We start from the raw sequence: 72,089 nt of genomic DNA on the forward strand, positions 1-72,089 counted from the left end.
TATGTCATACCCCAAAATTTTCCCATCATATTTCAAAATATTTTGGCTCAAGCACGGAGAAATAAGTCTGATCATCTCTCTCCTAAAAAATATTTTGTTACTCTAGAGGTCAAATCAAGTTCTAAGACCTCAAATAGATTACATGGCCTCCCATATGCTTCAAAGGATCTTCATACCAAGTTTCAATATCTGATTCACAAGATTCCTCAGTCAATGGCTCAAATAGTCAACAGTCGACTAGTTTGACCTAAAAGCCAACTATGGTCAACATACAGTCAAAACTTCTGATTTTTGGTCAACATCAATATTTTGAATTAAAATTAATCATTTGATCAAGGGATGATCATGATCATTAGCCATTCTTATATTTTTGGTGTTTTTATTTTTATTTATTTGAATTTTATTCATTCAAATTGCATATAAATCAAGTAAAATACCAAAAATAATGAATTAAATCATGGGACTTTATTTTGGATGATATAAAAGCCCAAGAGAAACCATTGAATTTTTGCTGGTGAAGGATTTGGCCTTTAATTTACCTTATTTTTTATTTTTATTCAATTTAAATCAAAGAAAAATAGGATAAATTTGCATCAGTGAATGGTTTGTTTTTTTTTTCAATCAAAAAACCATCCTTGGGGTACAAGCAAATCAAATATAGTTGATTGGGAAAATATTGGAACAAAAATAGAAATATTGCATGTAATTTCCAATCAAATGTTTTCAAAATTTTGTTCTCACAAATCTCTTGATTTCTTTCCAAACCTTTTGCCCTAAATTCTTCCCCTATTTAAGCACAACATTCCCAGCCTCAAAGGGACGAAAAATCCTAGGCTCCATAAGTCCATTCAAAATTTATTTTTCAAGAAGAAGTACAATTTGACATCTCTAGTTCCAGCCCCTATCAATCCAAAGAGATCATTGCAATCTCTTCCTGAGGTAATTTATTCTAAGCTTGCACCAATACATGATTTCCATGCAACGAAAATATCATATTATGCATGTTCATATTCATACAATATGTTAGTTTTCGTTTTTCATTATCATATGCGTGCCAACTGATTTTTATGTTGCTAACGTGTTTATGGTGGAGTATAGAACAAGTTTGATGCAAAGTAGGGGTGTTTCAAGCATGGATTTAAAAATCACCATGGTTAGGGCTCGCGAAAGCTAAGCTTTCGTTCTTGTACTTACAGCCCTTTTTAGACCCCATCGACCGTACCATTTGATTTAGAACTCCCTAATTAGTATATTTGGGCTGTTAGATTGTGTAGCTCAATTCATTTTTGCAGGTTTCAAAGGTGCAAAATTATTCATAAGGAAATCCGCAGCAAAAGTCGCAGCAGATTCCATAAGAGAATCTGCAGGTATCGAGGTTGAAGAAGATGAACAGGAACAAGGCTCTTTGACCAAGTGACATAGCGCGATGGGTGCTTCTGGTTCGTCAGTCAGCGAAAGCATGGGGGCCACGTCGAATCGCTGCTGACTTTTCCATTTGAGCGCAGATGAGTTATTTATTACACGTTGGAGAATTCAATGACAACCAAATGATGTTGGCAACCAAGGAGGCATCTGTGACCATGAAGGCCTGGGTTCGAACCCAGCGCCCTTCACTTCTTTTTCTCCAATTCTCCTTCTTTTTCTTTTTTTTCTTCATTTTTTTCTTCTTGTTTTATTTAATTCTTGTTTTAACAATTAATTAACAAAAAGATTAATTAGTTATTAGGTTAAACTAATTAATTAGGATTCATTCATAGTATTTTTTTATTAGGTAATTAAATTTAATTAGTAATTGTTAGACAATTAGGTTTCCTATTGAATTAAGTCAAAATAATTTAATTAATTAGTTAATTAAGATTTGTTAATTAGTTAATTTTAATAATTAGAATTAATTAATTTTAATAATTATAATTAATAATTAGGATTCAATTAATAATTAGTACTTAGGTCTTGATGAATTTGATTAAAATTAAGTAATTAATTAGAATAAAAATTAAGTGATTAATCTAGTATAGATTTAGGTTCTCACTTATTTTCAAAATTTAATTTTCTCTCGATTTCTCTTCCCATCCCATATTCTATGAAAGTCGCATGCTTGTTTCTTGTTTTCATTTATTTAATTTCCTGCCATTTAAATTCTATAACATGTATAGGTCGCTAATAATTCGATGAAGTAATAGTAATTAGGATTTTATTTTCTCGCACTTTACTTTATGCATCTCCCAGACAGGTTTTTATTGTAATCCCCCATCCTGAAGCCTTGTAATAGCATAGGAAATTTACTTTCCGTGTTTTATTTTATGCAAATTATAACTGTTATTAACTGCGTGGTTAGTAAAATACGGAGTGACAAAACAACTAACTAGACATAGATCATTAAACTACAAGATAAAATATTCGAACTGAATCACATGATTGTCGCACCCACACATCTTTAAGGTACCTCCTCTTATGCTGCCTTCTCGATTATAGTAGTCAAGTCCCTTGGATGTAGGGATACCTTGGCCTGTTGCCTTCGATTTAAATCATCATAGTCCCTCGATATAAAGATCATAGTCCCTTCGAGTTGCCTACGAATAAAAATAATCTTGTCCCTCGGTTAAATGATGATAGTCCCTTTCGATTACTAAGGTATCCTTACCGGTTGTCTACAAATGACTATTCAAATACTTTCCTACAGACTTCCTGCCTTTCTTATGGTACGGATAGACTTATGGCAAACGATGACCCGAACATTTAATGAAAAGACTACCTACCTAATAATTGGTATGGATAGCCCTTTCAAAATAAAAGACTTAAAGAACAAGAAAGATCCACTCTTAGGGTAGGTACTCTTAATTGCTTGCTCAATACTTCAAAATTACTTTTCACACACCTCCTTTTCAAAACAATTTTCAAAAGGTTGCACTTATTTACAAGTTAAAGTCCTTATTTCAAAATCTTTTCCAAACTGTTTTTTTTTAACCATACACTACACTCTTTTCAAACAATTCAAACAAATCAAAGTGAGCTAAGCAAATAAGAGCCCATGGATAACCATGTATACAAAGGATGCTTACGCATTCCCTTTGTATAACCTACCCCCGAACTCAATCTCTTTTAAAAGGTATTTCTTGTTCTTTTGCCTTTCCTAATTGGATAAAATAAAAGTTGGTGGCGACTCTTGCTATCCGCAACATTTTAAAAGTCATTTCTCCCACCGTAGTACAGCTTACAACGGGGTGCTCGGCATTCGAGCCCCCCGAAGGACAAGGAGTCCGCTCGATTACGGTAGCGGGCTGTTGTCGTTTTTTTCATTATGAGGTGCTAGGATCGTACCCAAGCCGCACCTATGTTTCGAGTGCCTCTGGCTCATAGTTGTAATATTGTTTGAGTTTTTTAGTGTTCCAAGTCGAGCAAGTTCTTCTCCTTGTAGATTTTCTAAGTAGTCTGCTCCATTTTCAGTTTTTGATCGGACGCGATAGAGGCCATCCCAGTTCGCGGCCAGCTTGCCTTTGCGAGAATCTTTGTGATTTATCTTAAGTACTAAGCTGCCTACTTCAAATTCTCGTTTGATGACTTTCGTGTCGTATCTCAGAGCGGTTTTTTTTGTTTGAGCGACGCTTCGTGTAGGGCGGCTCCCGTCTGAATCTCTTCGACCAGGTCGAGTTCCTCTCAGATTCCTTGCTTGTTTGTTTCCTCATTGAGGGGTTCTTCAGTACTTCTAGTAGGTATGTGTGTCTCGACGGGAATCATGGCCTCTGTCTTGTACGCGAGTCAAAAAGGGGTCTCCCCGATTGTGGAATGGGGGGTGGTTGGGTAGGCCCAGAATATGTTGTGTAGTTCCTCGACCCACCCTTTTTTGATCTCGTCCAACCTCTTCTTTAGACCTCTTGGAATTACTCTATTGGCGGCTTCATCTTGCCCGTTCTTCTAGGGATACTCGACCGATGCAAAGTGTTGTTTCGTTCCCAACTTTCTGACGAATTCTTGGAAGTGTTTGTCGGTAAATTGGGTGCCGTTGTCAGTGATGATGGCCAGGGGTACTCCAAACCGGGCGAGGATGTTTCTTTTATAGAAGCCTAGTACGTTCAGGGATGTGATTTTAGCCAATGGTTCGGCCTCGATCCATTTGGTGAAGTAATCGACGACAACAATGAGGTATTTGTTTTGATTGGTTCTGCTGACGAACGGTCCGAGGAGATCCATGCCCCACTGTTGCGGGGAAAATCTTAGAACGAAGCCATTATATTGACTTGGTTCAATATTCCAGTGAAAGTCGCCACCGTGCTTTATTGTTTCCAAAGGAAAAGGGAAAAGAACGAAGAAAACCGAAAGTTTGTTTTTAAAACAAAAAGAAGATATCTTAGGTACGGGTGTTGATTATACAAGGGGGAGGTTTTAAGCACCCCTCATATCTATGGTACTCCACAGGAACCTTTTTGAAAATACGTGTTTATTAAAAGATATCGTGTGCGAAAAGAAAGGTTTGTTTGAATTTTTTAAAATAAGCTCGGAAAAGCATTAAGCCTTGTGCCTACATACCTCCTCGGTGCAATGGAGAAGTCAGAGCTAATGTAGTTCCTCTTAAAAGGGAAATTGTTATAAAGGAATAAGCACTTTATCGTCGTCAGAGAGAATACTCAGCCATTGATCTTAAGCATGAGAACAAACGAGTTCTTTGCGTCACAAATGAAAGAAGGGCTCCAACTCGGATGAAAATCAACGAGTGTGCCTCTAGCTCTCTCACGTGGAAAAGATCTCATTACATCAATCAATTTCAAAATCGTGGGGTATCGCAACTCAATACAATAATTAATCGTGTCTAAACTTTTCCAAAAAAGGCCACTAAGGGGAAAAAGATATTTTAAAGAAGGGTCTTAAAAGAGGTTTTGCAAACATAAGAAGATTTTAAAAAAAGGGAGAAGATTTTGAAAATCTAAGAAGGGGAGGAGATGAAGAGGCTATCCTAATGCGTAAAATAAAAGCTAAGGAAAGAACGGTCTAACCAAAATAAGAAGCCAACACTTGACATTAAGAGTCAAGGTAGATTTTCTATCCTTTGGACTATCAACACTAAACCAACACATTATCACTTGGGGATCCAGATGAAATTATTGTCTTTAACACCACTTTGCATTAAGCACATTAAAATTATGACGAAAATCAGGCAGAGTAATGGCTGTTTTCGGGTAAAATCCTTATCACGACGCCTTGGAATTAACCATCAAGGGCTTTCAAGGAAATACCTGCACACACAAACAGACAACAATCCAATGCCAGACAGACAGAATAACGACAGAGTAACAACAGAATAACAGGGTCCAGAGGTACTAAGTCCAAAAGTCAAAGTCTCCAAAATGGTCGGGATAGTAACCAATAGTCCATAGAGAGCCTAAGGTGTTTTTTTTAGATTTTTGTTATTTATTAGTGTTTTAGCACAAAAATAGAGTATGGTCCAAGTGGACAAAAAGAAAATAGTGGAAACATAAACAAAACGTCCAAATGGACAAAGAGAAAATAGCGGAATATAAACGTCCAAATGGACAAAGAGAAAATAAAGGAATGTAAACGTGATGAAATGATAAAATAAAGCATAAAGCGAGAAATAAAGAGCAATATAATAAAGTGCGGAAATTAAAGTCAATTGTTAGATGTTAAAGATAACCATCTTGAAACTTGTCAAGTATGTTACAAAGTTAGTAATATAGATCGATGGTGAGTGAAGGATGCTCTCGGATTTAAATTCAATGGAAATTTATCAGAAGCTTGATAAAATCATAGCAACTACACGATAAACTTTCATAAGTCTTAAATCAACCGTGTCATACCCCAAAATTTGCCCATGTTATTTTCCACACATAAAATCAAAACAAAAGACAAAGCTCCAAAACACACTCTCCTATACAAAAAGCTCTGAACTAGGGAGTTATTAATTCAATGGAAAATCATTGAATCAATGGCTCAAGGTGGTTCCATAGGTATCTCCATATAAAGTTTCAAGTCAAACAAAGCAAATTTAGTCCCTCAAATCCTGAATAGGTCAACAGTCGACTCTCAAGGGCAAAACAGTCATTTCAAGTCAATATATAGTCAAAGTTCAAGATATTTGGTCAACAACATCCTCATAACCCTAAAATCATCATTTGATCAAGGGTTGATCATGATGATGCAAGGAAAGATCAGAGAAGTCAAAAGTCAAGAATTACTATTTTGGGCATGAACTAAAAAGGTCAACCAAACTTTGAAAATTCACCAAATATTCATACTTCATCAGAAAAATTCCCACCAAAGCTCATTTTGAATAGAATTCATTCTTCTATCCAATGATCCGAGAATCAGAGCCCATAGGTCAATGGTTTAAGAGATATGGCTTCATACATTATAGGTCCTTTTCAAAAGTCAACAAAAAGACATTTTTTTCAAAAGGTCATAAAATGAGAATGGAAAATGATTTTGATATAAGACCAAAGACATTGGTTAGAGGACTCTCTAAGGTTTCCAAAATGTCTTAGAACACTTCCATACCCCAAAAATTGAGGGAGATAGGCCTTGTCAAAGTGAGGCTATTTTGGGAAGGAAAATGTGAAAGAATTGAATACTTTTTGCAAAAAGGCCCAAGTTCTTTTTGTCCAATCTTGCTATACAAGTCATCAAAGGCCCAAAACCTTTTTCCCACGAAATTATAGGCTTTATTTGATTTATTATGAATTTTTAATTCATTTTAAAAAGGGTTAAAATCAAATAAATAAAAAAAGAAAATCAAATATTGGTACAAGATATGATTTGGATCTATTTTATCATCAAATATGTTCCATATCTAATGTAATTTCGTGCAAATGTGATTGGGAGGAGATTGAGTCAATATTGGCCATAATTGGAAATTTTCAAAAATCATATTTTCAATCAAATTTTCACCACATTGAATTCTTGATTCAAAGAGATTCTTTTCAATTTTATTTGCCCTAATCCTCCTAATATATATACACAAGCAATTCAGACCCCTAGGGTTACAAAATTGGCAGCCAAAGAGAGTGCTACCCGAGTTCAAGAAACCAAGAAAATCTCAAATTCCAATTGAGAATTGCAGACCAATTCAAGTGGTTTTTGTCCTTCCAATACATTCCCTGGACATCACTGAAGCAATCCCAGTCCTCACACGCAAGAAACGCACACGGAATCATCACGTATACTCCCTCGGTTTGCCATTCTTTTTTCTCATCGATTTGCATCATACACGCATTATTAATCATATTCGATTGCATATTTGTGTTTGTCTTAATGTTATGACTGTTTCTGGAGAATTAATTGCGTTCATATGTTGTCTTGAGTGTTATGCCATGTTAGGGTTTCGAAGCTTTAATTTGGGGCTTTCTATTTAAGCCAAAATCAGGATAAATCGATGCCGTAATCATGCTTAGGGATGCTGGACGATCCCTTTGGTGTGGTCGCGCCAAATTTTTGGTGTGCTTTGGGTCCCTTTTGATTTTTGCAGGTGTAATAGGTAATACTATTTTATAGCGCATCTTCCAAAAGCGGTGTAAAAGAAACCTGCAGATTTTTTATGAAGAAGATGACTGCGTGGCGCAGTCTGATTGGTTCATTCAAACACTGGACGCGCGCGCAAGTGGGGGGAAGTGCTCTCGGATCTGGTGCGGCTTGGTCTACTCAAAAGCGATGCACCCTCATGTCCTCAGCCATCAGATCCAATCGGCTTCACATCCAATGCTTTAGGGGGCGAGGGTATACCATGGATCTCAACAGCATGTCACACTGAATCAAAAGTTGAGTTTTTCTCAATTTTTTTTCTTTTTTATTACACAATTCCGTTTTCATTTAATATATATATATATATATATATGTTTTCTTCAAACAAAAACTAATTTTATATATATAAATTATATAGATTTTTTTTTTTTTATAAATAAATTTATGTTGATTATTTATTTATATTATATAAAATATAATACTCATATTATTTATAAAATTATTATCTAAATTGATTTAATTATTAAAAATCTTTAAAAAAAAATCATATTTATTTTATTTAAATTCCAAAAATTCCATAAAATTATTTTTACCCTCAATTTAATTATCCCGATTTAATTAATTAGGTCGTGAGACCAATAATTAATTAAATCTTTTGTATTTTCTTATTTTAATTTTGTGCCCTAATCAGGGTTCACGAAGATCATGCCCTACACTGAATGTTTTCTTTTCTGTGCTTTTTCAGGGTTAGCAACATGATTTCGCCCGACTACGCGCCTGATCCAAAATACGAAGTTAAGTATTCTGTTTAATTTAATTTAAATTCTATTTGGTTTATTTTTAGAGTTAGGGTTTGCTCCGCTTTCATCTTTTTCTACCTTGTTTCTTTTCAGGGTTAACCTTGAAGGCGCCCTATCAACCATATCAGATCAAATGCAAAAAGCTAAGTGCCCTTCATTTAATTACTTATTTCAAATTATTGTCTCGACCTTCTTATTTTAGGGTTAGAAACGTTCGCCTCTGAATTAGCCATACACTCACCCTATTTTTGGTTTGTTTGCCTTTTCAGGGTTCGTTGATTGCCAAAGCCACGAGTTTGGTATCCCTAAACTCTAATCTTTTACTCTTTCTGTTTAATTATTACTTATGTCAAACCTTATTAAGGGATCCGCTGGTTTCATTGTCCCCTCCCCCATATTACTGTTTCTTGCCTTATATTATCTGCGTGATTAGTAAAATAGGGAGTGACAACTATTAAATTGAATTAGCCTCATTAATTTACAAGATAATATAATTGAATATAATCACATGATTGGTGCACACACGCACGCTTTTGGGTAATCCTCTCTATTGCCTTGTTGCCTGTTGCCTGTTGCCTGCTGCCTGTTGCCTTTGTGTTTTTTGCAGAATAAGCCAAGTCCCTCGAATACGAGGATACCTCAGCCATGTTGCCTCGATAAAAAGGTCGCGACCCTAAATGATGCTGCCTTCGATACACAAATGACCTCGACCCTCGGAAGTTGCCTACGGAAAAAGGCTGAGGTATCTTCTGGCTGCCTACGAAATGGCTTATTCTGATCCTTGCCTTAGACTACCTGCCCTTCTATGGCATGGGACAGTCTTATGGCAAAGGATGCTTCGATGACCCTTCAACCTCCAAACGAAAGGCTTCTTGCCCTCTTATGGCAAGGATAGACCCTTTCATTCTGAAAGGCTAAAAAGAGACCTATCATCTGAGTTTAAGGTAATTGCCCCTAATTGCCTTGCAATGCTCAAACCTTCATTATATTCTTTCTCAAAATTCTTCAAAAAGGGCAACGCTCATTTACGAGCTAAAGTCCCTATCTCTTTCATCTACATTTTCTAAACAAACGAGCAAGCAAAGCAATTAAGAGCCCATGGAAAACCATGGATGCAAAGGGTGCCTTACACCTTCCCTTTGCATAAATTACCCCCCGAACTCAGATTTTCTTTAAAAGGTTTTTTTCTGTTTCTTTTTGCCTTTCTGAATTTGTTTGGATAAAATAAAAGTCGGTGGCGACTCTTGCTTAACCGCGACATTTCGATTAATAAAAAGTCAGTTCACCGTATTACAGAACTGGCGACTCTGCTGGGGATTTTCGATAAAAGAGGGGTTACCTTAAAAGTTTAGGATTCATTTTAAATGTTTTCTATTGTTTGCTTTGTTTGTTTTATTTTTCAGGGGCGTTTTAGGAATTAACTGAAGGACGAATCCTATTCCCGGATTCAAGTACATCTAAGATAGGAAGTGGCATAGTCATGGCGACCTCCCTTGTGTATGCTTGGGATTGGTCAATATGAGAGTTCACGCTTGAGTTAGGCCTCTATGGGTGTTTACATGCTTCTCTTGTATGAGGGAGGTTCGTGTGGATACCTGTGGGTGAGTCGGAGCTCAAGGACCGTTAGTTACCTTTAACCCATCCTGGCTTTTAGGAACGTAGTGGGGGGACTACTCTTGATGTATGTTGAGAGCATAGTCGCTACCCGATACTACAGCTCAGATAGGCTCTTTCTCAAAGTATCATTGCATGGTATGTATGTATCATGTTCGAGGGTTCTTTAGGAGGGTCGACAATTCTGAGTCACTTGGTAGAACCCGTTGCTGAAATTTCCTTATCCGTAGAAATACCCTTGGGAAGGACACTTGATCAAACTCCACGCAAGCCTTAATCCAAAAATTGTGTGATTTGTGTGGATTTACCTGTGTATGTGCATCATGCATACATGCATCATTCATACATGGCATGACTAACCCATTTCAAGGAATTGGAGGTTTTTTAACCGTATGTTGTTTTGTAGGTTGTTTGAATATGGAAACAAAAGGCCGTAAACCGTTCTTCCTCAATTTCAAGAAAGTGCCAACACAATTGAAGATTTTCTGCGACAACATCTCTGGTTCTCTCAAATTCAGTGATTCTCTCAATACACTCATAAGTTTGGTACGAACTAATGTGGATGAAGTTCTTCTCAACACCATGGTTCAATTCTATGATCCGTTACTACATTGCTTCACTTATAGAGATTTTCAGTTAGTACCATCCTTGGAAGAATTCTCCTTCTTGCTTGGACTCCCTGTGCTTAATAAAATTCCTTATACTGGTAAAGAAGAAGAGCCTAAGTTGGAAGTCATTGCTGCTGCCCTGCACTTGCCAAGATCAGAAATTGAGAAGGTTTGGATTAGTAAGAAAGAGTATTCTGGATTACCCCTTGATTTCCTCTACGAAAAAGCGGAGATTCTTGCTAAAGCTTCAAGTATGGATGCCTTGGAAGCTGTGTTGTCTCTCTTAATTTATGGACAAGTTTTGTTTTTCCATTATGACAAAATTGTTGATGTGGCTGCTATCAATATATTCCTTAGCAAGAATCCGGTTCCTACTTTACTTGGTGACTTGCTACATTCTATTCATTTCCGAGCATCAAAAAGGAAAGGTTGTGTCCTAGGATGTGCTTCTCTATTGCATAAGTGGTTTATTTCGCACTTACCTCTCTCCGTAAGAAAGAATGAAGAAGGATTAACTTGGGCTCAAAGAATTATGAAGCTTTCTTTCGACGACATCCTATGGTACCAAAAGAAGTTTGAGGGAACCTTGCTATTTGATAGTTGTGGAGATTTCCCTAATATACCTCTTCTTGGTGTTCGCGGAGGAATAACTTATAATCCCATTCTAGCTCGACATCAGTTTGGCTTTGCCTTGAAGGATAAACCGCGTTCTTTGTATCTCAGTGCAGAATATTTCCATTATGATTCCGACAAAGAGAAGAAGAGAGACCTTTTCATCAAAGCTTGGATGAAAGTAAAGAAAGTTGGCGCAAAGGATATAGGAAGGAGAAATTACATGCCATGGGATCCATATTTCCAATGGGTTTATGATCGAGTTATGGAATTTGGGATGCCTTATCCATCTGATACACCCATAGTTCCAAGGGTAGCTCCTCCTGCTGCCCCAATTGCATTTGAGCCATACATTCCTGCTCCAAATGAAGACCTGATTGCAACTGTTAACCGACTGAAAAGGGAAAGGGAAGACTTTGAGAGACGCTTACTAAAAGTGGAAGCTAAAAAAGAGGTGTTAATACAAGATGCCAAAGAGAAAGAGACTTTACTTGATTACTTTTCCCGCAAATGGAAGATTGAAGATTTTGTTTCTCCAGATCAGATTAATTCATGGGAAAACGAAATTTCTAGGCTTGTTCAAGAAAGAGAGGAAATGATCAAGGCACACAAGGAAGAAGTCCGAGTCCTAAAGAGGAGGCGTCGTCAGGAAGACAAAAATCCTGGAATTTAGTGTCTTTATTTATTATTAATTTCTTTATTTTAATGTAACTTTTGGGGTTATGACCTTACAATTTAATTAATAAATAATGTTTTTTTTCTTTGTTTCAACACGAGTTAAAATTCTTTCAATTCCTTGAAAACATTGCATATGCATAATCATATCATTCATAAACATCGCATCACAAGTTTCATAAAGACAAATGCCTCATCTTTATGCTGTTTATTTCAGTAAGAAAGATGGATCTCGAACAATCTGTCAAAGCTCTCCAAACTCAGAATGCTGAATTTCAAGCTCTGATTCTGAACCTGGCCAATGGACAAAATGAACTGAAAGCCCTTCTGACTAAGAAGGAAAAGAAGACTCAGAAGCCCAAAGGAGTGATCAATCTGGGAAGAAGGTTCAAAGGTCGTCCCAGGAGGGCCGAGGATGCTGAAATCCCTAAGAATGAGGAAGATGAAGAGAGAGATGATCTCAGTGTCAAGAACAATCAGGGAAGCCATGTAGGTTCTGATGGTGAAGAAGAAGAAGAAGAAAACGAGTATCCCCAAGACGAGGATTACGCTGATGAGAAGTATAGGCTACTGGAAGAGCGTCTGAGAAGTGTGGAAATTCAGAAAGTACCTGGGTTGGATTTTGAAGAATTAGGACTCGTTCCTGGGGTCGTTATTCCTCCGAAGTTCAAGACTCCCGTTTTTGCTAAGTATGATGGAATTTCCTGTCCTAAGATGCACTTGAGGTCTTACGTGAGGAAGATTCAGCCTCACACTGCTGATAAGAGGCTCTGGATCCATTTCTTTCAAGAGAGTTTATCTGGAACTCAACTCGAATGGTATTATAAGCTGGAAAGTGCTAGCGTCCGTACATGGGAAGATTTGGTTGTGGCTTTCTACAAACAATACCAATATAACTCTGATCTTGCCCCGACTCGCATGCAACTTCAAAGCATGTCCATGGGTCCTAAAGAAAGCTTCAAGGAGTATGCTCAAAAATGGAGAGATTTAGCTGGAAGAGTCCAACCTTCTTTAAATGATAGAGAGTTGGTAGACATCTTCATGGGCACGCTAACTGGGCCGTTTTATAGTCACTTGCTGGGAAGTTCTTCATCTGGATTTACTGATCTCATCTTAACTGGAGAACGTGTGGAGAATGGTATTCGAAGTGGAAAAATCCAAGTGGGTTCATCCTCTGGTACTACAAGGAAGCCATATCAAGGGAGAAGTGAGTCAAATGCTATTCATAGTCAAAAGGGCCGTGGTAAGGATGATCAGAATCAGTCTGTTGGTGTCGTCCTCATCTCTGCACCAATATCTCAACAAGCTCCTAGACAAGATTACCAACGCAAGACTGATAAGCCAAGGAGACAATATACCCCGATCAACATGCCTTTGTCTCAAGTCTTACAACATCTACTAAAGGCTAAACTGATCACTCTGAGAGATCCTCCAAAGTTTACCAACACTGCTAGTCCAACTTATGATCCTGAGGCTACGTGTGCTTACCATTCCAATGCCCCTGGACACAATGAGAATAATTGCTGGGCCTTGAAAAACAAAGTCCAAGACATGTTAGAAGCTGGTGAAATTGAATTTGACGCCCCTGAGACTCCTAACGTCATCACTGCTCCGATGCCAAAACATGACCATGCTGTTAATGCCATCATGGATACCATCCATGTCTATGATGTGAGAGATCTGTCGACTCCTCTCCCCGATATCAAGAGAAAGTTGTTGCGAGCTGGTTTATTTCCAGGTTGCGACCCTGACTGTTATTACTGTGCACTCATACCCGAGGGTTGTGAGAACCTGAAAAGAGGCATCCAAGGCTGGATGGATCGTGGCACTATCAGATTTGAGAAGACTCCCACTGTTGAAGAGTTGTGTGAGGGTTTCTCCCGTGGTTTGAAGCTCGAAGATGTATCTGTGATCTCTAAAGTACCACTAAAGATCCCTACCAAGGCTCCTTTCAAGATTTCTGCTGAACCCCGTGTGGCTCCGATCATTATCACTAAACCTGGTCCTATGCCATACTCATCTGACAAAGCTATCCCTTGGAATTATGGTTCCGAGGTCTATGTGCAAGGAGTTAAGCAAGAACTTGAATTTGATAAGGTTTCTGAAGATGTCAATCCTGATGTAGGAAACATTGCTGGAACTAGTAAGGTGACGAGGAGTGGAAGGGTGTTTTCTCTAGAGATCTCCCCAAATGTTACTTCACCTACCATTACTATCACCCCGAATGCTGACGCTCATGGTAAAGGACCGCTGCCTGAACCTGAAACTGTCACTAGAAATGCGCCATCTGAGGAAACAAATGAGTTCCTGAAATACATCCGCAAGAGTGATTATGATATTGTTGCACAAATGGGGCATACTCCTTCCAAGATCTCTATGCTGTCGCTCCTGAGTTGTTCAAAGACCCATGCCAAGGCTATGATGAAATTTCTAGAGGCTGCCCATGTGCCACAAGAGATTTCTGTCACTCAACTCGAGAACTGTATTGCGAACTTAACAACTAATAACTACCTTGGGTTTTCTGATGCTGATCTAAGTCCTAGTGGGAGGAATCATAACAAGGCACTGCATATCTCCATTGAATGTGGTGGTACTACTCTGGCTCATGTACTAGTTGATGATGGCTCGTCTCTGAATGTGTTACCCAAGGTGGTGTTGGACAGACTCAAGGTCGATGGAATTGAGCTGAAATCTAGTAATGTGATAGTCAAAGCTTATGATGGCACTATGAGTACTGTGTATGGCGAAGTTGAGCTCCCCATCAGAGTAGGCGCCCAAACTTTTAATACTGTGTTCTACGTGATGGATATTCGTCCCGCCTATTCCTGTCTACTTGGGCGTCCCTGGATACATAAAGCAAATGCCGTGACTTCAACTCTCCATCAGAAGTTGAGATACCCAATGGAAGGCAAGATTGTCACTGTGCATGGTGATGAATATTTGGTAAGTTTCGTAGATGAGACCAAGTATCTTGAGTTCACTGGAGAGACATTTGAATCACCCCGCATAGCACATGAATGGAAGCTTGAACCAGTTCCAGAAACTAAATATGTCTACACTCCTCCTAAAATTCCTGGAGATGTTCCTACAATGGCTTCCCTGAAAGACGCTAGGGCTGTGGTAGAAGAAGGTGGTTGCACTATCTGGGGGCAATTACCTGACATTCCGTATAAATCCAACAAATGGGGTTTAGGCTGCACTGCTAAGGATCAGAAGGGAACACCACCTCCTCGTTCAGAAGACTTGAAACATCACTTCATCAGCAAGGGAGTTAATGCCATTGAAGAAGACGAAGATAATCACAACCTGGACAAGTGGATCTCCCCTACATCAGACACAGGGCTGGACAACTGGAAGGCCGAGGACATTGTTTCTATCTCCTATAGTCAGGAGTAATTGCCACTCTTAGTTTATTTCCTGCTTTTCTTTCATTTCCAATTTTAATTCTTGTACTTCAATAAAGACAATAAACTCTAAAGCCATGTGTCCTGCCCGAGGCACAATGGTCCACTTGTTAGGGCTTGTCATTTCATAAGCATATTTTCATTCAATAAAACATTGGACGTTTCGTATTCAAATTGTGTGTTTGCCTTTATTTTTCTTTTATTTACTTTTTATAGCTATGCGTTCTCACACACACCCACATAATGCACTGCAGATCCACATCCACGCTGGATCCTGTTGATAACGATTCTGCTATTGCTAAATATGACTTTGAAAATCCGATCTATCAAGCTGAGGATGAAGGTGAGGAAGGTTGTGAAGTGCCTAGAGAACTTGCCCGTTTACTAGAGCAAGAAGAAAAGACTATACAGCCGCACGAAGAGCCAATTGAAGTTGTGAACATAGGTACCGATGAAGAAAAGAAAGAAATCAAGATAGGGGTTGAATTAGAGGATGCTGTCAAGCAAAGGCTGATTTAGATGTTACGAGACAATGTTGAGATCTTCGCTTGGTCATACGAAGACATGCCTGGGCTCGATACTGATATTGTGGTTCATCGTTTACCTATCAAAGAGAACAGTCCTCCGGTTAAACAGAAATTACGAAGAAGCAGACCTGATATGGCTCAGAAAATTAAAGAAGAGGTCGAGAAACAATTTAACGCTGGGTTCCTGAAGGTAGTGAGTTATCCACCATGGATCGCCAATATAGTGCCCGTACCAAAGAAAGATGGAAAAGTCAGAATGTGTGTAGACTATAGAGATTTGAATCGAGCAAGTCCTAAAGATGATTTCCCATTACCACATATCGACATTCTGGTTGATAGTACTGCACAATGCAAGGTTTTCTCTTTTATGGATGGTTTCTCAGGCTACAATCAGATTAAGATGGCACCCGAAGACATGGAAAAGACAACTTTCACTACGCCTTGGGGCACTTTCTGTTACAAAGTCATGCCATTTGGGTTGAAGAATGCTGGGGCAACCTACCAACATGCAATGGTAGCCTTATTCCATGACATGATCCACAAAGAAATAGAGGCCTATGTTGATGATATGATTGCAAAATCCAACACTGAAGAAAAACATCTGGTCCATTTACAGAAGTTGTTCGATAGGTTGAAGAAGTACAAGTTGAGATTGAATCCGAACAAATGCACCTTTGGCGTAAGATCTGGTAAGCTGCTGGGTTTCGTTGTCAGTAGCAAAGGTATCGAAGTTGATCCTGCAAAAGTGAAAGCCATACAAGAAATGCCCGCCCCACACAACGAGAAAGAAGTTAGAGGATTCCTGGGTCGACTGAATTACATTGCTAGATTCATATCCCATCTGACCGCTACTTGTGAGCCAATCTTCAAGTTACTGAAGAAAGATCAAGTAGTGAAATGGAACGACCAATGTCAAGAAGCCTTTGACAAAATAAAGAAATACCTGCAAGAACCTCCGATCATGATACCACCTGTTGAAGGAAGACCTCTAATTATGTACTTGACAGTATTAGAGAATTCGATGGGGTGCGTACTGGGGCAACATGACGAGTCTGGTCGAAAAGAGCATGCAATATACTACCTTAGCAAAAATTTTACCGACTGTGAAACAAGATACTCACTGCTCGAGAAAACTTGCTGTGCTTTGGCTTGGGCTGCTCGCCGACTGAGACAGTATATGTTGAACCATACCACCTTGTTGATTTCCCGAATGGATCCCATAAAGTATGTATTCGAGAAACCTGCTCTCTCTGGACGAATAGCAAGATGGCAAATGATACTAACAGAGTATGACATCCAATACACAACACAGAAGGCAACCAAGGGTAGTGTGGTAGCAGACCATTTGGCTCAACAAGCGGTAGATGACTACCAATCGATGAATTTTGAATTTCCAGATGAAGATGTGATGCTTGTTACTGACTATAAGCAACCTGGCCCGGATGAAGGACCTGAACCAGGATCCCGATGGATTATGGTTTTCGATGGAGCTTCGAATGCACTTGGTAATGGCATTGGCGCTATAATTGTCTCTCCTGCTGGTGGACACACCCCATTCACCGCAAGATTATGTTTCGACTGCACCAACAATATGGCTGAGTATGAAGCGTGTATCTTGGGGCTCAGAGCTGCTATCGATTTAAGGATCAAATTCCTGGAAGTGTATGGGGATTCGGCACTAGTAATCAGCCAAATCAGAGGGGAATTGGATACAAAACATCCTAATCTCATACCCTATAAGGAGTTCGTACTATCCTTAATTCCATATTTTGAAGAGATTACTTTCGAACATATTCCCCGAGAAGAGAATCAGCTGGCCGATGCGTTAGCTACTATGTCATCTATGTTCAAAGTCAATTGGGATAATGAGGCTCCTATAGTTATCATTGAAAGACATGACGAACCCGCATATTGTTATGAGATAGTTGACGACGAGGCTGAAGAGAAACCATGGTTTTACGAAGTAAAAAGGTACCTCGAGACTCAAGAATACCCTGAAGGGGCATCCATCAATGACAAAAAGTTCCTAAGAAGATTCGCATCCAAGTTTCTTCTGAGCAATGGGACTTTATACAAGCGCAACCATGATTCAACCCTGCTTCGTTGTGTGAACAAGAAGGAAGCTGAAAAGATCATGGAAGACATGCACGATGGTACTTTTGGGACCCACTCTAGTGGGCATACTATGGCTAAGAAGATTCTAAGAGCAGGTTACTACTGGTCTACAATGGAAACTGACTGTCACCACTATTCAAGAACGTGTCACAAGTGTCAGATATACGCCGACAAAGTACATGTGCCTCCCGTTCCTCTAAATGTACTAACTGCCCCTTGGCCTTTTGCAATGTGGGGCATTGATATGATTGGAGAAATTAAGCCCACTGCTTCCAATGGACACCGTTTCATTCTAGTAGCCATCGATTATTTCACTAAATGGGTAGAAGCTGCTTCATTTGCCTCCGTAACCAAGAATGTGGTGGCTCGATTCATTAAACACAACCTCATCTGTCGGTATGGCATTCCCGAAAGAATCATCACTGATAATGGTACCAATCTGAACAACAAGATGATTACTGAGCTCTGCACACAATTCAACATCAAACATCACAATTCTTCGCCTTATAGACCAAAAATGAATGGCGCTGTGGAGGCCGCCAACAAAAATATTAAGAAGATTGTGCAAAAAATGACTGTAACTTACAAGGATTGGCATGAAATGTTACCATTTGCTCTTCATGGTTACCGTACCTCCGCACGTACATCAACTGGGGCAACCCCGTTCTCATTAGTCTATGGTATGGAAGCTGTATTACCAATTGAAGTTCAGATACCGTCATTAAGGATCATGAAAGAAGCAGAGCTAGATGAAGATGAATGGATCCAGACTCGACTAGATCAGATAAACTTGATTGACGAAAAGAGGCTCGCGGCTGTTTGTCATGGACAACTGTATCAGAAACGTATGATCAAGGCGTTTAACAAAAGAGTCAAACAACAAGTTTATCGAGTTGGTGACTTGGTCATAAAGAGAATCATTCTGCCACAAGGTGATCCTAGGGGCAAGTGGACTCCCACCTATGAAGGACCATTCGTCGTCAAAAAAATCTTCTCTGGAGGAGCAATGATACTCACTACTATGGATGGAGAGGACTTTCCGCAACCAGTAAACACAGACATAGTCAAAAAATACTACGCATAAATATGACCCGCTAGGTCGACGTACCTAGGCAAAAGTAAGGGCATCCCGGCAAACCAAAAGGGTTTGGGCAAAAATTAGGGATATATATATATAAAAAATGTGTACACCCGTCAAGTTGAAAACCCGAAAGGGCGACTTGGGCAAAAAAGGGTATCCTGCTAGACTGAAAACCTGAAAGGGCGGTCTAGGCAAAAGTTAAGGATTAAGCGTACGACTATGTCTCGTTCATATCATCCATCAATCAGATGCACCTACAACAACAAGTTCAAAGGGCTCAGATCAACTCAGTCACCTTTCTCCGACAAGCATGGGATGAGATGCTCGAAGACATAATAGCAATAGCAGAGTGGAAACTCAATAGGATTACTTTTACATAGCTACTTTTTCTTTTGTCTTTTTTACCTTTTCAGAAACACACAATATGTTTTATCTTGCCTATTTATGGCTCTTCTCAATACAATTTACTTCTTTCTTTCAAATTCATTTTCTTTTTGTCTTTTCGAATACGCAAACGTCCAATGATAATTTTTGAATGAACATATGCATATGAATGTGATTATCATTTACTTTCTTCCATAAGAATATCCATTAGATTGTTGGTAGGAAAGGCAAAGAGACAATGTCCGAGGTAGTCAAAGAATCCTCCTGCAAATCAATTGACATGGATATATCCCCCCAGAGCAATCATTAAGAAGATGTCGTCCAACAACAAAGGCATGGCTCCCCAACACGGTTTACATCCCTATTTTCTCTGTATCCCAATCAGGGAATATCAAGTTACTGATCATCCCCCAAGCAGAAATCATAAATCCCCAGCTGAGCACCTTTCAAGACAAAATCAAACATCAAGATTAACATCTGAGGATTTATTTTCTCGACAACATAAATCATATTCGCATACCATATGACACAAACATACATCGCATACATCACTGCATAACAAATCCATAACATACGAAGTTTCTCATTTATTTTGAGATACTCATTACATAAACACATGCATCATGACATAAGAAAACTAACCTCTACTTTTCAGGATACTACTACCTCTATTTTCAAGTATTAAGTCGACACCTTTGACGGTTCCTTAATATATCAAGAGTTAAGTCGACACCTTTGACGGTTCCTTAACGACACACTTCAGATATAAGTCGACACCTTTGACGGTTCCTTATACAATCTATCTACATATCTGAGTCGATACCTTTGACGGTGCCTCAATGATATGCTTCAAAGTTAAGTCGACACCTTTGACGGTTCCTTAACAACCCACATCAAGAGTTAAGTCGACACCTTTGACGGTTCCTTAACAACACACCTCAGATATAAGTCGACACCTTTGACGGTTCCTTATACAACCTACCTGCATATCTCAGTCGATACCTTTGACGGTGCCTCAACAATATGCTTCAAATTTAAGTCGATACCTTTGACGGTTCCTTAAATAACCCGACACAGATTTGAGTCGATACCTTTGACGGTTCCTCAACATTCAAAAAAGGGAAGACAACAAAAGCAGAAATTGCGTAACAATCTATACTCTAACAACTATCAGATGGCATCTACAAGCCCATCTCCGACAAAAGTCCCTACTGCAAATAGGGCAAATTTCTTGGTATTCTAGTGTTCAATCACCTTCTACCTTCAGATACCGACTGGCATACAAACCACTCTACATCTTCAGGTCTAAGATAATTGAACAGGGGCAGCTGTCATACCCCAAAATTTGCCCATGTTATTTTCCACACATAAAATCAAAACAAAAGACAAAGCTCCAAAACACACTCTCCTATACAAAAAGCTCTGAACTAGGGAGTTATTAATTCAATGGAAAATCATTGAATCAATGGCTCAAGGTGGTTCCATAGGTTTCTCCATATAAAGTTTCAAGTCAAACAGAGCAAATTTAGTCCCTCAAATCCTGAATAGGTCAACAGTCGACTCTCAAGGGCAAAACAGTCATTTCAAGTCAATATATAGTCAAAGTTCAAGATATTTGGTCAACAACATCCTCATAACCCTAAAATCATCATTTGATCAAGGGTTGATCATGATGATGCAAGGAAAGATCAGAGAAGTCAAAAGTCAAGAATTACTATTTTGGGCATGAACTAAAAAGGTCAACCAAACTTTGAAAATTCACCAAATATTCATACTTCATCAGAAAAATTCCCACCAAAGCTCATTTTGAAGAGAATTCATTCTTCTATCCAATGATCCAAGAATCAGAGCCCATAGGTCAATGGTTTAAGAGATATGGCTTCATACATTATAGGTCCTTTTCAAAAGTCAACAAAAAGACATTTTTTTCAAAAGGTCATAAAATGAGAATGGAAAATGATTTTGATATAGGACCAAAGACATTGGTTAGAGGACTCTCTAAGGTTTCCAAAATGTCTTAGAACACTTCCATACCCCAAAAATTGAGGGAGATAGGCCTTGTCAAAGTGAGGCTATTTTGGGAAGGAAAATGTGAAAGAATTGAATACTTTTTGCAAAAAGGCCCAAGTTCTTTTTGTCCAATCTTGCTATACAAGTCATCAAAGGCCCAAAACCTTTTTCCCACGAAATTATAGGCTTTATTTGATTTATTATGAATTTTTAATTCATTTTAAAAAGGGTTAAAATCAAATAAATAAAAAAAGAAAATCAAATATTGGTACAAGATATGATTTGGATCTATTTTATCATCAAATATGTTCCATATCTAATGTAATTTCGTGCAAATGTGATTGGGAGGAGATTGAGTCAATATTGGCCATAATTGGAAATTTTCAAAAATCATATTTTCAATCAAATTTTCACCACATTGAATTCTTGATTCAAAGAGATTCTTTTCAATTTTATTTGCCCTAATCCTCCTAATATATATACACAAGCAATTCAGACCCCTAGGGTTACAAAATTGGCAGCCAAAGAGAGTGCTACCCGAGTTCAAGAAACCAAGAAAATCTCAAATTCCAATTGAGAATTGCAGACCAATTCAAGTGGTTTTTGTGCTTCCAATACATTCCCTGGACATCACTGAAGCAATCCCAGTCCTCACACGCAAGAAACGCACACGGAATCATCACGTATACTCCCTCGGTTTGCCATTCTTTTTTCTCATCGATTTGCATCATACACGCATTATTAATCATATTCGATTGCATATTTGTGTTTGTCTTAATGTTATGACTGTTTCTGGAGAATTAATTGCGTTCATATGTTGTCTTGAGTGTTATGCCATGTTAGGGTTTCGAAGCTTTAATTTGGGGCTTTCTATTTAAGCCAAAATCAGGATAAATCGATGCCGTAATCATGCTTAGGGATGCTGGACGATCCCTTTGGTGTGGTCGCGCCAAATTTTTGGTGTGCTTTGGGTCCCTTTTGATTTTTGCAGGTGTAATAGGTAATACTATTTTATAGCGCATCTTCCAAAAGCGGTGTAAAAGAAACCTGCAGATTTTTTATGAAGAAGATGACTGCGTGGCGCAGTCTGATTGGTTCATTCAAACACTGGACGCGCGCGCAAGTGGGGGGAAGTGCTCTCGGATCTGGTGCGGCTTGGTCTACTCAAAAGCGATGCACCCTCATGTCCTCAGCCATCAGATCCAATCGGCTTCACATCCAATGCTTTAGGGGGCGAGGGTATACCATGGATCTCAACAGCATGTCACACTGAATCAAAAGTTGAGTTTTTCTCAATTTTTTTTTTCTTTTTTATTACACAATTCCGTTTTCATTTAATATATATATATATATATATATATATATATATATATATATATATATATATATATATATGTTTTCTTCAAACAAAAACTAATTTTATATATATAAATTATATAGATTTTTTTTTTTATAAATAAATTTATGTTGATTATTTATTTATATTATATAAAATATAATACTCATATTATTTATAAAATTATTATCTAAATTGATTTAATTATTAAAAATCTTTAAAAAAAAATCATATTTATTTTATTTAAATTCCAAAAATTCCATAAAATTATTTTTACCCTCAATTTAATTATCCCGATTTAATTAATTAGGTCGTGAGACCAATAATTAATTAAATCTTTTGTATTTTCTTATTTTAATTTTGTGCCCTAATCAGGGTTCACGAAGATCATGCCCTACACTGAATGTTTTCTTTTCTGTGCTTTTTCAGGGTTAGCAACATGATTTCGCTCGACTACGCGCCTGATCCAAAATACGAAGTTAAGTATTCTGTTTAATTTAATTTAAATTCTATTTGGTTTATTTTTAGAGTTAGGGTTTGCTCCGCTTTCATCTTTTTCTACCTTGTTTCTTTTCAGGGTTAACCTTGAAGGCGCCCTATCAACCATATCAGATCAAATGCAAAAAGCTAAGTGCCCTTCATTTAATTACTTATTTCAAATTATTGTCTCGACCTTCTTATTTTAGGGTTAGAAACGTTCGCCTCTGAATTAGCCATACACTCACCCTATTTTTGGTTTGTTTGCCTTTTCAGGGTTCGTTGATTGCCAAAGCCACGAGTTTGGTATCCCTAAACTCTAATCTTTTATTCTTTCTGTTTAATTATTACTTATGTCAAACCCTATTAAGGGATCCGCTGGTTTCATTGTCCCCTCCCCCATATTACTGTTTCTTGCCTTATATTATCTGCGTGATTAGTAAAATAGGGAGTGACAACTATTAAATTGAATTAGCCTCATTAATTTACAAGATAATATAATTGAATATAATCACATGATTGGTGCACACACGCACGCTTTTGGGTAATCCTCTCTGTTGCCTTGTTGCCTGTTGCCTGTTGCCTGCTGCCTGTTGCCTTTGTGTTTTTTGCAGAATAAGCCAAGTTCCTCGAATACGAGGATACCTCAGCCATGTTGCCTCGATAAAAAGGTCGCGACCCTAAATGATGCTGCCTTCGATACACAAATGACCTCGACCCTCAGAAGTTGCCTACGGAAAAAGGCTGAGGTATCTTCTGGCTGCCTACGAAATGGCTTATTCTGATCCTTGCCTTAGACTACCTGCCCTTCTATGGCATGGGACAGTCTTATGGCAAAGGATGCTTCGATGACCCTTCAACCTCCAAACGAAAGGCTTATTGCCCTCTTATGGCAAGGATAGACCCTTTCATTCTGAAAGGCTAAAAAGAGACCTATCATCTGAGTTTAAGGTAATTGCCCCTAATTGCCTTGCAATGCTCAAACCTTCATTATATTCTTTCTCAAAATTCTTCAAAAAGGGCAACGCTCATTTACGAGCTAAAGTCCCTATCTCTTTCATCTACATTTTCTAAACAAACGAGCAAGCAAAGCAATTAAGAGCCCATGGAAAACCATGGATGCAAAGGGTGCCTTACACCTTCCCTTTGCATAAATTACCCCCCGAACTCAGATTTTCTTTAAAAGGTTTTTTTCTGTTTCTTTTTGCCTTTCTGAATTTGTTTGGATAAAATAAAAGTCGGTGGCGACTCTTGCTTAACCGCGACATTTCGATTAATAAAAAGTCAGTTCACCGTATTACAAACCGCATACAATTCTTTTCCATGTTTGATCTTTTTTATTCGGGACACGAAATATTGCGCTATGTTAAGCAGATCGCCAAGTGATTTATGTAGAAATCACCCTGCAACGAGGCCGGTCAAAACTTTGTGTGCTAATGCATGCGAGAGAAGCGATATATAGATCACTCTCCGAAAGCAATACTGCACAAAAAGAAAATAGGTAACGATCTCATCTTTACCAAGAATCCATAAGAATTCTCAAGGTATTAAGACTTTCATCGATCAAAAGAAAAAAAAAGGAGAAAAAGAATAAAAATGCATAAAGTAAAATCAACTCTCACTATCGTTAATATCATTCATCTAATATTATGGATTTGGTCATTTCAAACCTATCAACATCCTTGATCCAATGATATTAATGAAGTAGAGGAAGAAGGAAGGTGTTACGAAGGAAGAGAAAACATTCTGCCTCACTGGAAATTGATTTATCTCTGTAGGAAATCAATTTCCGGAATGCAGACTTCAAATTTGGCAAAAACAAGGTGGAAATCTATTTCCCTCTGTAGGAAATCGATTTCTTGCGCGCAGCTTTCAAAAAAACAGCATTAGGAAGCATAAAACCTTGTTTAAGCAAAAACACAAACACCTTATGATCTCATATATAAATGTGCACGAATTTTCCATCAACTCTTCACTAAAAGGGACCAATATAGCATCAATGATGCATCACACACAAACACAAAAGAATCACATTGTGAAAGATGAAAAAGGATGTAGAAATTTACCAAATCTTGAACAAAACTTGGATCTACTTTAAGAACAACCAACACAAATCTTGATCTCTCACCAATTGAAGAAAAAAGTGAGATGGATGATGGTTTAGCTCAAATTTAGTGAGGTTCAAGATGTAACTTACTAACTTTATAAAAGAAGAAAGAGCTTTTAGTGAATTTGATAGGGATGATGAGAGAAATTGCAAGAGTTTATTTGGCTATTCAAGCTTGTCAATTGAGGAGGTGAATGCCTCTATTTATAGAATTGAAGAGAGAGGTGTGGATGTCATACCCTAATTTTGACCCCCCATGAGATGTTATATCTTTAGGCTTTTCATCAGATCAAAACAGATACTCAGAACAGTCACTTGTTTATCTGGTGCTTAATCGAGGATGTTCAGAAACAAAAGAGCTCAGGCAAAGGATCAATCAATAAAAGGATTAGTCTCTAATACAATCATAGGATTCAAAAGCTTCATTCTATTCACCTATGATTGATTAGAAACCAGTCATCATGACTCAGGTCTGCTCAAATCACCAATTTAGGGTTTTGAGCTCATCAAGGGCTATAATCAGGGATCACCTTTGGGAAACCCTAAAAAGCTCCAGGACATCTATCAATTGGTTCAATCATATTCAAATGATTCATATGAAATTATCCATTGGGCATTACACTTCCAATCAAGATCTACAGTCATCAATTTCATCTGGTCGACAATTAAGGTTTTTAACCTAATTCACCTGGACAGTTGACTTTTAATCAGGACATGGATCCAAAACTCAAATCATGGTTCAAGAACTTATATTACCTCTATTTAATCCATTCACATCACTCATTTGAGGAGGAGAGCTTGATTCATCACAAAGGTCCAAAATTTCACTTCCACTAAAAAAGTCAACTGTACAAGATCACCTTTGACTTTTAGGGTTTTTAGTTAAACCATGACTTTTGAGGATCATTATCATCAATATATGATTATTAAAGTCATTTGACCAAAGAAATTCAAGAAAATTCATCAAGGATCAAAAAGTCATGAATTAGGGTTTTTGAGGGCATTATGGGAACTCAAAATTTCACCTACACAACTCAAAAAACTTCCAACATGAAAGTTGTAGATCTTGCAAAATAAAACAACATCTTACAAGGCATCTTTTTTCAAGAAATCAATAATTTAAGAGATTTGGGATTTGGAAGCTTTAGGTCATAAAAACTTAGAAATTTTTCTAAGTGTTTTTAACCTAGCTTTCTTCCAACTTTGGGCTCATTTTTCACAATTTTCCCAAATGATTCTGAAGAACACTCAAACTAATGAATTAAAGTAGATGTTTTGGTCTTTCCAAATTGTTCTCAACCTTCTCCAAATTCATTTTGAGCTAATAGATATGATTGATTAAAGTTAGGCATTTGAAGTAAAATTATAGGTCATGTACAATTTGAAACTTTGCAATTTTGTGCAAATGGCTTCACTAATTGATGCTACATGATCCATATTATATCAGTAGAGATACCATACATCCATTTCCACCATGGCATGAGAATTAGAGAATATTCCCAAAACAAGAACATGTGATTATGTAATGATTACATTTGGGAAATTTATGGCCAAGTGGTGAATCATCAAAGGCATCTCTTCCCAACCAATTTGAACTCTCCTCTGCATCAGAAATGTTCCCCAAGATCACAAGAGATCAATGGATAGGGAGCTAGCCCGAGTTTGCCATCATTACATTTGCAAGATTCCTTGAATTTCTTCATGGCCAAGAAACCAAACTTACTTCACTAAGCAAGCTCACTATGCCCAATTGCTCTGCATCATTTGCCTATAAATAGAAGAGCATACCTCAGTAATAAACAGACCAAAGCAACTCAATTCCTTTCTTTCTCCTTCCCTCTCTCATGGTTATGGTTTTTCAAAGTTCTTTGGCAAGAAGAATCGATTTCTTCAAACCAGAGCTCTTCTTTGGGAAATAAGCATTCTAAGATCTCAAGGAGGTTCATTTGAGTTGATCCAAGCACCTGGATCACTTCAGTAAGTGGAGGAACACCATAGCCACTTTCATTTTGAAGCTCGAGCAGTTGGAGGTCTATAGCATAATTCAAAAGGTGTCAAGCAAATCTAAGCACATCAACATGTTCCTAGAGGTGTAGTGAAGCTATTCAAATGCCTGCAGCACATCTGTAACCACAGAATCACCAACCTCCATGTTCACTTGAAGCTCAAATATAAGGTGTCGAGTAGAGCAATTTTGAAGCACTCAAGTCATAATAAGCATTCAGTTAGCACCATTGAGCCCCCAGGAAGCTTTTAGGATCATCCATACAAGCTCAGGAGCTTTCCATCAGTCTCGCGACCTTCATTTTCAGAGGTAAGTTTCTCAACTCTATCTCTTTAATTCGTGTACCCTTTTGGTTAAAACTCAATACCATTTCATTCAGCATCATCAGAGGATTAAAAACCCTCTATCATCAGTCATTTATACTTCAGTATAGCCATTTAATTTAATTTTCAAATTTTTGGGTTCTTCACGTATTTTAGATAATTCAGTAGATGTAGGTAATATAAATTCATGTTAGTTACATATTTGAAATGGTGAGAGAAATTAGAACAAGTTTGGTGTTTACATCATCTGATTTGGTTGCAAAACGAGAGAGTTGGATTTTCAAAAATCCAAAAGCTAGAGGTTGAAGACGAAGATGGTGGTGGCTGTAACACCCTTCTAAAACCCCCGCGGAAAATATAATAATAATAATAATAATAATAATAATAATCAGAGTAAACATGAAATACAAGGATGTCACAATTTCTTTAACATAAAATACCATAGTCATTTGTCATGCCACATGAGGAACCATTTAATATAAACAAAATTCATGTTCAACACAGCGGAATATAACTCAAAACATTGCATATTCATCATCCATGCAAGTTACTACAATACAATTATAAAACAACAAAGCCAACAGAGTAATTCGTCTCTAAACTAGCGTTCCCCAGTGTTACAATCAGAGCATGACTCGACACGAACTATGGACTAGCCTACGAGCTATCTGTACCCAATCAAGAAGCCGCTACATCCTTAATCTGAAATCATCAAAGTAAGGGTGAGTTTCATTCGAATTAATAAGCATTATGCAGTCATAAGCAATAAAATCTCATAGTAATTATCATCCACTCAATCATACGTATAATCGGAATTATTACAACAAGCAAGCATCAATTCAACAATATTGGCCATCGGCCCACAACTCATCAATTTCATCAATGATCAAGTTATATTAACAACAACTCCTCAATACATCAATCACATAAACACACCAAGGCATAACACTGGATTTCATCCAATCATGTTATAACCAATGCATATGATTCAACTGACACTATGCATGTGGTACCAATACATGGGATACACCCATCCAACTAATCTATTTCATCACCGAGATACAGTTTTAACCAGCACAAATTCCACACAATGGGAATTATGCCCACCATTTTGATCCATTTCATCACCGGGATCATTCACCAAAAGTGTATGCCAATGAATGCAACATATAACATGCTTACAACATCACCAATCCGATGTATCACATCGTCTCATTATCATCACCAATTCATCACCGATAAGCATGCATAAGTTTAGCATTCATACAAATATATCACACGCATACATTCACCACAATCCACATGTTAATATTAACAGCATATTAACATTCATAAATTATCAATCATCACCACGATTATACATCGTTACATTTATCATCATTGCACACAATGTAATAAATTATCAAACAACCCAACAACATAATCACAAAACATGTATCATCTACGACATGTTATATAACAAAATCACTCGTTGGATATCATAATCCCATCACCAACATAAATACATGCATCAATAATCATATATATAAGCACATATACATATACCATATTTCAATTCATCAACAATTAAATCGAGTTTTAAAAATAAAGTCGGCCACTGCCCATTTTATCACTTTATCAAATAAAGCATCTAATTAGCTTCGCAACGCCCAAAACGGCACATAAATCGGATACTCGGATCAAAAGTTATGGGTTTTTAAAAATAAAACATTTTTAAAAAAATGCTGCAGAACCCGGGTTGTCCCTACGTGGGAACCGGTTCCTGGCAGCTTCAAAAATCACGTCTCTGGTTTTTACTATGGGGAACCGGGTTGTCCCTACATGGGAACCGGTTCCCAGCTGCCCAGAATCCATACTTCTCTGTTTTTACAAGGGGGAACCGGTTCGTCCCACATGGGAACCGGTTCCTACGTACCTGCACAGCAAAATTCATCATTTTGACAGCATTTACCCTATCCCTTTTCCCCAATTTCAGGTACATACGAACATACACACAATTATCATTGATTTTCACACAATTACACATTTCAAACAAGTTATTGACATGTATTAACATCATATATCACAAGTATCAACAGAATCATGTCAATTCATACTAGATTATCAAAACCTAAGAAAATTCCCAACCCGACACGTACGATTGAATTACACGATAATCCTAATCAATCTTACCACCTACAATCACATAAGGAATACTAACCCGAAGAATCCCCCCTTACCTTAGAGTCGAATCTTCGAAGTTCTTCTCCCCCTTTGGCTCTTCTCACTTTCACGTGTTCTTCTTTTCCTCAGACTCTGTCACTAGTGCTTCCACTTCCTCTTTTCCCAATTCCTTTATTTTATGAAAAATAAAATAAAATATTATAATGGGCTTGCTTAGTTAACACCCCCTTACTGCTAACCACCACTCTAGGCCCAATGTCAATATTTCATCATTTTCTAAATAATTCCAAATAAAAATACTAAAATTCCAATTATTTAATTTAAATCCAAATTAAATTAATAAACTGAAATTATGGGGTGTAAATCCAAATTAAATTAATAAACTGAAATTATGGGGTGTTACAGTGGCGCGCAAAATTCAAATCCAGGGTTAGAGTTTATTTTATTTTGAGTGGTAGGCGTTTTATAAACGACTACATTGATATAGCCCAGTGGTAAAGAGAGTTTGTGTGTTGCGTGAGCCTAAGGTCTGGGGTTCGAATCCCCCTCGCCCCAGACCTTTTGATATTTTTTTATTATTTGCGCTATACACTTGATAACCCATATGTAGCCTTGGAACCATTACCTTGTCACCAAGCGCGCGTTGGCTCAGTGGTGTTGTTTTAGGATGGTAACTTAAAGGGCGTGGAACCATTACCTTGTCACCTGTTCATTCTATTTTCTTCACAACTTTAACTAATTCATTCACCAATCAAATTAAATCATTTTTACTTCATTTTTCACACACTTATCAATTAATATATCTATTTTATAAACAATAAAAAAAAATCATAAGAAAATATTATTTATTTTATGTATTTTTTAGGTTAAAAATGGTATGTTTTAAGTATTTTTAAATATATCTTAATACATGTTTTCCTTGAATTTTCAAAAACCTAATCTTTCATAAATACTCTAGTGATAAAACCCTAATCATTTAGGTCTTAACAAGGTATAGACTTTGTCTTTACCCTAATTAAGTTGACTTTTGTCAAAATTCAAACTATTTTCAAACTTCGAATTAAACAGATGATCAAAGTTCCCAGACAACGGAACTTTACATCATCTCATTTCTCTTCAACTGTTTTCATAAATAGTAAATCATTTCAATGGGCCTCTAATAGTGTAAGACCCAACACCTTTTTTCTTTTCTTAGTTTGTTTTCAAAAACTCTATTTACAAAATCCTCTTTCTGTTTTCAAAACATTATTCTGGTATTTGAAGGGCATTATTCCCGGTGAAACTCTTCAGATACCCATGTGACTTATGTCCATCTTCACTTCTTTTGTTTTCAAAAAACCTTTAACTATTTATCATAAATATTCAACTGTTATCAATCAACTGCTGGTAAGGCTTTGTACATACTCCTTCAAAGGCCTCCACTCCATCCAGGTTAGGCTTTATAGCTTTCAATTTACAGTCTTCATTTAAATTACTGTCAAATATAAACTGTTTATATATTGTTTAGAACTACGTCTGAGTGTAAACCTTAGGACAGTTAAACTATATATATATTATAGGAATATACCAGAGGATTGAGAATGTCTTCCCGGTGAAGGCTCTTTCCTAATTAGAGATCTTTAGTTCAAATCCTCAAGATGAATTATTCCCAGTGAAACATATTGAAAAAGCCTTAGAACCCAAAAATAGGACACATCCACCCAAGAGGAATTATTCCCGGTGAAACCTCTTACCCATTTGCTTAAAGCCAAAATAAGTTCAAAACCACATAGCTTTCTCTTGTGCTATAACAAGGACCCTCGATGACCCTCGGTTAGCCTCCTTTTGGGCTTTGTACAAGGACCCACAGGCTTCTTAAAAGCATTCCCAGCTTCCTCTTGAGCTTGTATACAAGGACCCATCAGGTTTCTTATAAACATAGGAACAGGTCTTTAGTTACCTTTTAGCCTATCCTGGTGAGTTTCTTCCACTCTTCAAACCAAACTTTAAACAAGCTAAGAATGTCTCAATCTCACATTGAGTACACCTTTTGGAATGAGAGACATGGATAGTCTCTGTCACCCTTATCTTCATTAATCTTCCTTAGCAGAGTCTAGGATCCATATTTGTTTATCCTTGGTCAGTGTCAGCCTCAACCTTGGGCCTTATACAAGTCATGAAATAACAACTTCCCCAATTAAGAGTTAACCTCAATACTGGGCTTTATACAGAACACCAAATAAAATCCATCAAATAAACACTCTCCTGCTAGAGTCAGTCTCAATTTTGGGCTTTATACAGAACACAAAATTCCTTAATATTCAATCCCTAATGGAGTCATTCCCCAAAGTCAATAAAAATCAATCGAAAAGCCTCAAGCTTGGGCCTCATACAAGCCAGCTCAAAAATCAAATCTTTCAAACAGTAGATAGACACAACTTATCTTTATAGGAAGATATTTCTCCTATCTCACCACAAACAATCACTTAAAACAAAATAATCATTTCAAATAAACAATCATTTCAAACATTCTCCCATTTAGGACTCATGAAAGACATGATCTGGCACACAACCCAGACTTGTACGACTTTCCCTAATTTGGTCGAGAATCTTTCATTCAAGAGGCATGTTGGCTGTCATACTTGATCAACCAAGTAGGCTTCCTCTCTTAATGAACAATTTTAGCTTTTCTGTCACTTTAAAATGTTTGTGGTGGAATAGTAGAAATACTTCTCTGTAAAGATGATTTCATGCCTCTTTACTGTAAACAGAGATTTAATTCAAGCTTCAACCTTGAACTTCAAGCAAGGCACCAAAAATAATTAATTTCCCTAAATAGTTCTCCGAACTACAAAAAGCTCTGACTTCCATTAGGGATATGTAGGCATGGGGTTCACATGGAATCTCAGCGAGCTAATAAAAAACCCAAAATAGTCTGTCTGTCTGTCTTTTCAAATCAATTCAATTCCTTCTCCTAACACAAAGGTAAAACTTTCCCAATAATCAGCAACAAACACTAACACATTGACACGGAGAAGGTTCCCGTAGAGTACTACGAATATGTAGGGTACTTAAACTCATCCCTATGTATAACCGACCCCCCGAACTCCAGAATTTCTAGTCTAGGTGAATCCCCACACTTAGCAAACTCCTAGGGTTCATTTGAGATCTTTTTCCCCTCTCCTACTCGTTAGGATAATTAAAAAGTTCGTGTGATATCGTAGGAAGAACTGAAATAAAATTCATCCCGCCCCGAGCGCATTCTCCTTCCAAATTTCGCGTGAAGGGTCTAGCGTGCCGTCCTCCCAAGTGAAACGGGGAGGTAAAAAAACCACACCACAGAAAAATGGCGACTCTGCTGGGGAGAGTAATAACCTTGGTTTTTCATCAAAATCAATGGTTGACCTGTGCTGGTCCTGCCCCCAATGAGGAATTAGGGATGCCAAATTCCCCCTCAAACAAGAAAGGTCCTACCTAACCTCTGCGTCATTTCATGTGTTTGCTGCATATATATTTGTTTATTTTGTTTTTTCTGTATCAGGAAAGGGCTTGATTCTCCCTTGTGGTGAGAAATCCTATACCCGGATTTGAGTGCAACATAAGATAGGATGGAGGATGTCTTCCCGGTGAAGGCCCTCTAATCTTGGTTCCCAAATCTACTCTTGGGATTTTCCTGGCTGGTTGTGATTAACTGCGCTAATGCATTCCGAGACTGATTTGTACCAGGAGGACCTAGAAAAACATTAACCCCACTTAAAGCCCTTTTTAGGACGTAGAGCAGTGATTACGAAAGTAATTGTCACGCAGATACTACACTCAGAGAAAACTCTCTTATAGATACCAATCAACGTATCTCTAAGATTGAGCAAAAGCTCTGAGACCCTTAGAACCCGTTCTACAGGTACAAAAATACTTATCCTTAGTTTACCCTGGGGAGAGGTTTGCGTTGTAACTCCATGACCACTATACCCTTCTACGCCATGTTTGTTTAAAAACTCTTGTGTGCGCATTCATGCATTCATGCATCATAATAATAACTAAAAAAAACAAAGAGTCTTTTTCGAGTCATTTTTCAAGGAAACTAAATAACGAACGTTTTGAACTTCATAGAGAGAAAGAGAGAAACGGAGAAAGGACTTAAGGATCTATACCATGGATTACGGAAGAAAGAGAGCTAGGAAATACATCTTCAAGATTCCCCTGGTCGAGGAACTGGGGAAGCTCGGAAAACTGGTGGTCAACCCCCAGGCTTTCAAGGAGAAGTATGGAAAACTTCTGCCTCTTCTCAATACTAACATTGTGGATGGGATCCTTCCCACCTTTCCAGATTATCGACTCATGTCTATGTTGGAGGAGTACTCTCATCTGATTGGAATACCCGTGTACGCGCAAGATCCATACTCTAGTTTGGAAAAGAATCCTGACGACATTATCATTGCTGCAACTACTCCCTTGAACGTAGTCGACATCAGAACTCATATGGTGAGTAAAGGAGGAATTCAAGGATTACCCTCCAAGTTCTTATTGGATCAAGCTCGGTACTTCGTCAGCATCCAAGATACGAGCGCTTTTGAGGAAATCCTGGCTTTGCTTATCTACGGATTATTTTTGTTCCTAAACATTGACAATTTCGTCGACATCAACGCAATTAAGATCTTCTTAATTGGAAATCCAGTTCCAACCTTGCTTGCGGATGCTTATCACTCTGTGCATTCAAGAAACCTGCAGCAAGGAGGATTAATCACATGCTGCGTACCGTTGTTATACGAATGGTTCGTCTCGCACCTGCAAAAGTCTAGCACTTTCTGGAACATGAGGGATGGGTGGTGTAGTCCCTCACTCATTCGGTCATTGAGTGGTGTAGTCCCTCACATGCTGCGTACGTATGCACTTACTGGTCACAGAAAATCATGTCCCTCACTCATTCGGACATTGAGTGGTGTAGTCCTGACAATGACGAAACCAAGATCATCTTCAGTTGCGGAAGTTTTCCCAACGTACCCCTTCTTGGAACTAAGGGAGGAATCAGTTACAATCCAGCTTTAGCCCGTCGTCAATACGGTTATCCCATGTAAAATATACCAAGTAGTATTCAATTGGAGGGTCTGTTCTTCAAGAACATCGACGATCATGGTAATATGCTGAAGAAGGAAATTGTCCAAGCCTGGCATCTTGTTTAGAACAAAGGGAGAAGATTGTTAGGAAAACAACTTTGCATCTCCCTGGATCCTTACCTTCAATGGGTACGCGTTAGGGCATTCAAGCTCAGGATGCCATATCAGCGTCAAGAACCTATTCCCCAAAGGGAACCAATATTCCTTTTCTCCACCGATGTTGAGAAACTACAAGCGGCATTAAACAAGGTATGCCAAGAAAGGAATGCTTGGAGGAACAAGTATCGAATCGTCAACACGGAAAACGTTTAGATTCAGAACATCCTAAGAAGGAAGGATGAGTTACTCGAAGTACTCGATCGACAAGTGACACAATCGTCACTTTCTCATCATATCCCTCCTGCTTCCTGGATCATCGATCAGCTCACGTCAGCGAATGCTCAGCTCATGAAACGGAAGAAAATGTTAGAACGTGAAGTCGGCTTGTCGTCAAAGTTTTAGAGTCCTTTCTCTCTGTTTCTCTTTATTTCCTTTTTCGAAGTGTGTAAACAACGGGGTTTTCGCTTAATCAATAAAAGTGTGATGTTTCATAACGTAATTATGGTGTTTCCTTGAAAAATATTAACTTAATTGCACATCATGCGTCGCTTTAGTCGTACGCACTGACATGAGAATTGTCGCGGATCTTGATCGCGACTTTACGTGTCTATTAGTCGGGATACCTGCAAGTGCACAGTCGTGTCGTGTAGTTTTAAAAGATATCGAATCCACAGGGACTATAAATCGACCTACCGTTATCTAAAGTTACTATGTAAAGCTAAGGCTAATGATATTTGGGTTATTAATAAGGGGAAACTAAAATCTTAAATCTAGGAATATAATAATAAATGGATATCAGTATGTATTTCATCTAACTTAGGTGATCCGAAGTTCCATTGGCCAGATCCACATGCACCCTTATTTGAAGCGATCCATATTTTTATTATCTGCAAGTTCAAACGATAAAAGGAAAACATTAAACTGAAAGCTCATGGGTTGCCTCCCACGCAGCACTTTGTTTAACGTCAATAGCTCGGCGGCTTAAGAGTGCAAGCACTCAAGGTGGTTCTCTTGAGAATGACTCCTCAGTTGAAGTTTTAGCAAACCTTATTTTACATGGCCACTTATCAAGCCATCTCACATATCCCTCACCTTTTCTTTTCTTTCTTCTGTTGGGTGGTTCATTCATTTGAAATCATGGTGGCGGTTCTGGATCTATCCTAAGTATCATTTTTTCGAGTTCGAGCTCAATGATATTATCCACCACCTCAAAGGTTAACCTTACCCTCTTATCACTAATGATATCCTTAGTTTCATGGTCGTCTAAATTTATCTTTTTATCCAAGACTTCAAATAAGGGTGCATTAGAGTGGATATTTTCCAATACCTTCACATACATTATGGATTTGGAGTCTACCTTAGCTTCCACAAAACTTTGCGGGATAGAATTCAGTGGGGTATAGGGAAAAGGAATAACAATAGGTGTTTTCCTCTCTACCTCTTCTAAAACCTCCCTTTTAGATGGTGTTGGTGGATTTTTCTCAATCTCCACTCTTTTCTCACTAGAAATCTCTTCAGCCACATTATCACTCTTCTCAATCTCATAATCACTCTCCTCAGGAATTTCAATTTGTTCTTCACTAATGGTTATGTCAATATACTCCTCAAGTAAGTCTCCTAGTGGCTTTTGTTCAAGTTTGGCGATTTGAGTCTCTAATGTCATGTTGTGAGTCGCAAGGGACTCAACCATAGTGGTCAGTTTCCTAAGGGTTTCATTGTTTTGAAGACTTTGTTTGATAAACTCTTGGTTTTGGACGGTTTGTGTCTCTACAAAGTGCTCCATCATGGCTTCTAATGTAGAGTGATTTAGCGTCTCGTCGGGATCCTCCATTGATGTTTCGAAGTTAAAATTATGGGATTCTTGAGGTTCTTCAAAGGGAGCTAGCGTTTCATTTTTCATTTCCTCAAAGTGCTTTGTCATCATAGATTCTAGCCTAGAGAGAGTTTGTGCTTTAATGAATTCCTCCATTAAGATTTCGAGGTTGGATTTAGGATAATCTTGCGACTCCTCAAAATGTTGGGCGTGGTGATCGTAGAGGGAATTCGGTTGATGATAAGTTTGTGTTGCATTGAAATCCTCTATTAATGCTTCGAGGTTAGAATTATAGAATTCTTGTGGTTCCTCGAAGTAGGTTAGCGTCGCATTTTTTGTTTCCACAAAATGCCTTGTCATCATAGATGTTTCATTAAAATTTTCCATTATTATTTCGAGGTTGGATTTAGGATAATCTTGCGACTCCTCAAAATAAGTGTTGTGGTGATCGTAGGGGAAATTCGGTTGAGCATACATTTGGTTGGAATTATAAAATTCTTGTGGTTCCTCGAAATGTTGGGATTGGTAGTTGAAGAGGTAATTCGGGTGAGAATGAGTTTGTGACGCATAGAAATTTTCCAACAGTATTCGAGGTCGGATTTATGGGATTCTTGGTATCCCTCGAAATACTGTTGTTGGGAGTTGTAGAAAAAGTTTGGGTGATACATTGTAATAAATGAAAAAGAAAAGAAAAAAAATGCCTTAGTCTCTACGGTGTAACAGCGAGTTACGATATCGACTTAAATAGTCCCCGGCAACGGCGCCAAAAACTTGATCGCGACTTTACGTGTCTAATAGTCGGGATAACTGCAAGTGCACAGTCGTGTCGTGTAGTTTTAAAAGATATCGATTCCACAGGGACTATAAATCGACCTACCGTATATAAAGTTACTATGTAAAGCTAAGGCTAATGATATTTGGGGTATTAATAAGGGGAAACTAAAATCTTAAATCTAGGAATATAATAATAAATGGATATCAGTATGTATTTCATCTAACTTAGGTGATCCGAAGTTCCATTGGCCAGATTCTTAATTAAATCAAAGATCTTTACTAACTATGTTATTTAAAAGTCCTCCTTTCAAACTCTCGCTCTATTGATTCAGACTACGATCCTAACTCATAATGTACGCTCTCGCCATCCCATAAGATTTAGAAAAGCTTTTTGGAAACAACGTAATTAATAAAATGCTTGTTTTATGAAGTTGTTATCTATTTAAATCTCCTAATCTCAAACTCTCGCTCTGTTGACTCGGAACATGCTAATATCCCTAACGTATGCTTTCGCCATCCCGCGCGAGTGTAAAAATATTTTTTGAAAATAAATAATTTCTAATTAGTTTTAATACGCTTTCGCCATCCTTAAAACTAATGTCCTATGTCTATTATCCAATTAAAGATCTCAAACTTTCGCTCTATTGATTTTAACCTTTGACCGTCTTAACCCCTCAAACTTTCGCTCTATTGGTTTTAAGACTTACTAATTAAATTAGACATACAAATAAAAATCAAGTGATATTTAATAAAACATAATTAAGCCAATTTATTTCGGATCCCTACGGTTAAATTACTTTACATACCAATATCTTAATTAATTAGCCAGACATACTTAAAGGAACAAACATGAAATTATAATTATTAAACATGAAATTATAATTATTAAACATGAAATTATAATTATTAAACATGAAATTATAATTACTAACCATTAACATGTGTGTAACTAGATTTGTAATGATAAAACAATATTATAAGAAAAAGAAACTAAAATAATTGCAAATAAATAAATCTGGAAGTAAAGCAGACGAAACAAACTTGAATAAAATTACGAACAAAACAAATCTTGAAACTTGAATGAAGCTTTGAAATAATGTCGGCAAGATTGTGATCCAAGAGTACATAAATTGTAGGCCTAAAACTAATGGTGTGGTAGTTCCTCAATGTGAGAAACTACCACTTTTACAAAGTGATAATTTATGCCTAAAACTATGAACAGCGCTTCCGCGCCTAAAACTTGGATGCCTTCAAATGAATGCTCAGACTCTTTATATAGTGAATGTAAGTGGAAGTTATCATGTGAGAAGTAGTGGAGATAGTGGGAAGTTGAGAAAATCATGGGGTGAGTGGACTTGGAATTGTCCACGAAATTAATGGAGAAAGTGGCGGGGTCCACGTGCTTTTGGAGACGGGCGTCTCTTAGTGGGCTTGGAGCTTAGAGACGTGCCTATGAACTGGAGACGGGCGTCTCCCACTTGGAGACGTGGCAGTGGACTGATGGGGACGTGCGTTCCTTGATTTGTGGAGGGTGAGACGGCCGTCTCCCACTTGGAGACGTGGGGGCTTCTGCTTTACGTGGGCTGGGCCTTGCGTGTTCCACTTTGGATTCCTCTATTTGCACCTCACTTCACTACAATACCTCCAACTTGATTCTTTTGCCTTTTTAATACGATTTCTTCTGATTTCTTCTTCTTTTTACTCCTTTTCTTCAAATACTTCTTGCATGAACAAAATACCTGAAACAATAGAAATACCAGCATAATACCAACATAAAGCAACTTAATTTAAATAAAATAGAGAAATAATCTATGTAAATCAAGCCAAATATGTGATACATTTTCGCGTTATCAAATACCCCCTCACTTAAACCATTGCTTGTCCTCAAGCAATCAACCACACGGTAAAAGAAAATGATTAAGCAAGGTTTTTGAAATAAAGGCACGACACGACCCCTAGTCATACGTGGTTTCTAGGCTAAGGTTAGATCGATAGGTACTAAATGCTAACACCAAGGATACTGTAACGACACAATGTCAAAAACACCCTCCTTATACAAACTAATTCGAATTATGCCATTATAACTCAACCTATATCTCTCGTTTTTCCTTTCACTCTTTTTCATTCAAGCGCAATCACATTAAGCCCGTTATCCGTACACTCACATAGTAGGGGAAATTGGTTAGCGACTATGATCCTTTTTCTTTAGCACGGGGTTTTGGTTTTTTAAATGGTGAAGCCCCATCTTTCCCAATTGCGGTTGTGGGGGATCAGACTGTAGTCCACCCTACCAAGCCCAGTACCAGTGACCTCTAGGCCAACCAACAGTGGGTGCTAAATATTAAATCCTTATATGCGTAACAACCGTTGGGCTAAATGACCGGGTGAGGGTCACCTAACTTAGAGGATTATTTTTCAATCAAATCATTTATTTATTAAAAACAGGATCATTCACTTATATTCATCGACTCCCTATGTAGTTTGTGCTTAAGATGGTGCCGACTGCTAATATAAACTACTTAAGAGCTACTTTGAAAACTTGAGCCTAAGGTCTCGACATAATGGGCATCCAAATTGATATCACATAATGAGGGGGTTTAGGGTGTCAGGACGGTATCGATGTTGTTGAAACATCTCCAAGTCTTTCTAACAATGCCTAAAATGCGACAACCTCTATACTTTCAGAGTGTGTATGCCATGCGTCAAAATTCAAATTTTTGTTGGAGGTTCAAATTTTCAAATTTTCAAATTTTGGGGAAATTCGATAACAACAGAAAATCATATATAAAGACTTGACAACATAACTAGAAAACAATAAAGCAACAAATGAAAGCGGTAAAGCTTCTCCCCCACACTTAAACCAAACATTGTCCTCAATGTTTCGATCCAAGGTGGAGAAGAAAAGACAAAACCTATATGCATGCTACCGGTGGGCTATCACGACCAAATCTGCTCCGCGTCCGGAGGAAATACCTTCTCCTATCATGCTCATCAACTGTGTCACCACCAGCAGCAACACTCATAAGAATGTGCGTGGAGACCCGCTCATCTTTGAGATGATCGTCTATAGATTTTTCGCCTAGATATGATCGAGACGCGACAAGCGATCCATATTTTTATTATTTGCAAGTTCAAACGATAAAAGGAAAACATTAAATTGAAAGCTCGTGGGTTGCCTCCCATGCAGCACTTTGTTTAACGTCAATAGCTCGGCGGCTTAAGAGTGCAAGCACTCAAGGTGGTTCTCTTGAGAATGACTCCTCAGTTGAAGTTTTAGCAAACCTTATTTTCCATGGCCACTTATCAAGCCATCTCACATATCCCTCACCTTTTCTTTTCTTTCTTCTGTGGGGTGGTTCATTCATTTGAAATCGTAGTGGCCGTTCTGGATCTATCCTAAGTATCAGTTTTTCGAGTTCGAGCTCAATGATATTATCCACCACCTCAAAGGTTAACCTTACCCTCTTATCACTAATGATATCCTTAGTTTCATGGTCGTCTAAATTTATCTTTTTATGCAAGACTTCAAATAAGGGTGCATTAGAGTGGATATTTTCCAATACCTTCACATACATTTTGGATTTGGAGTCTACCTTAGCTTCCACAAAACTTTGCGGGATAGAATTCGGTGGGGTATAGGGAAAAGGAATAACAATAGGTGTTTTACTCTCTACCTCTTCTAAAACCTCCCTTTTAGATGGTGTTGGTGGATTTTTCTCAATCTCCACTCTTTTCTCACTAGAAATCTCTTCAGCCACATTATCACTCTTCTCAATCTCATAATCACACTCCTCAAGAATTTCAATTTATTCTTCACTAATGGTTATGTCAATATACTCCTCAAGTAAGTCTCCTAGTGGCTTTTGTTCAAGTTGGGCGATTTGAGTCTCTAATGCCATGTTGTGAGTCGCAAGGGACTCAACCATAGTGGTCAGTTGCCTAAGGGTTTCATTGTTTTGAAGACTTTGTTTGATAAACTCTTGGTTTTGGACGGTTTGTGTCTCTACAAAGTGCTCCATCATGGCTTCTAATGTAGAGTGATTTAGCGTCTCGTCGGGATCCTCCATTGATGTTTCGAAGTTAAAATTATGGGATTCTTGAGGTTCTTCAAAGGGAGCTAGCGTTTCATTTTTCATTTCCTCAAAGTGCTTTGTCATCATAGATTCTAGCCTAGAGAGAGTTTGTGCTTCAATGAATTCCTCCATTAAGATTTCGAGGTTGGATTTAGGATAATGTTGCGACTCCTCAAAATGTTGGGCGTGGTGATCGTAGAGGGAATTCGGTTGATGATAAGTTTGCGTTGCATTGAAATCCTCTATTAATGCTTCGAGGTTAGAATTATAGGATTCTTGTGGTTCCTCGAAGTAGGTTAGCGTCGCATTTTGTGTTTCCACAAAATGCCTTGTCATCATAGATGTTTCATTAAAATTTTCCATTATTATTTCGAGATTGGATTTAGGATAATCTTGCGACTCCTCAAAATATTGGTTGTGGTGATCGTAGGGGAAATTCGGTTGAGCATACGTTTGGTTGGAATTATAAAATTCTTGTGGTTCCTCGAAATGTTGGGATTGGTAGTTGAAGAGGTAATTCGGATGAGAATGAGTTTGTGACGCATTGAAATTTTCCAACAGTATTTCGAGGTCGGATTTATGGGATTCTTGGTATCCCTCGAAATACTGTTGTTGGGAGTTGTAGAAAAAAGTTTGGGTGATACATTGTAATAAATGAAAAAGAAAAGAAAAAAAATGCCTTAGTCTCTACGGTGTAACAGCGAGTTACGATATTGACTTAAATAGTCCCCGGCAACGGCGCCAAAAACTTGATCGCGACTTTACGTGTCTATTAGTCTGGATAACTGCAAGTGCACAGTCGTGTCGTGTAGTTTTAAAAGATATCGATTCCACAGGGACTATAAATCGACCTACCGTTATATAAAGTTACTATGTAAAGCTAAGGCTAATGATATTTGGGGTATTAATGAGGGGAAACTAAAATCTTAAATCTAGGAATATAATAATAAATGGATATCAGTATGTATTTCATCTAACTTAGGTGATCCGAAGTTCCATTGGCTAGATTCTTAATTAAATCAAAGATCTTTACTAACTATGTTATTTAAAAGTCCTCCTCTCAAACTCTCGCTCTATTGATTCAGACTACGATCCTAACTCATAATGTACGCTCTCGCCATCCCATTAGATTTAGAAAAGCTTTTTGGAAACAACGTAATTAATAAAATGCTTGTTTTATGAAGTTGTTATCTATTTAAATCTCCTAATCTCAAACTCTCGCTCTGTTGACTCGGAACATGCTAATATCCCTAACGTACGCTTTCGCCATCCCGCGCGGGTGTAAAAATATTTTTTGAAAATAAATAAGTTCTAATTAGTTTTAATACGCTTTCGCCATCCTTAAAACTAATGTCCTATGTCTATTATCCAATTAAAGATCTCAAACTTTCGCTCTATTGATTTTAACCTTTGACCGTCTTAACCCCTCAAACTTTCGCTCTATTGGTTTTAAGACTTACTGATTAAATTAGACATACAAACCAAAATCAAGTGATATTTAATAAAACATAATTAAGCCAATTTATTTCGGATCCCTACAGTTAAATTACTTTACATACCAATATCTTAATTAATTAGCCTGACATACTTAAAGGAACAAACATGAAATTATAATTATTAAACATGAAATTATAATTATTAAACATGAAATTATAATTACTAACCATTAACATGTGCGTAACTAGATTTGTAATGATAAAACAATATTATAAGAACAAGAAACTAAAATAATTGCAAATAAATAAACCTGGAAGTAAAGCAGACGAAACAAACTTGAATAAAATTACGAACAAAACAAATCTTGAAACTTGAATGAAGCTTTGAAATAATGTCGGCAAGATTGTGATCCAAGAGTACATAAATTGTAGGCCTAAAACTAATGGTGTGGTAGTTCCTCAATGTGAGAAACTACCACTTTTACAAAGTGATAATTTATGCCTAAAACTATGAACAGCGCTTCCGCGCCTAAAACTTAGATGCCTTCAAATGAATGCTCAGACTCTTTATATAGTGAATGTAAGTGAAAATTATCATGTGAGAAGTAGTGGAGATAGTGGGAAGTTGAGAAAATCATGGGGTGAGTGGACTTGGAATTGTCCACGAAATTAATGGAGAAAGTGGCGGGGTCCACGTGCTTTTGGAGACGGGCGTCTCTTAGTGGGCTTGGAGCTTAGAGACGTGCCTGTGAACTGGAGACGGGCGTCTCCCACTTGGAGACGTGGCAGTGGACTGATGGGGACGTGCGTTCCTTGATTTGTGGAGGGTGAGACGGCCGTCTCCCACTTGGAGACGTGGGGGCTTCTGCTTTACGTGGGCTGGGCCTTGCGTGTTCCACTTTGGATTCCTCTATTTGCACCTCACTTCACTACAATACCTCCAACTTGATTCTTTTGCCTTTTTAATACGATTTCTTCTGATTTCTTCTTCTTTTTACTCCTTTTCTTCAAATACTTCTTGCATGAACAGAATACCTTAAACAATAGAAATACCAGCATAATACCAACATAAAGCAACTTAATTTAAATCAAATAGAGAAATAATCTATGTAAATCAAGCCAAATATGTGATACATTTTCGCGTTATCAGATCTAATCGTCACTTTCCTTTCTCCAGAAAGAGAGGAGGAGAAGGAGGTGAACAAAGACATTCAAGTTGTCTCATCCATACAACACTCGTTCAAGTCGCAAGAAAAGAATGGAAGACTTTGAACAAGAGAATGGAGAACTCAGAGAAGAGGTTACTACTCTCAAAGATGCTGTTGAAAGGCTCAGTAGTATGGTAGAGGCACTGGTAGTTGCACAGAATCGACCAACGCCAGACGTACCACAAAGGACTGTGGTTTCCGAGATTGTTTCTACTCCTATTCCTCAGTATACCATGCGGCCCAACCGACCATGGGGCATGCCGTATAATTTTATTCTAGACGGGTACATACCCCCAGTTTCTGAAGTTCCAAGAGCTACAACGGAGATGCATACACCAGAGGGTTACAGACCTCTGGAAATTGAAGTTCCGAGAGCAACGACAATGGGTTTCACACAACAGAATGCTGAGATTCCAAGATCTGCTGTCATGGCTTCTCCACAACCGATTATGCATACTTTTCCTCCACCGGGCGGACAAGTATATCATCACACTCCCAGTGAGGACGCTGGCGTGTATGAAAGATTGGACGAGTTCCAGGAACAGTTTCTGCAAATACAGAAGGAACTCAAGACTCTCCGAGGAAAAGATTTATTTGGAAAGAACGCTGCAGACCTTTGTCTGGTTCCAAATGTTAAGATTCCTTACAAATTCAAAGTACCAGAATTCGAGAAGTACAAAGGGAATTCATGCCCACAAAGTCACCTCGTTATGTACGCTTGAAGGATGTCAACTCAGACTGATAATCAACAATTGCTCATTCATTATTTTCAAGACAGCCTGACTGGTGCTGCACTCAAATGGTACATGAACTTGGACAGTTCAGAGATTCGTACTTTTCGAGACCTCGGAGAGGACTTCGTCAAACAATATAAGTACAATCTGGATATGGCTCCCGACAGAGATCAACTCCGGGCCATGACTCAAAAGGATAGAGAAAGATTCAAGGAATACGCTCAGAGATGGCGTGAAGTTGCTGCTCAAATTTGTCCACCACTTGAAGAGAAAGAAATGACAAAAATCTATCTCAAGACTTTGAGTCCATTTTACTACGGACGAATGGTTGCAAGTTCACCAAGTGACTTTACCGAGATGCTAAACATGGGTGTACGTTTAGAAGAAGCAGTTCGAGAAGGACGCTTGAAAAAAGAACCAGAATTTTCTATTGGTCCAAGGAAGTATGGAAGATCTTTCAAGAAGAAAAAGGATCAAGATGTCAACAATGTCTTGCACAAAACCACAAATAAGTTCCAACCTCAAATTGCAGCAATAACTCCGGTTGCTAACTCGGCGCCAGCTTATCAACCTCAGGTTTCGCAACAACCATTTCAACAAGGGTCGCAGCAACCTCAGCAGCAGGTTCGACCTCCAAATTACAACAATCGGGCACAAAGGTATCCTCCCTTTGACCCCGTGCCAATGCCGTATGCGGAATTATTTCCAACACTACTGGCAAAAGGACTCATTCAGACAAAGAGCCCTCCAAATCCTGCGAATGAATCTTCACCATGGTTCAAGGCGGACCAATCTTGTCTCTATCATCAGGGGGCACCAGGTCACAACATTAGGAGTTGTGTACCTTTCAAGAAAGACGTTCAAAGATTAGTGAAGTGCGGAGTGTTATCCTTCAAAGATACTAATCCTAACGTCCAAGCAAATCCTTTTCCGCAGCACAAAGAAGGTTCAGTGAATTTGATAGATCAACACCCCAACGTCATTTAAATCTACGAATTCGTCAGATAGGGGAAAATCTTGTCAAAATGCACGCTAGACAAGCTGGGTACGGTCACGTGCCACCTCACAACTACTTCGCATGTGAAATGTGTCCAAAGAATAATCAAGGATGTGCCGTAGTTCAAGCTGCATTACAAGAGCGAATGGACTTAGGATGGATTCAACACATCCGAGTCAAAACTGAATGCGACGTCAACATGGTTCAAGGATGTCCAGGAGAATATAAAATCTACAAAGTTGATGATCTCGAGGGATCGGTAGTCAGGTTCCATAAAACTTTAAATGGACTTGCCTACTTTGGAACGGATTTCCATCCTTACAGTATATGCAGAATCTGTCGAAGGAATTCACGAGGATGTTTGCGCGTTCGCAACGATATTCAGAAACTGATGGATGATAATACCATTACAGTTCTTGCCAACAAAGAAGATGACGAAGTCTTTACCTTATCTCCTCAAATTAATCAAGTTGAACCAACGCAAGTCAAGTATGACAGCAGGAAGACAACAATTGCTCCGTTAGTCATCTACTTACCAGGTCCTGTACCATATGAGTCCAGCAAGGCTATACCATACAAGTACAACGCTACATTCATTGAAAATGGTAAGGAAATACCATTACCGTCTGTTTTCAACATTGCTGACGTTAGTCGAGTCACCTGGAGTGAATACAACATTGTAGATTAATTGCTACATACTCCGTCTAGGATATCTGTTCTTTCCCTACTATTGAGTTCTGACGCTCATTGAGAAGCTCTACAGAAAGTTTTGGAACAAGCTTTCGTAGAACCTGGTGTTACTTTAAGCCAATTCAACCACATCGTTGCCAACATCTCCGCAGGAACTAATCTAAGTTTCTGTGATGAAGATCTTCCTGAAATTTGAGTGGACCATAATTTTCCACTTCACATCTCAGTTGGCTGCATGGGTGATGTTCTCACAGGAGTCCTAATAGACAATGGATCCTCTCTCAACGTCATGCCCAAATCAACATTGTCAATATTATCCTTCAAAGATTACCCAATAAGGGAAAGTCACGTCATCGTCAAGGCATTCGATGGATCAAGGAAGTCAGTTTTTTAAGAAGTAGATCTTCCCATAACTATTGGACCTCAGACGTTCAAAATCACTTTCCAAGTTATGGATATCCCGACACAATACAGTTGTTTGCTAGGTGTCATACCCTAATTTTTGACCCCCTGAGATGTCATATCTTTTAGACTTTTCATCAAAGAAAAAACAGATACTCAGAGCAGTCACTTGTTCATCTGATACCCAGTCTAGGGTTTTGAGCCCCATCAAGGACTAAAATCAGGGATTACATTTGGGAAACCCCAGAAAACCCCAGGGGATCATTCAAAGATATCAATCATCTTCAAATAGCTCATATGACAATATCCATTGGGTATTACACTCCAAGCCAAGATCCACAGTCATCAATTTCATCTGGTCGACAATTAGGGTTTTTGACCTAATTCACCAAGAAAGTTGACTTTTAATCAGGACATGGATCCAAAACTCAAGACATGGTTCAAGGACTTCTACTACCTCAATATAATCCATTTACATCACCCATATGAGGAGAAATTCTTGATTCTACACAAAAGTCCAAAATCTCACTTTATCAGGGAAAAGTCAACTGTATAGGGTCACCTTTGACTTTTAAGATTTTTGGTCAAACCATGACTTCCAAAGATCAATATCATCAATATATGGTTAATAAAGTCATTTGACCAAAGAAATTCAAAGAGATTCATCAAGGAGCAAAAAGTCGGGAATTAGGGTTTTTGAGGGCATTGTGGGAACTCAAAATTTCACCTACACAACTCAAAAAACTTCCAACACGAAAGTTGTAGATCTTGCAAAATAAAACAACATCTTACATAGTAACTTTTTTCAAAAGATCAACCATTTAAGAGATTTGGAATTTTGAAGCTTTAGGTCATAAAAACTTAGAAATTTTTCTAAGTGTTTTTAACCTAGTTTTCATCCAACTTTGGGCTCATTTTTCACAATTTTCCCAAATGATTTTGAAGAAACCATAAACTAATGATTTGAATTAGATGTTTAGGGATTTCCAAATTGTGCTCAACCTTCTCCAAATTCATTTTGAGCTAGGAGTTATGCTTGTTCAAAGTTGGCCTCATGAAGTGAAATTATAGGTCATGCCCCATTTTGGAACTTTGAAATTTTGTGCACATGACCTCACTTATGGATGCTACACGACCCATAACACATCTGAAAACATGCCATGCATTCATTTTCACCATAGCATAAGAATTAAGGAAGATTCCCAAAACAAGAACATGAGATTATGTAATGATTACATTTGGGAATTTATGGAAAATTGATGAATCACCCAAGGAATCTTCTCACTAACCAATTAGAGCTCATTTCTGTCTCAGAATTGTCCCCTAAGATCAAGCAAAATCGAGGGCTAGGGGATTGATCAAATGGAATCAAAATTCCCATCATTGCATTTTGGATATTTTTGAAATTCCTTCATAGCCAAGAAACCAAATCAACCTCACTAAGCAAGCTCACTCTCTCAATCAGTACTGAACCATTTGCCTATAAATAGAGGGCTCTTTCTCATTCAGAAAACACACCAAAGCAACCATATTGCTTGCTTTCTCTTTCTCTTCTCATGCTTATGGTTTTTCAAAGTTCTTTGGCAAGAAGAATCGTTTTCTTCAAACTAGAGCTTCTCTTTGGAAAGTAAGCATTCTAACATCTCAAGGGGGCTCATTTGAGGTGATCCAAGCACCTGGATCACTTCTGTAGGTGGAAGAACACCATTGTTGCTCTCACTTTGGAGTTGTTGCAGTTGGAGGTCCATAAAGCAATTTAGAAGGTCTCCAACAAAGCAAAGCATCCAGACACGTTCCTTAGGTCATAGTGAAGCTGTTCAGATGGCTGCAGCTCATCTATAACTCAAGATTCATCACCCTCCATGTCCACTTGAAGCTCAAATCGAAGGTGTCGGGTAGAGCAATTCAGAAGGATTGAAGTCACAATAAGCATTCAGTTAGCATCACTGAGTCCCAAGGAAGCTTTTAGGATCACTCATACAAGCCCAGGTGTTCTCTATCATCCTCACGACCTCCATTTTCAGAGGTAAGTTTCTCAACTCCACCTCTTTAATTCGTGTAAATTTTTGGTTAAAGCTCGATACCATTTCATTCAGCATCATCAGAGGATTAAAAACCCTCTATCATCAGTCATTTATACTTCAGTATGGTCATTTAATTTAAATTTCAAATTTTAGGGTTCTTCACGTATTTTAGATAATTCAGTAGATGTAGTTAATATAAATTCATGTTAGTTACATATTTGAAATCGTGAGAGAATTTAGAGCAAGTTTGGTCTTTACATCTTTGCAAATGGTTGAGAGTTGAGAGAGTTCAGAATTTCAAAAATCCAAAAGCTAGAGGTTGAAGATGACAATGGTGGTGGCGCGCAAAATTCAAATCCAGGGCTAAAGTTTATTTTATTTTGAATGGTAGTTGTTTCATAAACGACTAAATCGTTATAGCCCAGTGGTAAAGAGTGTTTGTGTGTTGCGCGTGCCCAAGGTCTGGGGTTCGAATCCCCCTCGCCCCAGACCTTTTGATTTTATTTCTTTTTTTGCTTCTATGCACTTGAGTAATATATGAATTGCAATGGAACCATTCATTTGTCACCAAGCGCGCGATGGCTCAGTGGTGTTGTTTTGGACTGGTAACATAAAGGGCGTGGGTTCAAACCTGGTTGGTGACAAAACCCTATTTTTTATCACTTTTTCCACTTGATTTCTTCACAACTTTAAACAATTATTTAACCTATCAAATTAATTCATTTTGATTTCATTTTTTACGCACTTGTCATTTGATATATCTATTTTGTGAATAATCAAAAAAATCATAAAAATATTATTTATTTCATGTGTTTTTATTAGGTTTAAAATAGTATGTTTTAAGTGTTTTCTTAAATACTTTAAATATATATTTTTTATCTTGTTTTGACCAAACTACTTTGTGAATAATTTTATGATAAAATCCTAATCATATAGGTCTTAGTGAGGTTAGGTTTTGTCTTTACCTTATTTAAGTTGACTTTTTATCAATTTTCAAAACTGTTTCCAATCTCCGATTAAATGGATGATTAAGGTTTTCAAACAACCAAACCTTATATCATTTCAATCATTTTCCAACTGTTTTCATAAAAAGTAAATCATTTTTTCATTGGGCCTCTAATAGAGTGTAAGTCCCAACACCTTTTTCTTTTCTTAGTTTGTTTTCAAAACTGTATTTACAAAATCTTCTTTCTGTTTTCAAAACATTCTTCTGGTATTTGAAGGGCATTATTCCCGGTGAAACTCTTCAGATACCTATGTGACCTTTGTCCATCTTCACTTCTTCTGTTTTCAAAACCTCAACTGTTTATCATAAATAATCAACTGTCATCAATAAAATTGCTGGTGAGGCTTTGTACATACTTCTTCAAAGGCCTCCACTCCATCCAGGTTAGGCTTCACAAGCTTTCAATTTACATTCTTTATTTAAATTACTGTCAAATATAGAACTGTTTATATATTGTTTAGAACTACGTTTGATTGTAAACCCTAGGACAGTTAAACTATATATATATATATATATATATATATATATATATATATATATATATTATAGGAATATAGCCTAGGATTGAGAATGTCTTCCCGGTGAAGGCTCTTTCCTAATTAGAGATCTGTAGTTCAAACCCCCAAGATGAATTATTCCCGGTGAAACATCTTGGTAAAAGCCTTAGAACCCAAACTAGGACACATCCACCCAAAGAGGAATTATTCCCGGTGAAACCTCTTACCCATTTGCTTAAAGCCAAAATAAGTTCAAAACCACATAGCTTTCTCTTGTTCTATAACAAGGACCCTCGATGACCCTCGATTAGCCTCCTCTTGGGCTTTGTACAAGGACCCACAGGCTTCTTAAAAGCATTTCCAGCTTCCTCTTGAGCTTTTATACAAGGACCCATCAGGTTTCTTATAAACATAGGAACAGGTCTTTAGTTACCTTTTAGCCTATCCTTGTGAGCTTCTTCCATTCTTTAAACCAGACTTTAAACAAGCTAAGATTGTCTCAATCTCATATTGAGTACACTTTTTGGAATGAGAAACATGGACAGTCTCTGTCACCCTTATCTTCATCAATCTTCCTTAGCAGAGTCTAGGATCCATATTTGCTTGTCCTCAGCAAGTGTAAGCCTTAATCTTGGGCTTTAAAACAAGAAGTCTCCACTAGATAATCTTTCTGCCATTTTTAATAAAAAACCCTGGAAAGGGTTAGCCTCCACACATTCTTTCATTTTAACAAAAAACCCCTGGAAAGGGTCAGCCTCCAACATCACTCCTTCAAATCCAAAGATTTATTCCTTTAAGAGATAAATTCCCCAAGAGAGTCAAAACCCCTGGAAAGGGTCAGCCTCCAAAAACATGATAAAAGTTCAGTCTTTTAATAGACTATTTCTTCAGCTGAGTCAAAATCCCTGGAAAGGGTTAGCTTCCAAAAAATATAAAAATAAATTAGTTTGTTAAAACCTCTAGCAGAATAAAACTCCCCCAGTGAGTCTTTCATTTTTAAGTTAGCTACAACCTTGGGCTTTGTACAAGGCAGATAAACCATATTTCCCTGTGTCAAAGATTCCTAATCTTAAGGATCTTTTCCCTATAAATTCTTCCATACTCAGTTTCTTTAAGAGTCCGCCACAACCTTGGGCTTTGTACAAGGCAGAAAATAATCTTTCCCTAGCTAGAGTAGCCACAACCTTGGGCTTCATACAAGACACAAATTAATAACTTCCTCAGTTAAGAGTCATCCACAACCTTGGGCTTTGCACAAGGCACACAAAATAGAGTCATTCATAGTCTTAAAATCTCAGTTATCCTCAGCAGTTAGCCACAACCTTGGGCTTTGTACATGGCACACAAATAGAGTCTCCCTAAGTAGAGTCAGCCACAATTTTGGGCTTTGTACAGAACACCAAATAAAATTCATCAAATAAACACTCTCCAAATAGAGTCAGCCTCAATTATGGGCTTTGTACAGAACACAAAAACTCCTTAGTTTAAATTCTCCCCAGTAGAGTTATCTTTCAATAAGTCAATAAATCAATCAAAAGCCTCAAGCTTGGGCCTCATTCAAGCCAGCTAAAAAATCAAATCTTTCATACAATAGATAAACATAGCTCATCTTCATAGGTAGATATTTCTCTTATCTCACCACAAACAAACAATCATTTCAAACAATCATCATTTCCAACAAATCATCATTTCTCCCATTTAGGACACTGAAAGGCATGCTCTGGCAACACACCCAGACTTGTACGACCCTTTCCCTAATTTGGTTGAGAATCTTTCATTTTAGAGGCACGATGGCTGTCATACTTGATCAACCAAGTAGACTCCCCTCTTAATGAAACATCATTTTTTTTAGCTTTTCTGTCACTTTTAAAGTGTTTGTGGTGGAATAGTAGAAATACCTCTCTGTAAAGATGATTTCATGTCTCTTTATTTTAAACAGAGATTTAATTCAAAGCTTCAACCTTGAGCTTCAAGCAAGGCACCAAAAATCTTTTAATTTCCCTAATTAGTTCCCCGAACTACATTAAGCTCTGACTTCCACTAGGGATATGTAGGCATGAGGTTCACAAGGAATCATTGCGAGCTAATAAAATACCAAAAATAGTCTGTTTGTCTGTCTGTCTGTCTGTCTTTTTAAATCAATTCAATTCTCTCTCCTAACACAAAGGAGAAACTTTCCCAATCATTAGCAATAAACACAATCACAATGACACAGAGAAGGTTCCCGTAGAGTACTACGGATATGTAGGGTGCTTAAACTCTTCCCTATGTATAACCGACCCCCCGAACTCCATAATTTCTAGTCTAGGTGAATCCCCACACTTAGAAAACTCCTAGGGTTTAGTTGAGATCTTTTTTTCCCTTTCCTACTCGTAGGACAATAAGAAAGTTCGTGTGATATCGTAGGAAGAACTGAAATAAAATTCATCCCATCCCGGGCGCATTCTCCTTCCAAATTTCGCGTGAAGGGTCTAGCGTGCCGTCCTCCCAAGTGAAACGGGGAGGTAAAAAAAACGACACCACAGAAAAATGGCGACTCTGCTGGGGATATAAGTGTTAAAAACCTTGGTTTTTCATCCAAACCAATGGTTGACCTGTTGCTGGTCCAGCCCCAATGAGGAATTAGGGATGCCAAATTCCCCCTCAAACAAGAGAGGTCCTGCCTAACCTCTGTGTCATTTCATGTGTTTGTTGCATATATATTTGTTTATTTTGTTTATTCTGTATCGGGAAATGGCTTGATTCCCCCTTGAGGTGAGAAATCCTATACCCGGATTTGAGTGCAACATAAGATAGGATGGAGGATGTCTTCTCGGTGAAGGCCCTCTAATCTTGGTTTCCAAATCTACTCTTGGGATTTGCCTGGCTGGTTGTGATTAACTACGCCAATGCATTCCGAAACTGATTTGTACCAGGAGGACCTAGAAACACATTAACCCCACTTAAAGCCTTTTTTAGGACGTAGAGCGGTGATTACGGAAGTAATTGTCACGCAGATACTACACTCAGAGAATACTCTCTTATAGATACCAGTCAACGTATCTTTAAGGTTGAGCAAAAACTCTGAGACCCCTAGAACCCGTTCTACAGGTACAAAAATCCTTATCCTTAGTTTACCATTGGGGCGAGGTTTGCGTTGTGACTTCATGACCACTTTACCCTTCTACGCCATGTTTGTTTAAAACTCTTGTGTGTGCATTCATGCATTCATGCATCATTCATTCATAATAATTAAAACAAAAAAAAAGAGTCTTTTTCGAGTCGTTTTTCAAGGAAACTAAATAACGAACGTTTTGAACTTCAGAGAAAGAGAGAAACGGAGAAAGGACTTAAGGATCTATACCATGGATTACGGGAGAAAGAGAGCTAGGAAATACACCTTCAAGATTCCTAAGGTAGAGGAATTGGAAAAGCTCGGAAAACTAGTGGTCAACCCCCAGGCTTTGAAGGAGAAGTATGGAAAATTTCTGCCTCTTCTCAGCACTGACGTTGTGGATGGGATCCTTCCCACATTGGTGCAATTTTACGATCCAACGTATCACTGCTTTACCTTTCTAGATTATCAACTCATGCCTACATTGGAGGAGTACTCTCGTCTGATTGGAATACTCGTGTACGCGCAAGATCCGTACTCCGGTTTGGAAAAGAATCCTGACGACATTATCATTGCTGCAACTACTCCTTTGAACGTTGTCGACATCAGAACTCATATGGTGAGTAGAGGAGGAATTCAAGGATTACCCTCCAAATTCTTGTTAGACAAAGCTCGGCACTTCGTCAGCATCCAAGATATGAGCGCATTTGAAGAAATCTTAGCATTGCTTATCTACGGATTGTTTTTGTTTCCTAACATTAACGATTTCGTCGACATCAATGCAATTAAGATCTTTTTGATTGGAAATCCAGTTCCAACCTTGCTTGCGGATGCTTATCACTCTGTGCATTCAAGAAACCTGCAGCGAGGAGGATTAATCACATGCTGCGTATCGTTGTTATACGAATGGTTCGTTTCGCACCTGCCAGAGTCTAGCACTTTCTGGAACATGAGGGATGGCCTTTACTGGTCACAGAAAATCATGTCTCTCACTCATACGGACATTAATTGGTGTAGTCCTGACAATGACGAAACCAAGATCATCTTTAGTTGTGGAAGTTATCCCAACGTACCCCTTATTGGAACTAAGGGAGGAATCAGCTATAATCCAGCTTTAGCCCGTCGTCAATACGGCTATCCCATGAAAAATATTCCAAGAAGTATTCAATTGGAGGGTCTGTTCTTCAAGAACATCGACGATCATGGTAACATGCTGAAGAAGGAAATTGTCCAAGCTTGGCGTCTTGTTCACACAAAAGGGAAAAGATTGTTAGGAAAACATCTTTGCATCTCTTTGGATCCTTACCTTCAATGGGTACGCGTCCGAGCATTCAAGATCAAGATGCCATATCAACATCAAGAACCTATTCCCCTAAAGGAACCAATTTACCTTTTCTCCACCGATGTTGAAAAACTGCAAGCGGCATTAAACAAAGTATGCCAAGAAAGGAATGCTTGGAGGAACAAGTATCGAATCGTCAACACGGAAAACATTGAGATTCAGAACATCCTAAGAAGGAAGGATGAGTTACTTGAAGTACTCGATCGACAGGTGACACAATCGTCACTTTCTCATCATACCCCTCCTGCTTCCTGGATCATCGATCAGCTCTCGTCAGAGAACGCTCAGCTCAAGAAACAGAAGAAAATGTTAGAACATGAAGTCGGCTCTTCGTCAAAGTTTTAGAGTCCTTTCTCTCAGTTTCTCTGTATTTCCCTTTTTCAAAGTGTGTAAAAAACAGCGTTTTCGCTTAATTAATAAAAGTTTGATGTTTCATAACGTAATTATGGTGTTTCCTTGAAAAATAATAACTTAATTACATATCATGCATCGCTTTAGTCGTACGCACTGACACGAGAATTGTCGTGGATCTAATAGTCACTTTCCTTTCTCTAGAAAGAGAGGAGGAGAAGGAGGTGAACCAAGACTTTCAAGCTGTCTCATCCATACAACACTCGTTCAAGTCGCAAGAAAAGAATGGAAGACTTTGAATAAGAGAATGAAGAACTCGGAGAAGAGATTAATACTCTCAAGGGTACTGTTGAAAGACTCAATAGTATGGTAGAAACCCTGGTAGTTGCGCAGAATCGACCAACGCCAGAAGAACCGCAAAGGACTGTGGTTTCCGTGATTGTTTCTACTCCTATTCCTCAATATACCATGCCGCCTGATCGACCTTGGGGCATGCCGTATAACTTTACTCCAGAAGGGTACATACCTCCAGCTTCCGAAGTTCCAAGATTCACCATGGATATGCGTCCACCGGAGGGTTACAAACCTCTGGAGATTGAAGTTCCGAGAGCAACGGCAATGGGTTTCACACAACAGAATACTGAGATTCCAAGATCTGCTGTCATGACTTCTCCATGACCTATTATGCATACTTTTCCTCCACAGGGCGGACAAGTATATCATCACGCTCCCAGTGAGGACGCTGGCGTGTATGAAAGATTGGACGAGTTCCAGGAACAGTTTCTGCAAATGCAGAAGGAACTCAAGACTCTCCGAGGATAGGATCTATTTGGGAAGAATGCTGCAGACCTCTGTCTAGTTCCAAATGCTAAGATTCCTCACAAATTCAAAGTACCAGAGTTCGAGAAGTACAAAGGGAATTCATGCCCACAAAGTCATCTCATGATGTACGCTCGAAGAATGTCAACTCAGACTGATAATCAACAATTGCTCATTCATTATTTCCAAGACAGCCTGACTGGTGCTGCACTCAAATGGTACATGAACTTGGACATTTCAGATATTCGTACTTTCCGAGACCTCGGAGAGGCCTTCGTCAAACAGTGTAAATACAATCTGGATATAGCTCCCGACAGAGATCAACTCTGGGCCATGACTCAAAAATATAGAGAAAGCTTCAAGGAATACGCTCAGAGATGGTGTGAAGTTGCTGCTCAAATTTGTCCACCGCTTGAAGAGAAAGAAATGACAAAAATCTATCTCAAAACTCTGAGTCCATTTTACTACGGACGAATGGTTGCAAGTGCACCAAGTGACTTTACCGAGATGGTAAACATGGGTGTACGCTTAGAAGAAGCAGTTCGAGAAGGACGTTTGAACAAAGAACCAGAATCTTCTATTGGTCCAAGGAAGTATGGAAGTTCTTTCCAGAAGAAAAAGGATCAAGATGTCAGCAATGTCTTGCACAAAGTTAGAAAGAGGTTTCAACCTCAGGTTGCTACAGTAACTCCAGTTGTTAACTCAGCGCCAGCCTATCAACCTCAGGTTTTGCAACAACCATTTCAACAAGGGTCACAGCAACCTCAGCAGCAGGTTCGACCTCCAAATTTCAACAACAATCGGGTTCCAAGGTATCCTGCCTTTGATCCCATACCAATGCCGTATGCGGAGTTGTTTCCAACACTACTAGCGAAAGGACTCATTCAGACAAAGAGCCCTCCAAATCCTGCAAATGAATCATCACATCGGTTCAAGGCTGACCAATCTTGTCCCTATCATCAGGGGGCACCAGGTCACAACATTGAGAGATGTCTCAATTTCAAGATCGACGTTCAAAAATTAGTGAAGAGCGGAATGTTGTCCTTCAAAGATACTAATCCTAACATCCAGGCAAATCCTTTGCCGCAGCATAAAGAAGCTTCAGTGAATCTGATAGATCAGCACCCCAATGTCATTCAAATCTACGACATTCGTCAGATAGGGGAAAATCTCGTCAAAATGCACGCTAGACAAGCTGGGTACGGTCATGTACCACCTCACAACTACTTCACATGTGAAATTTGTCCAAAGAATAATCAAGGATGTGTCGTAGGTCAAGCTGCATTACAAGAACAAATGGACTTAGGATGGATTCAACACATTCGAGTCAAAACTGAGCACGACGTCAACATGGTTCAAGGATGTCCAGGAGAATACAAAATCTACAAAGTTGAAGAACTCGAAGGATCGGTAGTCAGGTTCCATAAGACTTTAAATGGACTTGCCTACTTTTGAACGGATTTCCATCCTTACAGTAGATGCAGAATTTGTCGAGGAAATTCACGAGATTGTTTGCGCGTTCGCAACGACATTCAGAAACTGATGGATGAAAATACCATTACAGTTCTTGCCAACAGAGAAGATGATGAAGTCTTTACCGTATCTCCTCAAATCAATAAAGTTGATCCAATGCAAGTCAAGCATGACAGTAGGATGACAGCAATTGCTCCGTTAGTCATCTACCTACCAGGTCCTGTACCGTATGAGTCCAGCAAGGCTATACCATACAAGTACAATGTTACATTCATTGAAAATGGTAAAGAGATACCATTACCATCTGTTGTCAACATTGCTGACGTTAGTCGAGTCACTAGAAGTGGACGAGTCTTCAACAGAGCAACAGAAAATGTGGAAAAGCCTTCAGAAGAAGCCCCACATAGGCATGACAATCATCCGACCAATGCTGTTCAAGCGAAAGAAAATGATGAGATTTTGAAGTTAATCCAGAGGAGTGAATACAACATTGTAGACCAACTGCTACATACTCCGTCTAGGATATCTGTTCTCTCCCTACTATTGAGTTCTTAAGCTCATATGGAAGCTCTACAGAAAGTTTTGGAACAAGCTTTCGTAGAACCAAGTGTTACTGTGGGGCAATTCAACAGTATCATTGCCAACATCTCCGCAGGAACTAATCTGAGTTTCTGTGACGAAGATCTTCCTGAAGAAGGGGTGGACCATAACCTTCCACTTCACATCTCAGTTAGCTGCATGGGTGATGTACTCACAGGAGTCCTAATAGACAACGAATCCTCTCTCAACGTCATGCCTAAATCAACATTGTCAAGATTATCCTTCAAAGATTACCCATTGAGGGACAGTCACGTCATCGTCAAAGCATTTGATGGATCAAGAAAATCATTTTTTGGAGAGGTGGATCTTCCCATAACTATTGGACCTCAGACGTTCAAAATCACTTTCCAAGTTATGGATATCCCGGCACAATACAGTTGTTTGCTAGGTCGCCCATGGATTCATTAGGCTGGGGCAATTACTTCAACACTTCATCAGAAACTGAAGTTCATTAGAAATGACAAATTGGTAACCGTATGTGGAGAACGAGCTTTGATCGTCAGCAACCTGTCATCATTCTCCGACATAGAACCAAAAGAAGTTGTTGGAACTAAATTCCAAGCACTTTCCTTGGATAAGGAAAAAGGAAAAGAGAAAGCAGCGTCTATTTCTTCATACAAAGATGCAATCCAAGTTGTAAAGGATGGCACTACCAGTGGTTGGGGGCACATTAATATTCCTACCAACAACAAGAACAGAACAGGAGTTGGATTCTTTCCAACATCATCAAAGGCTATTCCAGGAATTGAGGTAGTTCTCCCAATTCAAGAAACTTTCTGTAACACCCCGATATCCGCTGCACGCATCAACCGTGTCGGCCAACCGAGCATGTTACCGACTTAATCAATAATCCCCCCTAGGTCCGCTTATCGGCTGCCCAGGAAATATTGTTTTTGCCTCCCGCAGGAATCGAACCATGTACCTAGGGGTTAAGTACATATTCATAGCAATTCCTGCTACCAATTGAGCTAGTAGCTCAAGTGGTAGCAGGAATTGCTATGAATATGTACTTAACCCCTAGGTACATGGTTCGATTCCTGCGGGAGGCAAAAACAATATTTCCTGGGCAGCCGATAAGCGGACCTAGGGGGGATTATTGATTAAGTCGGTAACATGCTCGGTTGGCCGACACGGTTGATGCGTGCAGCGGATATCGGGGTGTTACATTAAAAAGGCGCCTTTTTAATGTAACACCCTGGATTTCCGCTTACCCCGCAGGGCTTCCGGCCTACCAAGCATGTCACCAGCTTAATCAATAATCCCCCCTAGGTCCGCTTATCGGCTGCCCAGGAAATATTGTTTTTGCCTTCCGCAGGAATCGAACCATGTACCTAGGGGTTAAGTACATATTCATAGCAATTCCTGCTACCAATTGACCATATGGTCAATTGGTAGCAGGAATTGCTATGAATATGTACTTAACCCCTAGGTACATGGTTCGATTCCTGCGGAAGGCAAAAACAATATTTCCTGGGCAGCCGATAAGCGGACCTAGGGGGGATTATTGATTAAGCTGGTGACATGCTTGGTAGGCCGGAAGCCCTGCGGGGTAAGCGGAAATCCAGGGTGTTACACTTTCCGCAGTGGAGGTTTTCTTCAACCTATTCAACAAACAATCAATACCATCGGTACGGAAGACACCGATGAGAATTTTGAAGTGGAATGTATGTCCTACCTTCTCGAAGCAGGATACACAGCCCTATCAGAGTCTGATTCACCTTGCTGTTATCCATCTAAAGGATCTGAAAGTAAGACTCAACCAATCAGTGATGAAGTTACTAACAGCTTCACCACCAGAAGTCATGGTTCATCAGAAGAAGTTCCTCCTATCCCCGAAGAAACCTGGGATACATTAGCAGAACCAAGCAGAAAATTCGACTACATGGTGAAATACTCCGCTCCTGAAAGTTCAAGAATCTCTCTTGAAGATATTGTTCCAACTGGATGGAACATTGATTACGAGTACCTCTCTCAGCCAAAAGAGATATATAACCCTTGCTATTCATCATCAGCATCTGGTGAAGTCATCATTGAGGATTATATCCCCAAATCACCTTCCGAGGCTACTGATTTAGAGTTCACATACCTAGTCAATGCCATCTTGGGAGAAGAGCAAGACCAAAATACAAAAGAGGATGATCTCGAAAGTGTCTCCGACAACGAGTCTCTCCATTCAGAAGATTGGAAGTTTCCTCAAAAGAAAAACCAACATACTCCACTTGGAAATGGGTATGCTCACACCGCTCAGTCTGCTGAAGTAGAAGAAGATCGTCTGAGTGTTGCAAAGACAGTGGTTGGTAAATCAAGACCTACCACAGGCCAGCTTAAGCCTAAGGTTCCAGATTACTTAGTGCACAATGGGGTTCGCCACTATTGGACAGCTGTTGAAGTTTCAACTGTTGTTCGCACTCCTAAGCAGGAACTTTCACCGTTATTTTGTCCTCTCTCCATAGCCCGGGATGAAGAGATGTTTCATAGGGCTTTGCATTTTACTATTTCTTAGGAAAATGTCCCTCTTTGCTTCGCCCAAAGCAATAGAGTTTTGTTTTATAGGGTCTTTGTTTCAAGAAATGACTGTTAATATATAAAAATGTCATTTTGTTCCTTCGTTAGTTTTTCCTTTTCTTTTTTCGGAAATTGGTAATCCTAAAAAAAAATACCCTTAAAAAACAACAAAAATTCCATTAACTGCATACACCGAGTCTTCCCTCGTTGTCTAAATAAAACTTATCACACATATGCAGATTAATCATAAAATACCCCGTTGAAACGTGCGACCGTATGACTTCTCCAAGCTTTGGGTTTTCTGTATTCGAGGCAGAGGAAGAAGAAGACGAAGAAATATCAAAGGAAATTTCCAGTTACTTCACCAAAAGGATGAGGCCATTCAGCCCTACAATGAGCCTCTAGAGATCATTAACCTTGGTTCCGATGGAAACAGAAGAGAGGTTAAGATTGGAGCTTCACTCAGTTCAGAGATCAGAGAGAGTTTGATACAGCTGCTCAGAGAATTTTCAGATGTCTTCGCTTGGTCTTATAAGGATATGCCAGGGTTGGATACCAGTATAGTGGAGCATCACTTGCCATTAAAAGCAGAATGCCCTCCGGTCAAGCAAAAATTGAGAAGAACTCATCCGGAGATGGCCATGAATATCAAAGAGGAAGTTCAAAAGCAAATCAACGCTGGTTTCCTCGTCACTTCAGAATACCCTCAGTGGTTAACTAACATTGTTCCCGTTCCTAAGAAAGACGGAAAAGTCCGCATGTGCGTCGACTTTAGAGATTTGAACAAAGCTAGCCCTAAGGATGACTTTCCTTTACCACATATTGACATGTTGGTAGACAGTACAGGAAAATCCAAAGTTTTCTCATTTATGGACGGATTTTCAGGATACAACCAGATCAAGAGGGCGCCCGAAGACATGGAGAAAACAGCTTTCATCACCCCCCGGGGAACGTTCTGCTACCGCGTTATGCCTTTTGGACTAGAGAACGCAGGGGCAACTTATCAAAGAGCCATGACTACACTTTTCCACGACATGATGCATAAGGAGGTGGAAGTGTATGTGGACGACATGATTGCTAAGTCAGAGAATGAGGAAGATCACATACAGAATCTGACAAAGTTATTTCAGCGCTTACGGAAGTTTCAGCTTCGCCTGAATCCCAACAAGTGTACCTTTGGTGTCTACTCAGGAAAACTCCTTGGTTTCATCATCAGCAAACGAGGAATTGAAGTGGATCCAGACAAAGTCAAGGCAATTCAAGAAATGCCTTCACCCAGAACCGAGAAACAAGTTAGAGGATTTCTTGGACGTCTGAACTACATCTCGAGATTTATATATCTCATGACAGCAACTTGTGCTCCAATTTTCAAACTTCTACGGAAAAATCAAAGTTGCGTCTGGACAGACGATTGTCAGAAAGCGTTCGACAGCATTAAGGAATATTTGCTCGAACCACCTATCTTGTCTCCACCAGTGGAAGGAAGACCTTTGATAATGTACTTAACCGTCTTAGAAGATTCCATGGGTTGTGTCCTTGGACAGCAAGACGAGACAAAGAGAAAAGAGCATGCCATCTACTACCTGAGCAAGAAATTCACTGACTGTGAATCCCGCTACTCCATGCTCGAGAAAACCTGTTGTGCTTTGGCCTGGGCTGCCAAGCGTCTCCGCCAGTACATGATTCGGCATACTACTTGTTTGATCTCCCATATGGATCCAATCAAGTACATCTTTGAAAAGCCTGCCTTAACTGGGAGAATTGCCCGTTGGCAGATGTTGTTATCAGAATATGACATTGAGTATCACGCACAGAAAGCTGTGAAAGGAAGCATTCTAGCTGAGCACCTGGCTCATCATCCACTCAATGGTCATGAATCGACCAGTTTTGACTTTCCAGACGAGGACGTCATGTACCTCAAGATGAAAGATTACGACGAGCCACTACCAGACGAAGGACCTGAGATAGGATCCCAATGGGGCTTAATCTTTGACGGAGCTGTCAATGCTTATGGACGAGGAATTGGGACAATCATTGTTACACCTCAGGGTACCCATGTTCCATTTACCTCCAGATTAACTTTCAAATGCACAAACAATGAGGCCGAATATGAAGCTTGCATCATGGGTCTCGAAGAAGCCGTGGATCTAAGATTCTGCTTTGGTCATCAATCAAATCAAAGGAGAATGGGAAACACGCCAACCAGGGCTAATCCCTTACAAAGACTACGCGAGAAGATTGTTACCATTCTTCGACAGGGTAGATTTTCATCACATTCCTCGTGAAGAAAATAACTTGGCTGATGCAATAGCCACGCTCTCTTCCATGATTAGGATAAATAATTGGAATGAAATTCCTCAGATCGATGTTATGCGCCTGGTTACGCCCGCTCATGTTTTCACAGTAGAAGCGATCATCGACGACAAACCGTGGTATCACGACATCAAAAACTTTCTTCAAAGACAAGAGTACCCGCTTGGGGCATTAAAGAAAGATAGAAAGACTTTGAGAAGGTTAGCTTGTAGATTCTTCCTGAATGAAGATGTTCTGTACAAGAGAAATTTCGACATGGTTCTGCTCAGATGCGTTGACAAGAAAGAAGCAGAAATACTCATAAGAGAAATACATGAAGGTTCTTTTGGTACTCACGCCAATGGACACACCATGACAAGGAAAATACTGAGAGCAGGATATTATTGGCTGACAATGGAGTCAGATTGCTACCAGTATGCAAAGAGGTGTCACAAATGTCAGATCTACGCCGATAGAATTCATGTGCCACCATCTCTTCTCAACATACTCTCTTCCCCTTGGCCTTTCTCCATGTGGGGAATCGACATGATTGGAATGATCGAGCCAAAAGCGTCCAACGGACATCGCTTCATCTTGGTAGCCATAGACTATTTTACCAAGTGGGTCGAAGCAGCCTCATATACAAACGTCACAAGACAAGTTGTCGTCAGGTTTATCAAGAATCACATCATCTGTCACTACGGCATTCCTAGCAAGATAATCACTGACAATGGGTCAAATTTGAACAACAAAATGATGAAGAAACTTTGTGAAGAATTCAAGATTGAACATCACAACTCATCTCCTTACAGACAAAAGATGAATGGAGCTGTAGAAGCAGCTAACAAAAACATCAAGAAAATCATTCAAAAGATGGTCATCACTTACAAAGATTGGCATGAAATGCTCCCGTTTGCTCTTCATGGTTACCGTACATCTGTACGTACTTTGACTGGAGCAACTCCTTTCTCCCTTGTATATGGCATGGAGGCAGTCCTACCCATAGAGGTCGAGATCCCATCAATGAGAGTCTTGATGGAGGCAAAATTAACAGAAGCCGAGTGGTGTCAAAGCAGACTCGATGAATTGAACTTAATCGAAGAAAAGCACATGACAGCTTTATGCCACGGACAGCTATATCAACAAAGAATGAAGAAAGCTTTTGACAAAAAGGTTCGACCTTGCACAATCAAAGAAGGCGACCTTGTACTCAAAAAGATTCAATCTTTTCTCATAGATTCGAGAGGCAAGTGGACTCCCAATTATGACGGCCCATACGTGGTCAAGAGAGCTTTCTCGGGAGGAGCCTTAATACTCACGACTATGGATAGAGAAGAATTCACCCGTCCTGTGAACGTCAACGCAGTCAAGAAATACTTCACCTAAATAATTAAAAGAACAGCTCGCTAAGTTGAAAACTCGCAAAGAGCGGCTTAGGCAAAAAAGAGCGTCTCGGTGAATCAAAAACCTGAAAGGGCGATTCAGGCAAAAGTTAGAGACATAAAAAATATAATCAATCCCGGTAGACTTAAAACCCGAAAGGGGTAGTCTATGCAAAAGTTAGGGATATATGGCAAGTAACTGTGTTCAGGACAAACTTGATCATTCAAAATCCATAGCGGAGTATTCATCATCAGTAGGTCATCTTCTACGAAGCACGAATACAGCGCAATTTAGAGTGGAAGGGAAAGATAACGGTCGTCACGTTTCATCGTAGCCCTTTTCCCAAAAATTACCAATTTCCAACTTTGTAAATACTCCATGGAATCAAGCATTTGGCTGATTACCATTCCATAAATAATAATTTGAGCCTTATGCCTTTTCTTTGCAAATCAAGTCTTTTTCAATTTCTTAAAATGTGTTTTAAGTTTAAACAATCATTTTTCTTGAAACAAATGTTTTCATAAAATAAAATGAATTTACTTGCAAAAATAAAGGTGAAATTTTCTTTTCTAAGGTTTACAAACAATAGGAAGAATGCAAACAGTTGCTCCGAGAACGGTTGAGACTCTGGGAACCAAGATTTTCCCATGAGGTCGCTTTGCAAACATTTCCCGATAACGGATCTTCACTTCAAATCATGTCACTCACTTCAAACAGCGGACAACTAGTAACCCAGTATCCCCGATGGAGTGCAAACTACATCTTTCAAGAAGAAGACATCTTCTGATCATCACAAGATTCAAGTCGTATCATAGGATTTCACATCCGCGATAATTCTATTCACATTCACTTTACATTTTATAATCATCATAATGTTCATGCATATCACACATCATAATTACATAGTTAGCATAGTCTAGTTAGGCTTTGATCATGTTAGTGCCCGAACCACTTGGGCATGTACTCAAGCTTCCCCTACAAAGTCGTGAAAGGTTTTTTTTTCTTCTTGAGAAATAAGGTTCATACGCCCGAAGTTCCCAAGAGGTTAACCAATGGTGGTCTACCAAAGGAAGATAGTTTGTTTACTTTGAAAATCGCCAGCAAGTAAACAAATGGTAATCTCCCTCAAAGAGATAGTTTGTTCACTCTCAAGCAAAGTCGACAATAGATATCTTCTTCAAAAAAAAATAGTTTGTTGGAATTCCCCAACTGAGATTCTCCCGCAGAATGACACTCGGCAATCTTTTTCAAATAAGATAGTTTGTTTTGCATTTGAATTCCTCACAGAGTCGGTAATCGGTGTTTCTTCCCCAAATAGTTCAGATTCCCCGGTAGAATTGACATGGCAGTTTTTCCTCCTGGAAAACAGTTGGATAATTCCCCAGCAGGGTCAATAGATGGCACTCTTCGTCAAAGGAAATAATTTGGATTCGCTAGCTGATCAACAAATGGTGGTCTTCCTCCGGAAGATAGTTTGTTCACCTCTAGAATCTCCCCACGGGATCGATGAATGACAAGTTCTCTTCCTGGAAAATGTTTTAACAAATCCCCAGCGGAGTCAGTGAATGACAGTCTTCGTCGGGAAGATAATTCAGATTCCTCAACACAAGTCGATGAACGACAATTGTCATCCCAGAAAACAATTTGTTATCCCCCAGCGGATCGACCAATGATGGTCCTCCTTTGGAAAACAGTTCATCCACCTTCAAGAAAAGTCATTAGCCCCTCAAAAGGATGCAAGATCGTATGATACCCCTTCGAAGGTGCCGAGTTGAAAGGAAGCATGATGAAGTTTCTAAGTTACCATCAAAGGACAAATCTCCAACGAGTACTAATGAGAGATTTAATGAGGGAACGGACCTTTGGAAATTTTGTCTTTATCTAAGATATTGTCCAAATCACAATTGAGACCAGTTTCGCGATCAGACATCCGAAACGAGGGGAGGTTGTTTATCATCATTATAACTGAGACCAGTTCCGCGATTAGACATCCGGATCGAGGGGAGGTTATCACAACTGAGACTAGTTTCGAGATACAGACATCCGAAACGAGGAGAGGTTGTTTACATCATTATAACTGAGACTAGTTCCGTGATTAGACATCCGGATCGAGGGGAGGTTATCACAACTGAGACCAGTTTCGCGATTAGACATCCGAAACGAGGGGAGGTTGTATATCATCATTATAACTGAGACCAGTTCCGCGATTAGACATCCGGATCGAGGGGAGGTTATTACAACTGAGACCATTTTCGTGATCAGACACCCGAAACGAGGGGAGGTTGTTTATTATCATTATGACTGAGACCAGTTCCGCGATTAGACATCCGGATCGAGGGGAGGTTATTACAACTGAGACAAGTTTCGAGATATAGACATCCGAAACAAGGGGAGGTTGTTTACATTATCATTATGACTGTGACCAGTTTCGCGATTAGACATCCGGATCGAGGGGAAGTTATTTACATTATTGTAACTGAGACCAGTTCCGCGATTAGATATCCGGATCGAGGGGAGGTAATTACAACTGAGACCAGTTTCGCAATTAGACATCTGAAACGAAGGGAGGTTGTTTATTATCATTATGACTGAGACCAGTTCCGCGATTAGACATCCGGATCGAGGGGAGGTTATTACAACTGAGACCAGTTTCGAGATACAGACATCCGAAACGCGGGGAGGTTGTTTATTATCATTATGACAAAGACCAGTTCCGCGATTAGACATCCGGATCGAGGGGAGGTTATTACAACTGAGACAAGTTTCGAGATACAGACATCCGAAACAAGGGGAGGTTGTTTACATTATCATTATGACTGAGACCAGTTTCACAATTAGACATCCGGATCGAGGGGAAGTTATTTACATTATTATAACTGAGACCAGTTCCGCGATTAGACATTCGGATCGAGGGGAGGTTATTACAACTGAGACCATTTTCGTGATCAGACACCCGAAACGAGGGGAGGTTGTTTATTATCATTATGACTGAGACCAGTTCCGCGGTTAGACATCTGGATCGAGGGGAGGTTATTACAACTGAGACCAGTTTCGAGATACAGGCATCCGAAACGAGGAGAGGTTATTTACATTATCATTATGACTGAGACCAGTTCCGTGATTAGACATCCGGATCGAGGGGAAGTTGTTTACATTATTATAACTGAGACCAGTTCCGCGATTAGACATCCGGATCGAGGGGAGGTTATTACAACTGAGACCAGTTTCGAGATACAGACATCCAAAACGAGGGGAGGTTGTTTACATTATCATTATAACTGAGACCAGTTTCGAGATACAGACATCCGAAACAAGGGGAGGTTGCTTACCTTTTTCTAAGTATCAACACTTAGTTAAAGAAGATGGATTGCGCATTCTACATTTCCATCCATTCACCAGAATCCACATAACGTGTTTCTACAGGAGTTTGTCTCCCTATCCCCCGCCAAGCGCGACAACGGGGTCAAGTCATGAAAGGATTTTATCACTACAACATCTCAGGAACGCCCAAAATTCGGGCATTCTTTGATATTCAAGTCTCTTTCACACAAGAGAGATCGAGATATCAATCTCTCTCCCTCTGGATGAAAGAAAATTAAATAGGGGCATCTCTCATACCCTAATTTTGACCCCCCCTGAGATGTTATATCTTCAGGCTTTTCATCAGATCAAAACAGATAATCAGAACAGTCACTTGTTTATCTGGTGCTTAATCGAGGATGTTCAGAAACAAAAGAGCTCAGGCAAAGGATCAATCAATAAAAGGATTAGTCTCTAATACAATCATAGGATTCAAAAGCTTCATTCTATTCACCTATGATTGATTAGACACCAGTCATCAGGACTCAGGTCTTCTCAAATCACCAATTTAGGGTTTTGGCCCATCAAGGGCTATAATCAGGGATCACCTTTGGGAAACCCTAAAAAGCTCCAGGACATCTATCAATTCGTTCAATCATCTTCAAATGATTCATATGACATTATCCATTGGGCATTACACTTCCATTCAAGATCTACAGTCATCAATTTCATCTGGTCGACAATTAGGGTTTTTAATCTAATTCACCTGGACAGTTGACTTTTAATCAGGACATGGATCCAAAACTCAAAACATGGTTCAAGAACTTCTATTACCTCAATATAATCCATTCACATCACTCATTTGAGGAGGAGAGCTTGATTCATCACAAATGTCCAAAATTTCACTTCAACTGAAAAAGTCAACTGTACAAGATAACCTTTGACTTTTAGGGTTTTTAGTTAAACTATGACTTTTGGGGATCAATATCATCAATATATGATTATTAAATTCATTTGACCAAAGAAATTCAAGAAAATTCATCAAGGATCAAAAAGTCAAGAATTAGGGTTTTTGAGGGCCTCATGGGAACTCAAAATTTCACCTACACAACTCAAAAAACTTCCAACATGAAAGTTGTAGATCTTGCAAAATAAAACAACATCTTACAATACAACTTTTTTCAAGAAATCAATCATTTAATAGATTTGGGATTTGGAAGCTTTAGGTCATAAAAACTTAGAAATTTTTCTAAGTGTTTTTAACCTAGTTTTTTTCCAACTTTGGGCTCATTTTTCAAAATTTTCCCAAATGATTCTGAAGAAACCCCAAACTAATGAATTAAAGTAGATGTTTAAGGCTTTCCAAATTGTGCTCAACCTTCTCCAAATTCATTTTGAGCTAAGAGATATGATTGATCAAAGTTAGGCATTTGAAGTAAAATTATAGGTCATGTACAGTTTGAAACTTTGCAATTTTGTGCAAATGGCTTCACTAATTGATGCTACATGACCCATAATATATCAGTAGAGATACCATACATCCATTTCCACCATGGCATGAGAATTAGAGAATATTCCCAAAACAAGAACATGTGATTATGTGATGATTACATTTGGGAAATTTATGGCCAAGTGGTGAATCATCAAAGGCATCTCTTCCCAACCAATTAGAACTCTCCTCTGCATCAAAAATGTTCCCCAAGATCACAAGAGATCAATGGATAGGGAACTAGCCCGAGTTTTCCATCATTACATTTGCAAATTCCTTGAATTTCTTCATGGCCAAGAAACCAAACTTACTTCACTAAGCAAGCTCACTATGTCCAATTGCTCTGCATCATTTGCCTATAAATAGAAGAGCATACCTCAGTAATAAACACACCAAAGCAACTCAATTCCTTGCTCTCTCCTTCTCTCTCTCATGCTTATGGTTTTTTCAAAGTTCTTTGGCAAGAAGAATCGATTTCTTCAAACCAGAGCTCTTCTTTGGGAAATAAGCATTCTAACATCTCAAGGAGGTTCATTTATGGTGATCCAAGCACCTGGATCACTTCTGTAAGTGGAGGAACATCATAGCCACTTTCATTTTGAAGCTCGAGCAGTTGGAGGTCTATAGCATAATTCAAAAGGTGTCAAGCAAATCTAAGCACAACAACATGTTCCTAGAGGTGTAGTGAAGCTATTCAGATGCCTGCAGCACATATGTAACCACAGAATCACCAACCTCCATGTTCACTTGAAGCTCAAATAGAAGGTTCGAGTAGAGAAATTCTGAAGCATTCAAGTCATAATAAGCATTCAGTTAGCACCACTGTGCCCCCAGGAAGCTTTTAGGATCATCCATACAAGCTCAGGAGCTTTCCATCAGTCTCACGACCTTCATTTTCAGAGGTAAGTTTCTCAACTCTATCTCTTTAATTCGTGTACCCTTTTGGTTAAAACTCAATACCATTTCATTCAGCATCATCAGAGGATTAAAAACCCTCTATCATCAGTCATTTATACTTCAGTATAGCCATTTAATTTAATTTTCAAATTTTAGGGTTCTTCACGTATTTTAGATAATTCAGTAGATGTAGTTAATATAAATTCATGTTAGTTACATATTTGAAATTGTGAGAGAAATTAGAACAAGTTTGGTGTTTACATCATCTGATTTGGTTGCAAAACGAGAGAGTTGGATTTTCAAAAATCCAAAAGCTAAAGGTTGAAGACAAAGATGGTGGTGGCGCGCAAAATTCAAATCCAGGGTTAGAGTTTATTTTATTTTGAGTGGTACGCGTTTTATAAACGACTACATTGATATAGCCAAGTGGTAAAGAGAGTTTGTGTGTTGCGTGAGCCCAAGGTCTAGGGTTCGAATCCCCCTCGCCCCAGACCTTTTGATACATGTTTTCCTTGAATTTTCAAAAACCTAATCTTTCATAAATACCCTAGTGATAAAACCCTAATCATTTAGGTCTTAACAAGGTATAGACTTTGTCTTTACCCTAATTAAGTTGACTTTTGTCAAAATTCAAACTATTTTCAAACATCGAATTAAACAGACGATCAAAGTTCCCAGACAACGGAACTTTACATCATCTCATTTCTCTTCAACTGTTTTCATAAACAGTAAATCATTTCAATGGGCCTCTAATAGAGTGTAAGACCCAACACCTTTTTTCTTTTCTTAGTTTGTTTTCAAAAACTGTATTTACAAAATCCTCTTTCTGTTTTCAAAACATTCTTCTGGTATTTGAAGGGCATTATTCCCGTTGAAACTCTTCAGATACCTATGTGACCTATGTCCATCTTCACTTCTTCTGTTTTCAAAAAACCTTTAACTGTTATCATAAATATTCAACTGTTATCAATCAACTGCTGGTAAGGCTTTGTACATACTCCTTCAAAGGACTCCACTCCATCCAGGTTAGGCTTTATAGCTTTCAATTTACAGTCTTCATTTAAATTACTGTCAAATATAAACTGTTTATATATTGTTTAGAACTACGTCTGAGTGTAAACCTTAGGACAATTAAACTATATATATTATAGGAATATGGCCTAGGATTGAGAATTTCTTCCCGGTGAAGGCGCTTTCCTATTTAGAGATCTTTAGTTCAAACCCTCAAGATGAATTATTCCCAGTGAAACATCTTGAAAAAGCCTTAGAACGCAAAAATAGGACACATACACCCAAGAGGAATTATTCCCTCGAAGAATAATTCAATAAAAGGGAGTGTACTGGCAGAACATATTCCCTCGAAAAATACGACATCCAATACGTCACTCAAAAAGCAATAAAAGGGAGTGTACTGGCAGAACATATTGACCACCAACCCCTCGAAGAGTATCAATCTATGAAATTCGACTTTCCTGACGAAGATATCACAGTGTTAAGGGATTACGAACTACCAGGACCCAACGAAGGACTTGAACCAGGGGCAATATGGACACTCATGTTCGATGGGGCCTCAAATGCACTAGGACATGGTATAGGGGCAGTCTTGACATCTCCTGACAATCGTCACTTTTCTTTCACGGCAAGTTATGCTTTTATTGCACCAACAACATCACAAAATACGAAGCATGCATATTGGGGTTAGAAGCTGCGATTGATCTAAGGATTAAATTACTTAAGGTGTATGGGGATTTAGCACTGGAAATCCACCAAGTCAACAAAGAATGGGATACTCGAGATGCGGAGCTAATCCCATACCGGGACCTCATACTAGAGTTAATGGCTGAATTTGAAACAATCACCTTCTCTCATATCCCAAGGGAAGAGAATCAAATGGCTGATACACCAGCAACACTTTCCTCTATGTTCAAAGTAACTTGGCCAAACTACGAACCACGAATAATGGTTAGACACTTCGATGAACCAGCCTATT

The sequence above is a fragment of the Vicia villosa genome, linkage group LG2 (genome assembly GCF_029867415.1).
Source record: "Vicia villosa cultivar HV-30 ecotype Madison, WI linkage group LG2, Vvil1.0, whole genome shotgun sequence".
Classification (NCBI taxonomy): domain Eukaryota; kingdom Viridiplantae; phylum Streptophyta; class Magnoliopsida; order Fabales; family Fabaceae; genus Vicia; species Vicia villosa.